This window comes from Triticum urartu, chromosome 3, assembly GCF_003073215.2.
Source record: "Triticum urartu cultivar G1812 chromosome 3, Tu2.1, whole genome shotgun sequence".
NCBI lineage: Eukaryota > Viridiplantae > Streptophyta > Magnoliopsida > Poales > Poaceae > Triticum > Triticum urartu.
In genome coordinates, this window is record NC_053024.1 from 426,359,675 (window position 1) to 426,431,763 (window position 72,089).

Here is a 72,089-nt window from a genome sequence, read left to right on the forward strand (position 1 = left end):
AGTTATCCGGGGATCCGAAGACCACTTCCAGTGTAATTGAGCCTGTGCAATGGGCCTCTACACTTGGAATGACGCCCTTAAAGGGCGTTTTTGTGGGTTTAATCCTTGAGGGGTCTATACCCATTTTGCACACTGTGTCCTGATAAAGCAGGTTCAGGCTGCTGATGCCGTCCATAAGGACTCGAGTGAGGTGAAATCCGTCGGTGATTGGGTCTTGGAACAGTGCGGCGAATCCACCATGACGGATACTAGTGGGGTGGTCCCTGCGATCGAAGGTGATCGGACAGGAGGACCAAGGGTTGAACTTTGGGGCGACTGGCTCCAACGCATATACGTCCCTGAGCGCACGCTTCCGCTCCCTCTTGGGGATGTGGGTTGCGTATATCATGTTCACCGTCCACACTTGCGGGGGAAACCTCTTCTGTCCTCCAGTGTGCGGCTGCCGGGGCTCCTCCCCGTCATCGCTATGTGGCCCCTTGTCCTTGTTTTCGGCAATTAACTTGCTGGCCTACTTGAACACCCGACAATCCCTGTTGGTGTGATTGGCTGGCTTGTCTGGGGTGCCGTGTACTTGACACGAGCGATCGAGTATACGGTCCAAGCTGGACGGACCCGGCGTACTTTATTTGAATGGCTTTTTCCGCTGACCGGGTTTAGAGCCTTTGAATCCGGCATTGACTGCCGTATCCTCAGTATTTTTGCTGTTAATGCGGCGCTTATGTTTGTTGCGACGTGACCTGCTATTGCCGTCCTTGGTATCTGAGGTACCATGGTTCTTTGATATGTTATTACTGCGAGCCAGCCAACTCTGTTCTCCCGCACAAAAGCGGGTCATGAGCGTCATGAGGGCTGCCATAGATTTCGGCTTTTCCTGACCAAGGTGCCGGGCTAGCCATTCGTCTCGGATGTTGTGTTTGAAAGCCGCTAAGGCCTCTGCATCCGGACAGTCAACGATCTGATTTTTCTTTGTAAGGAACCGAGTCCAGAATTGCCTGGCCGACTCTTCTGGCTGCTGAATTATGTGGCTCAAGTCATCGGCGTCTGGTGGTCGCACATAAGTGCCCTGAAAGTTGTCGAGGAATGCGGCATCAGATCTTCCCAACAGCTAATGGAGTCCGCTGGCAAGCTGTTAAGCCAATGCCGCGCTAGTCCTTTGAGCTTTAGTGGGAGGTATTTGATGGCGTGTAAGTCATCACCGCGGGCCATGTGGATGTGGAGGAGGAAATCCTCAATCCATACTGCGAGATCTGTTGTGCCGTCGTATGATTCAATATTTACAGGTTTGAAACCTTCTAGGAATTGATGTTCCATTACTTCGTCTGTGAAGCATAAGGGGTGTGTGGCGCCTATGTATTGGGCTATATCGCGACGCAGCTCGAATGGGTCTTGCCCGCTATGTTCGGCCCGACCGGATTTGCTTTTACTGTATCTGGCGTGACGTTTGTCGTCTCGCAGAGTGGTGCGCCCTCGTGATCCGTAGATCGATCTTGTATTCTTTGCCTTATCCTCCAATATGTCTCGCAGGTCTGGCGTATCTCCCCATGCCTTTTTATTTGAATGGCGTTGGGGTGGAGGCTGAGCTTTTGGCTGGAATGCCTCCCTATCGCGGCCACGAGGTGGCCGATCAGCCGTATCATATGCTTCTTCCTCCAGTCGGGGTAGTAACCTGCGCCTTGGGTAACTCTTGGAGGGCGCTCGAGTTTATATTCCTCGGCCGCGAGGACTTCAGTCCATCTGTCAGCTAGCAGATCTTGATCAGCTTGAAGCTGCTGCTGCTTTTTCTTGTTCGATGGGATCCTCTGGTACGGCGAATTCGTCGCCGAGGCTTGCCTCTTCTTCGGAGGGGGCATGTGATTGTTATCCTCCTCCTCTCTGTCTGCCGCTCTCTCAGGAGAGCTGGCTCCTCCATCCTCCTGCTCTAAATCTTGCTGGAGGGGTTTGTTGTTGTCTTCGACACTATCCGGAGTGTTATTATCTCCTGTGCCGGTATCAACACTTTTGCTTTGGCGGGACTTAGAGCGATGCCGCTGACGTCGGTGTTTGGGTTGCTTCTTGGGGGGGTCATCCTCCGCTATCCCATCACCATTGACTTCTTTGGGTGTATCCACCATGTATATGTCATATGACGAGGTGGCTTTCTAGTGCCCTATAGGTGCTGGTTCATGTTCGTCTCCTACATCGTCGTCCATACCGTCGATGTCTTCAAAGTCGAAGTCAAGCATGTCGGTTAAATCATCGATAGTGGCTACGAAGTGGGTGGTGGGTGGGCGTCGAATTTCTTCGTCGTCCGCATCCCAATCCTGTTGGCCATAATCTGGCCAGGGCTATCCTGACAAAGAGAGAGAGACCTTAGTGAATTCAGAATGTCGCCGAAGGGCGAGTGCTGCAAGATATTCGCGGCGGTGAATTCCATGATCGGCGCCCAATCGGATTCGATTGGCAGGGGCGCGGGCGGTTCGGAGTCAGAAAAAGAGTCTAGCAACTTGGAGTCACGGGCTGCGCAGAGGGTTAGGTTGGTGTTCGGCTCGATCGCCGTTGAGACTACAGCCCCTGAGGCGGTGTCTAACCACTCGTTCTCGACTAGCACAGTTGGCTCCGAGCTAAGGGTCGGAGCTGATGCGGGCGCAGCCTCTGGGGTACTGTTCGGCGACAGAGCTAAGTCATACCCATCGTGACAGTGCGGCGCGCCCGGCTGCGGCTCGAATCCGTCGAAGATCAAGTCTCCGTGGATGTTGGCTGTGTAGTTCAAACTTCCAAATCTGACCTGATGGCCATGGGCGTAGCTTTCAATCTGCTCCAGATGGCCAAGCGAATTAGCCCGCAGTGCAAAGCCGCCGAATACGAAGATCTGTCCGGGGAGAAAAGTCTCACCCTGGACCGCATCGCTATCGATGATAGTAGGAGCCATCAAGCCTAACGGCGACGACACAGAGGAACTCTCAATGAAAGCACCAGTGTCGGTGTCAAAACCAGCGGATCTCGGGTAGGGGGTCCCGAACTATGCGTCTAGGCCGGATGGTAACAGGAGGCAGGGGACACGATGTTTTACCCAGGTTCGGGCCCTCTTGATGGAGGTAAAACCCTACGTCCTGCTTGATTGATATTGATAATATGGGTAGTACAAGAGTGGATCTACCACGAGATCAGAGAGGCTAAACCCTAGAAGCTAGCCTATGGTATGATTGTATGTTATGGTTGTTGTCCTACGGACTAAAACCCTTCGGTTTATATAGACACCGGAGAGGGTTAGGGTTACACAAGGTCGGTTACAAAGGAGGAGATATCCATATCTGTATTGCCTAGCTTGCCTTCCACGCCAAGTAGAGTCCCATCCGGACATGAGACAAAGTCTTCAATCTTGTATCTTCATAGTCTAACAGTCCGACCAATGGAGATAGTCTGGCTGTCCGGAGACTCCCTAATCCAGGACTCCCTGAAGAAGTTTGATTCCTTATGATTGTTTTGAGATATAAAGATGGTGATATTAGAGTCATGCTAGTGAGTAATTGTGGATTGGAGAATTACTTGTGTTAAAGTTTGTAATTACCATAGCATGCACGTATGGTGAACCGTTATGTAACGAAGTTGGAGCATGAGGTATTTAATGGTTGTCTTCTTATGTGTGGCGGTCAGGGACGAGCGATGGTCTTTTCCTACCAATCTACCCCCTAAGGAGCATGCGTGTAGTACTTTGTTCCGATGACTAATAGATTTTTGGAATAAGTATGTGAGTTCTTTATGACTAATGTTGAGTCCATGGATTATACACACTCTCTCTCTTCCACCATTGCTAGCCTCTCTAGTACCGCGCAACTTTCGCCGGTACCTTACACCCACCATATAGCTTCCTCAAAACAGCGACCATAACTACCTATTATGGCATTTCCATAGCCATTCCGAGATATATTTCCATGCAACTTCCACCATTCCGTTTATTATGACACACTTCATCATTGTCATATTTCTTTGCATGATCATGTAGTTGACATAGTACTTTTGGCAAAGCCACCTTTCATAATTTTTTATACATGTCGCTCTTGAGTCATTGCACTTCCCAGTACACCGCCAGAGGCATTCATATAGAGTCATATTTTTGTTCTAAGTATTGAGTTGTAATTCTTGAGTTGTAAGTAAATAAAAGTGTGATGATCTTCATTATTAGAGCATTGCCCCATGTGAGGAAAAAATAAAAGAGGCCAAAGAAGCCAACAAAAAAAAGAGGCCAAAGAAGCCAAACAAAAAAATGAGATAAAAGAGAGAAGGGGCAATGTTACTATCCTTTTCCACACTGGTGCTTCAAAGTAACACCATGATCTTCATGATAGAGAGTCTCAAATGTTGTCACTTTCACATACTAGTGGGAATTTTTCATTATAGAACTTGGCTTCTATATTCCAATGATGGGCTTCCTCAAATTGCCCTAGGTCTTCGTGAGCAAGCAAGTTGGATGCACACCCACTTAGTTTCTTTCTGAGCTTTTATACAGTTATAGCTCTAGTGCATCCGTTGCATGTCAATCCCTACTAACTCACATTGATATCTATTGATGGGTATCTCCATAGCCTGTTGATATGCCTAGTTGATGTGAGACTATCTCCTTCTTTTTTTTCTTCTCCGCAACCACCATATTCTATTCCACCTATAGTGCTATGTCCATGGCTCACGCTCATGTATTGCGTGAAAGTTGAAAAGGTTTGAGAACACCAAAAGTACGTAACAGTTGCTTGTCTTGTCATCGGGGTTGTGCATGATTTGAGTATTTTGTGTGATGAAGATGGAGAATAGCCAGACTATATGATTTTGTAGGGATAACTTTCTTTGGCCATGTTATTTTGAGAAGACATAATTGCCTTGTTAGTATGCTTGAAGTATTATTGTTTTTATGTCAATATTAAACTTTTGTTTTGAATCTTATGGATCTGAACATTCATGCCACAATAAAGAAAAGTACATGGATGAATATGTTAGGTAGCATTTCACATCAAAAATTCTGTTTTTATCATTTACCTACTCGAGGACGAGCAGGAATTAAGCTTGGGGATGCTTGATACGTCTCCAACGTATCTACAATTTTTTATTGTTCCATGCTATTATATTATCTGTTTTGGATGTTTTATATGCTTTAATATGCTATTTATATTATTTTTGGGACTAACCTGTTAACCTAGAGCCTAGTGCCAATTTCTATTTTTTTCCTTGTTTTTGAGCTTCGTAGAAAAGGAATACCAAATGGAGTCCAAACGGAATAAAAGTTTTGTGATGATTTTTCTTGGACCAAAAGACACCCAGGAGACTTGGAATGCAAGTCAGAAGAGCCACGAGGCGGCGTCAAGGGTGGAGGGCACGCCCTAGTGGGGCGGGGGGCGCGCCCTGGGGGCGCCCCCTACCTTGCCACCCCCTCGAGACTCCTCTGACCTAACCCTTGGCCCTATATATTCACAGATATTCCAGAACCTCTAGAAGCATGCATGAAAACACTTCTCCATCGCCGCAACCTTCTATTCCCGTGAGATCCCATCTTGATGCCTTTTCCGGCATCCTGACGGAGGGGGATTCGATCACGGAGGGCATCTACATCAACTCCATTGCCCTTCCGATGAAGCATGAGTAGTTTACCTCAGACCAGCGGGTCCATAGCTAGTAGCTAGATGGCTTCTTCTCTCTATTTGATTCTCAATACCATGTTCCCCTCGATGTTTTTGGAGATCTGTCCGATGTAATCTTATTTTGCGGTGTGTTTGTCGAGATCCAATTAATTGTGGATTTATGATATGTAAGTGCATCTACTGCCCCTTAGTGATTTTGGTGTATTGAAGACTTATAGGTTAAGGGACTAATGCGTTTGTGAGTATACACAGGTCTATAAATATATGAGGAGTTTGATATTTACAAAGAAAGTCGACCCCTAAAAATGAAGTTCTTCGACTGAAGACTTTGGATTTCTGAAGACTTTTTGAAGACTTTGAAAGTGAAGAAATTGGTGTGACCTTGAAGACTTGGTATTCATTTGAGGAACATGAAGCATGAAGACTTTTGTTTTCGTAGTTTCATTTTCTCTTTCTTGAGTAATAGGAAACACCGTACTGTTAAAGGGGGTCACGGAAATACTAATGAAAAATTTCCAAGTGATGCTCAACTCAAAATCCTACACCTACCAATCCCTTCGAGTGAAGCCATTGGAAATCTCATATAGTTCAGTCATATTCTTAAGTGGCAGAGACAAAGTTCTTCTGGTCTCTGAGGAATTTGTTCTGACTGAGGAGTTAGGAATTTTCCAGTGCGGATTGCCTACACAGTGAGGAACATGATAGCCCTGAGGAATTTGATACTCAAATTTCCGATTGTTGCTCTGCTATGCGCCAGCTGTCCCAAAATATCTACCCACCTAATGGTCATATCATTGAAGGTCATTTATGTCTTATCATGTTGGGCTGCTCCCTAGGCTATAAATAGCCGCCCCCTACAACCACTAGCTGGTTGGCTGCTCCGAGAGAAACTGACACTTGTCATTTGAGAGCATCCCATCCTCCGAGGACTTTGAGTGAAAATCATCAAGTGAGGAAAACCCAAACCCAAACACCTACAAACCCCAAGTGATTGAGCATCACTGAAGAGATTGATCCTGCGTGGATCCGACGCTTGTTACCTTTGAAGACTGTGCATCTTCCAGACGGTTAGGCGTCATGGTCTAGAGCATCCAAGAGGAATTGTGGATCGCTGAGTGACCGGGTCTGTGAAGGTTCGGAAGTCACCTGAAGACTTACCACGAGTGATTGGGTGAGGTCTGTGTGACCTTAGCTCAAGGGGAATACGGTGAGGACTGAGTGTTCTGAACTACGTGTTCATGACTGGGTGTCCGGGACTGTGTGTCCTCAGGTTTAAATACCTAGCTGCCACAGCAGTTGGAACTGGTCTACCAAATCATTGTCTTCACCAAGCTACCTGGTTCCATTTCCTCAACCCTTCCAATTCCTCATTCATGTGTTAAGTGCTTGTTCATATCTGTTTGAAGACTTTGACTGAAGACTTTCTCAATTTCCTCAGTTCAATTTCTTTAGTCTGTTTGTCTTCATCTTGTGTCATCCTGTGTTTACGCTTTCCGTACTCCGTGCTTGTCTTCATTTCATCATGATGACCATGCTTCTGTTCTGTTATGTTTACTTCTGAGTACTTATTCCGCTGCAAGTAGTTCTTCGCTAAGGAATTTCCTCACCCTAAAATTCCTCAATGAAGAATTCCTCAAAATCTCCTATTTACCCCCCTCTGGTCGATATAACGCACTTTCATTTGGTATTAGAGCAAGGTACTCCCTTGTTCTGTGTGATTTTGGTTTAACGCCTGGAGTTTTAGTTATGTCGACCACATGAATGAAGACTGTGACATGCCCCATCTTTGATGGTCATGATTATCCCAAGTGGAAGGCCATGATGAAGAAGCGCCTCATGGCGATGAACAGCAAACTCTGGACCGTCACCGAAATTGGTCTTACTGACCTATGCAAGATGGCGGAGGCTGATGATATTCGCAAGTACACGCTACTCAACCTCACGGCAAAGGACATCATCTGCTCCAGTTTGTCACAAAACCAGTTCAGGAATGTTATGCATCTCAGCCATACAAAACTCATCTGGGACCGACTCTCTGAGGTCTATGAAAGTCATCGATCTCGCCATGAACCCTGGTTCGAGGACCTCATGGAATCGCGCAAGGCTATGACTTTCAATCCAGAATCATCATCCTCTACACCATGCCTTATGGAAAAAGGTGCCAAGGTAACTGAATGGTACTTATCTGAGTCCAGTGATGATGAATCTGGTGATGAATTTGGACCCAGTTATGTCAAACTTGCTTCCCTTGCCACTAAACAAAAAGGAGCTTTGGAAAAAGTTCAGAACATGCTAAATGGGAGCGACGATATGTTGGGTGAAGAAATGGATCGCTCCAAGGCTTTGGCTGAAAGTCTTCAGGGATTCCAGTCCAAGTTTGACAATCTTCAAGGTCATCATAACACTCTCCTATCTGATCATGAGAAGCTTTCTTATGAATTTCTTCAAAGAAAGCAAGATCTTGAGCAGTTAAGAGTGAGTTATGAAGATCTTCAGAAGGAGCGTGATTCATTACTCGCTCAACAGATCAGCGCTACTCAGGATGAATTTGTTCCTCCATGTTTGAAGTGCATTGAACGTGAAACTGCTAATTCTTCACCTGAATGCTCAAATACTTCCATTGCTGTAATTTCTTCAACTGCCTCTGCTATCACTAATTCCTCATCTGAGGACATTGCTAGTATTACTGATGATGCAGGGCTGAAGGAATTGTATATGACAGGCATGTACAAAAGCCTCAAAGGGCATCAAGCTCTCTGTGACGTGCTTAAAAAGCAGATTCTCAACAGGAACCCTAGGAAAGAGGGTATTGCCTTTGAAAGGAAAATCAATGCTGATGGGACCTACTAGAAACTTGAGAAGTATCCCAAAACCTCATGGGTTGCTGCAAAGGGACCTTCAGTGGATCCATCTACCTTATCTGGCTTTACATGTGAATCTTCATATTCTTCTAATGAGTCAATTGACTCCAACTATAAACTGTTCAAAAATCCGAATGGTGAAGTATTTGCTAGATATGTTGGCACTAACTGCAGGAACGGTCCTCCTATGAAGAAAATCTGGGTTCCCAAAAGGTGCCTTGAAAATCTTCAGGTGAATGTCATCATGACACCACCTGTGAAGAATAGGAACCCCAGACCAAATTCTTCATATGGATCCAAGTCCTCATACGGACCAAACTCCTCACGTGGATCAAATTCCTCAAAAGGATCAAAGTCCTCATATGAACATCATCGTTCTAACCCGTCTGTTTCGCAGGGAAGATCTAAGGATTATGGATATGTGCATTATTCTTCAAATCATTATGTTCATAAGTCGTCAAAGAATTTCTCTGCCTACTCTTATGCTTACCCTAACTTCTCTTATGTGAAACAAAGTGGATTGGCATCTATGCCACCTTTCTCTTATGGAGCTCGCAGAATGATGAACTCTTTGCCACCCCTTCAGATGTGGGTGGTGAAGAAAAAGAACTAACCTCTTATGCAGGGTCAGGTCTCCAGACAAACTTAAATGTCTAATGAATTTGCTGGAGACCTGAATATGCTTGAAAGGACGCAAGCTAATCATGAAGAAATGAATTTTCATTTCTCACGTCCTCATAATGTTTTATCCGTTCTATTGTTTGATGAAATTGATGTCATATTCTTCACTGATGAAGTATATGAGTTCGTAAGTTGCACTAATTCATCTGCAAGATGATCAACCCAAAGCCACTGAGTGGGTCCTCGATAGTGGACATACAAATCACATGAATGGTGACAGGAGCTTATTGATGGACACTGCTTTATATCCATCACATCTGAAGCACATCACCTACGCTGACAAAGGCAAAAGCAAGGTATTGGGTCTAGGTATGGTTGCAATCTCAAAGGATCGACACATGGACAAAGTCATGCTTGATGAGTCCTTAGGGTTCAACCTCATGTCTGTCTCAATGCTTTGTGATCTTGATATGGTGGTTGTCTTTGGCAAGTATCGTTGTGTTGTGATCATGGAAGCTGATAATTCCAAAGTCTTCAAAGGCTTTAGGAGAGGAGATTTGTATATTGTTGATTTCTCTACAGGACCACAACCTGCTACATGTCTACTTGCAAAAGCTTCAGAAGGCTGGCTATGGCATCGACGACTTGGTCATGCTGGCATGAGGAATCTGCGCATGCTCGCGAAGAAGAAGCATGTCATTGGCATTGCAAATGTCAAATTCCTCAAGGATCACTTTTGCAGAGCCTGTGAAGCTGGAAAGATGACCAAGGCCAAGCATCCAGCAAAGACTATCATGACTACTACTCGACCATTTGAATTGCTTCACATGGATCTCTTTGGCCCTACCCACTATGCCACATTTACTAATGTTGCATCCTTATATGGCTTTGTCATTGTTGATGATTATTCTCGATATACATGGGTCCATATTATCACTTACAAAACTGAAGTGCAGGAAGTCTTCAAACGATTTTCCTCGAGGGCTTCAACCAACTTTGGTGTGAAGATCAAGCACATCAGAAGTGATAATGGAACTCAGTTCAAGAACACTGGCCTTGATGACTATCTTGATGAACTTCCTATCACTCATGAGCTATCTGCTCCCTATACTCCTCAGCAAAATGGCGTCGTGGAGCGCAAGAACAGGACTCTTGTTGAGATGGCCCGCACTATGCTTGATGAGTACAAGACGCCTCCTCGCTTCTGGCCTGAGGCAATTGATACTGCATGCCACATCATCAATAGAGTATATCTTAAAAAATTCTTCAAGAAGACTGCCTATGAACTCCTCACTAACAAGAAACCCAATGTGAGTTATTTCAAAGTCTTCGGTGCTAAATGTTGGATTAGAGACCCTCATCACAATTCTAAATTTGCACCGAAAGCACATGAAGGTTTTATGCTCGGTTATGGTAAGGACTCGCACACCTACAGAGTCTTCAACACCTGTCATCACAAGGTTGTTCAAACTGTAGATGTGCGGTTCGATGAGACTAATGGCTCGCAAAGAGAGCACCTACCTCCTGTGATAGATGAAATACCTCCTGAGGAATCTATTAAGCTCAAGGATACAAAGGATGTCATTCCTACTGAAGAATCTGCCGAAGAAGTTATTCCAGAACATGAAGAACGTCACGCTGGTGCACCTAAGGAAAATGGTGCTGAAGAAAATGCTGATCAAATTCCTCAACGTCAACCCGCTCATCCTCGCGTCGCAAATGAAGTGCAAATTGAGAAAATCATCAGCGACATCAATTCCAGGTCCTCTCACACACTCAAGAGCTTCACATTTATCTAACTTTTGTGGGCACTTTGCTTTCGTCTCTATCATAGAGCCCACTAAGGTAGATGAAGCATTTCTGGAGCTTGAGTGGATTCAGGCCATGCAAGAAGAAGTACATCAGTTCGAGCTCAACAACATCTGGGAACTGGTAAAACGTCCAGATCCTCACAAGCACAATATCACCGGCACAAAGTGGATCTACCGCAACAAGCAAGATGAAAATGGCCTTGTGGTGAGGAATAAAGCATGGCTTGTAGCTCAAGGCTACACACAGGTTGAAGGAATTGACTTCGATGAAACTTTTGCACCTGTAGCTAGACTTGAGGCTATTCGCATATTACTTGCTTATGCTAACCATCATGATATCACTTTATATCAAATGGATGTGAAAAGTGCATTCCTCAATGGTAAGCTTGAGGAAGAAGTATATGTTGCTCAACCCCCAGGTTTTGAAGATCCAAAGCATGCTGACAAAGTCTTCAGACTCAATAAGGCCCTCTATGGCCTCAAGCAGGCCCCATGGGCGTGGTATGATACTTTGAAGGAATTCCTCGTGAAGAAAGGCTTCAAACCCGGTTCACTCGACCCTACTCTTTTCACTAAATCTTATGATGGTGAACTATTTGTGTGCCAAATATATGTTGATGATATTATCTTTGGCTGTACTGACCAACGTTATAGTGATGAATTTGCTTATATTATGAGTAAAAAATATCAAATGTCTATGATGGGAGAATTGAAATTCTTCTTAGGTCTTCAAAATTCGTCAACAATGCAATGGCATATTCATATCTCAGGAGAAATACCTCAAGGATGTACTGAGGAAATTTGGCATGCAGGATTGCAAAGGCGCCAAAATTCCTATGCCCACTAATGGCCATCTATGCACTAATGAAAATGGTATTGACTTTGATCATAAGGTATACCGCTCCATGATTGGTTCTTTATTGTACTTATGTGCATCTAGGCTAGATATAATGCTTAGTGTTTGCATGTGTGCCCGATTTCAAGCTACACCGAAGGAATCACACCATAAGGCTGTGAAGCATATTCTTCGATATCTAGATCACACACCAACACTTGGATTATGGTACCCCAAGGGCTCGACTTTTGATCTCATTGGATATTCTGACTCTGACTATGCTGGTGATCGTGTGGACCGCAAGTCAACATCTGGTACATGTCATTTCCTCGGACAATCCTTGGTCTGTTGGTCCTCGAAGAAACAGAACTGCGTATCACTGTCTACTGCTGAAGCTGAGTACATTGCTACTGGTTCTTGCAGTGCTCAATTGTTGTGGATGAAGCAAACTCTCAAGGACTACGACGTGAACATGAAGAATGTGCCTCTCTTCTGTGACAATGAGAGTGCCATCAAGATTGCTCACAACCCAGTTCAGCACTCGAAGACAAAGCACATTCAGATTCGTCATCATTTTCTTCATGGTCATGTGTTGAAGGGCAACATTTCTATTGAGCATGTGAAGACTAAAGAACAGCTGGCCGATATCTTCACAAAGCCATACTGTCCTTTGGTCAGATGACCACAGATGATGTTCTTGGCAGTAGAGTCCAGTTGAACGAATTTCTTGACATCAGCAGCAGTGACACCTTCTCCAGCCTTGGGAACGCCGTTCTCGACGACATACCATAGGTCGACGTCAATGGCTTCAAGATGCATGCGCATCTTATTCTTCTAGTAGGGATATTTAGTTCCATCGAAGACGGGGCACGCAGCGGAGACTTCGATTATCCCTGCAGTCGACATAGCTAAAACTCCAGGTGGTTAAACCGAATCACACAGAACAAGGGAGCACCTAGCTCTGATACCAATTGAAAGTGCGTTATATCGACTAGAGGGGGGGTGAATAGGCGATTTTTATGAAAGTCTTCAAAACTTGGGAGTTATGAAGACAAACAGTGAAGATTATGCCTATTACTATGCAGCGGAAGTTAGATTACACTAGGCCAGCCATGGTCATGTATTCAATAGAGTAAAAGCACAGTGACAAACAGCTTCAGTGTAATAAGGATCAAGTAGGAAGAAGTTATGAAGCCAAACAGATCATGCATTCACGTTGTGAAGACAAATGATAAAGCAAGCACGCAATGACTTCACAATGAGTAACAGCAAGAGAAGGAAGTGAAGATGAAACCAGTGACTCGTTGAAGACAATGATATGTTGGACCAGTTCCAGTTGCTGTGACAACTGTACGTCTGGTTGGAGCGCTAGGTATTTAAACCTTAGGACACACAGTCCCGGACACCCAGTCCTGAACACACAGTTCAGGACACCAAGTCCTCACCGTAATCTCCTTGAGCTAAGGTCACTTAGTCCTCGCCCAATCACTCTGGTAAGTCTTCAAGGTAGACTCCCAAACCTTCACAGACTTCGTTTACTGGCAATCCACAATGTCTCTTGGATGCTCTGAATGCGACGCCTAACCGTCTGGAGGATTCACAGTCCTCAAGTGTAATAAGTCTTCAGATCACACAGACAAGAAGACTTAAGTGATGCCCAATTTACTCTGGCTCTGGGTGGTTAGGGCTTTTCTCCTCACTAGGAATTTTCTCTCAAAGGCTTCGAGGTGGGTTGCTCTCAAACGACAAAAGCCGTGCACTGAAATCTGAGCAGCCAACTGTTTATGGTTGTGGGGGTGGGCTATTTATAGCCACTTGGCAACCCAACCTGATTTGTCCGAAATGACCCTGGGTCACTAAGGAACTGACACGTGTCTCAATGGTCAGATTTCGAACTCTCATGGCAACTTTACTTGGGCTACAAGCAAAGCTGACTTGTCCGGCTCTGGACAAGATTTGCTCTCATTGTCTTCACTCGAAGACATAGGTTTTTGATTTAGGCATCACTTAAGTCATTCTGACTTGTTCTCTTGGACCCCACTTAACAGTACGGTGGTTCCTATGACTCAACAAAAATAAAAAGAACTATGAAAGATCTAAGTCTTCGAGTTCCATAGGCTTCATAACGTGTCTTCTGTTGTCATAGTCTTCAATGTGAATATCTTCATATACCACCTTTGACTTCAATGTCTTCATTCATTTTTAGGGGTCATCTCTGGTAGTAAACCGAATCAATGAGGGACTTCTACCTGTGTTTTCCTGCAATTCTCACAAACACATTAGTCCCTCAACTAGGTTTGTCGTCAATACTCCAAAACCAACTAGGGGTGGCACTAGATGCACTTACACTAAATATCTTAGAATCTTCGAATGTTCTTTGAAAAGGACACTCATCCTAACACTTGTGCCAAATTGATGACTTATATGTGCAACACATGAAGAAACGCTTTTCTTCAAATCAAGGAAGACTAACACTCTAAGTGTGAAGAAATTAACGAAAAATTTGATTCTCAGAACCCTACGACAATTGTACGCGGTGTCTGAAATCATCATTCTTATACGGTGAGTCATGCCACCACAAAATGTTGAAAATCTTCATTTGAGGTTTTCCTCAGTTCTTTAAATTCCTCAGTTGTTTTTCAACTTTGCATTGTCTTCACTGTTTCTGACGTTTTTCTTCATTGCTATATATATATATGAGTTTATGTCCTCTACAACATTCACTTATGGCTAATTCTTCAAGTTGTTTTTTTCTACTAAGTGAATGTGATCGGACCCTACCCCCTCTATGCTAAACTCAACCCATTCTATTCACAAATTCTTCATGTGCATTCTATTTGAAACTCGTTCAGAATCTTCACCGTGTCCTTGTCACCTGAAGAAATTGCGAACAGAACTTTAAAACCTATCTTATCTAAATTTTCGGCTTTGCTGCTCAAACCGTTCCACATCCAACGACAACACTTATCCATTCACCCACGATCTCACACGATCTCCACTTCTCAGTACGTGAGTGATACATGTCAAGCGAATGAGAAGGGTCAGGGGCAGGTTCGTCCAAAATTCTTTGGGCGAACAGTTTTTCACCGTGGCTATAAATACACCCTCCCCTTCCTCCACTCTAGCTCGAGCTTATCAAACCCTAGCGCCGCCGCTACTTCATCGTCGCTGGTGAGGAAGAGCTTCACTGCCTCAACCTCGTCGCCGTCGTACTCGCGCCGGCCCCGGATTTCTTCACTCCTCCGCCGCCGTAGCTATCTTCCTCTACTGAGTTAGGGCGTGGAAGATCTGCACTGACGAACTTCACATCTCCACTTCCCAGTTCGTCGTGTTCTTCGTACAGGGTAATTAAAAGTTACTTTTACTTCCCTCTTTGATTCAAATGATTTCTACAAAATCCTCAAAGGTGTTCTTCTTCATATCTTCTCACACTAAAACACCTCACATGTCATCTGTTCTTGATTCATTTCTCTAAGCTATGTTTTTCTTCAAGATTCCTCAAATGTGTGGATTTTCGATCTATACATCTCTGGAACCTAAGACAAAGAATGCTTAGTGAAATTCTTCAAGACTCATCTGGTCAAATTCCTCAAACTTGTTCTTTTTGAAAAACCTCTAAGAACGCATATGACCTCTCCAAATTCCTCGCAACTATAGTCTGTTCACAGGTACTCATGTCAACTGCTGAATCACTAGGTTCTCATCAACTTAACTCATTTGCAGCGTTCCTCGAAGAAAAGTTGCATACATCTTCAGAGAATTCCTTTGTTTAAATTCCTAAACTGAAGTAAATGGCTGACGGTAAGAAGCCACAGAAAGGAGGAAAGAGGCCTGAGGTCAATACTGCTTTTGAGATCCCTAATGACATATACAAGGACTATTTCACTCCTAATGAGGCCACTCATGACAAGGAAACCAAGAATGAGCGCAAAGTGCGCATCCAAAGAATAGAGAGGAGATGGGCAAGAGAGTGGAGGGAGTACAGATATGTTACTCCAAAATACATGAAGAAATTTGCTCTAAATCCTCCATGCCCAAGACCTCCGTTGGCACCTGGCCAAGAAGCAGATCCCACCAGCCTCAAGCGCGATGAGGATTATCCCGATGAATGGGCCAAGCGCCAGGCCAAGTTGGCCAGACAAGCAAGAGAAGCAGTGAGGAAATTCAACGAAGACTCTGCTGCTGCTGCCACTGCTGAGGCCTCTACAAGAAAGCCAAAGAAGGCCATGCCAAAGAAGCCTGCTCACAAGCCAAGTGCTTCTCCCTCAATGCCCTCACGGCCAAGTTCCTCAGCTATGCCCTCACGACTAGATTCCTCAAAGCCCTTACGGCAAATTCCTCACGCTGCTCCTGCTCCTTCAAAATCCTCAGCTCCTCCGCTCAAGTCCTTAACTGCTCCACCAAAATCCTCAGCACCCACGCATCTCGCCACGTGCCAAAGGACGAAGGGCATTTCTATTGCCTCGGGAGCATCTGCTAGTTCCTTAGCACCATTGCATTCTTCAACTGGTCCCACTCTATTGAAGACGAAGGCAACTGCTGGACGAGACTCTCGACCAAGTCCTCATAAGAAGCAAGTTGCCTTCCAAGTGTCGTCTGATGAAGACGAAGCTAATGATGAGGAACTTGCCGAAATCATCAGAGACAGGCAAGTCAGGGCCGCTAGTGCCAAGGTCACAAGTGTTCTTCCACTTTTGGATCCAAAGTTGATCCTTGAGTACATTGACCTATGGCACAAGGACCCAAATACTCCTATGCCTAATTTCCAGCTGACTCCTGGCCAAAGTCATATGTTGACTCACTTCATACAAGAAGAGAAATGGAAGTTTGAGAAGGCCAGGCAGATTAAGAAGGCGCAATACAAAAAGGAGCACTTCCTGAAGAAGAACATTGTCTCTATGACAACTGAAGAACTTGTCACAATTCAATCTGAGATCAAGAAACTCAATGAGGAATTTGACGCATAACATGCTGACTATCTTGGAGCCAAAGTCAGATTTGTGAAATTGACTGAAAATTTCACTTCCACTATTGCAGCCCCAACGCAACCGGAAATTCCTCAGGCTGAAGCATCTGCTCAGCTGACTGAAGAAAATGCCAGCACCGCTGATGGCAATTAGGCTGCTGAAGAAAATGTGAGTTCCAGGGCTGATGACTGCATTCTAGCCACTGAAGAAATTGCAAGGGAATCCACTAGTGGTGCGCCTGAAGAAAATGAAGAAGTCAGGACAACTGCATCAGCTATGCCTGAAGAAACTCAACCAAATTCCTCTGCTCCTCCTGCGCCTACCCCAACTCCGATTCTTCCATCTGCATCAGATGTGAAGAAGACTAAGTTTGCAGAGCATGCAGCAGTGAAGAAAAGGAAGGCATCAACTGCATCAGATTCTTCAGCTCAGAAGAAAATGAAGCCACTGACAAGCTCGTTTGCAAACCCAATTGATGTTGTTCCTATCTCACCCATGCCATCAAAGGACCTTGTTCCTTTTGATGAAGAATATGTGATTCCAAGTGAATCCGATGAAGAGAATCCCTCTGCTGCTTCGTCAGAGCAGATGGATGAAGAAATTGAAGTGGATACAATCCCTTCAACACCAGTTGTCTACTCGCCTATGCCTCAGTTTACTGCTGAAGAGGCCGACGTTGAAGAAATGGAAGATGAAGATGTGGACATTGGTTGTACCACACCCGTGCTAAGTGATGACTTTTGGGAAAGTCAGCACCCCAACTCTCCACTCTTCACACCATTGCAACAAATTCCTCAGTCCCCAGTAACTACTATACAACTGGGATCTGATGAACTACATGCCGCATCGTCTGTCCATGCAGAAATTTCAGCCACTAGTGCTGAAGATCATGTAAATGAAGAATTGAAGTCCCAGGCTGCCACTGAAGAAGCACCTGAAATTCCTCAGCCTATGGAACCTGAGATCGATATCCCAGAGGTTGTGATGCAATTGACTGACACTCCTCACCCTAAGCCAAAGGATCCATTCTCAAAGAAGCAGAAATTCAAGGCTGATGATTTCTTCGGCGAGCACATGTTCTTCACTGACTACAACCCTTATGATTCTGCTCGTCTTAGAAGGAAGTGCTTCTGGACTGCCAGCCAGGCCAACTTCTATTCTTCACTGCTTTTCAACAAGGACAAAATCTTCTACCATGAGCATATTCCTCGTGTGGACATGGAATCACTGCCTTGTTTTACTCCTATGCTCAGTGTGCTTCATGATGCAGGCCTCCTCAACTTTTGCACTGACATTGTTGATTGGAATGAAGAGCTCATTCTTCAGTTCTACGGTACACTGCATATCACAGGTGATCCTGAAGATATCAACACTTGGGTCTTGGACTGGATGACCGATAATACTCACTATAAGGCACCGGCCTCTGAATTGCTTCATTCCCTACCCATCAGTCCACTCAGTGAAGGAGCTCGCTGCCTGTACCAAGAACCTGAACTCACTACTCATTACATGCAAGTGTTAATGAAGCCTCTGAAGCCCGGTCAAGCCCCAAGAACCAAATTCCTCGTAAAGGATTTACTCTATGTGCCCAGAACCATCTATCGCGTTCTGACGAGGACAATGAGTCCCATCAAAGGCCACGACTCATCTGATGAGGAAATAGTTGGCATCATGAAGAATCTGCTATTCAACATCATTCATAGCATTCCTATCAACTATCACGATTTCTTCACGAGGACTCTGGCAAATGCTTCACTTTCTCCGTTTGAGCTGAAGCCTTATGCACCTTGGATTATGAGATTCCTCAGGACAAGGTCTTCACACAACTTCAAGGCTGATTTTCAAAATCACCTCAGCTACTTGTCGCCGATTGAAGTCCTCAAGCAGACTTTTACTTCAACTGATGAAAAAGGCAAGGCTCCTGCTGCCATGGATGAAGGTATTCGTCCATTGGATGGTCAGTTTCGCAAAGCTGCATCTTATTCCACCAATGATGACTCCGCCACTCATGATTCTGTTGCCCATGCCTCCAAGCCAAATCCTCAAGCCACTGCCCCTCGTGTGATGACTGACCGTGAGCTACTGCTTAGTCTTCACTAGAAGGTGGATCAAACCATAAATGGGTTAAGCGTCAGTTTGGTTCATTTCTTCACAACATGACCGCTACACACAATGCAGTGAAGAAAAACCACTACTACCTCCATGAGGTTTTCGGTCGCACCTGGGCTATTCTGTCCCATGTCTATAGTGAAGAAGATCTGAAGAAAATGGGTCTCAAGGAAGATTTTGACTGGTCTACACCTCCACCGAAGAAATTCAAGAAGGTCAAGGTCCCTTCCTTGGTGGCCAACTCTTATTCTTCATCGCGCGACACCGATGAGCATGAAGACTTGGACGACACTGCGGCAGGCCCTACATCAACATACGACCCCAACAACGTTGGCCCTCCTTCATCAACTTGATATTCTTCTGGGGCGTCAGTCCTCATTTTTGATCCTTTCGGTCATTTGATGACAAAGGGGGAGAAATTTGAGTTAGTCTTCAAGCGGGTCTATCTTATATGGGCGTTTTTTTTGCTAAGTTACAACTCTCGTTCTTCTGAAACTTTATTGGATCGAGTTGTAAACTTAAACCCAATGGTGCTCCGATACTTTTGATGTGTTTTTCTGCATGCTTATTCCTCATATATGTTAATGCACGCATGCTGAATTACTCAGTCACCATATTTCATCATGCATTTCAAATTCTTCATATTATGTCAAATGCGTGTATGAATTACAAGATATAGGGGGAGATCTCCATGATTCTATTCTTCAAAGTGTGCAATGCTTCAAAAGCAAATTCCTCACTATGCACATCTTCAGGGGGAGTTCTTCTATATCTTGCAATCAAATTCCTCAATATCAGTATTTACACTTCATATGTTTATCCCCATTGAAAACTTAACCTGTATTGTCATCAATCACCAAAAAGGGGGAGATTGTAAGTGCATCTAGTGCCCCTTAGTGATTTTGGTGTATTGAAGACTTATAGGTTAAGGGGCTAATGCGTTTGAGAGTGTACACAGGTCTATAAGTCTATGAGGAGTTTGATATTTACAGAGAAAGTCGACCCCTAAAAATGAAGTTCTTCGACTGAAGACTTTGGATTTCTGAAGACTTTGAAAGTGAAGAAACTGGTGTGACCTTGAAGACTTGGTATTCATTTGAGGAACATGAAGCGTGAAGACTTTTGTTTTTGTATTTTCATTTTCTCTTTCTTGAGTCATAGGAAACACCATACTGTTAAAGGGGGTCGAGGAAATACTAAGGAAAAATTTCCAAGTGATGCTCAACTCAAAATCCTACACCTACCAATCCCTTCGAGTGAAGCCATTGGAAATCTCATACAGTTCAGTCATATTCTTCAGTGACAGAGAGGAAGTTCTTCTGGTCTCTGAGGAATTTGTTGTGACTGAGGAGTTAGGAATTCGCCAGTGCGGATTGCCTACACAGTGAAGAACATGATAGCCCTGAGGAATTTGATACTCAAATTTCCGACCGTTACTGTGCTATGCGCCAGCTGTCCCAAAATATCTACCCACCTAACGGTCATATCATTGAAGGGAATTTATGTCTTATCATGTTGGGCTGCTCCCTAGGCTATAAATAGCCGCCCCCTACAACCACTAGCTGGTTGGGTGCTCCAAGAGAAACTGACACTTGTCATTTGAGAGCATCCCATCCTCTGAGGACTTTGAGTGAAAATCATCAAGTGAGGAAAACCCAAACCCAAACACCTACAAACCCCAAGTGATTGAGCATCACTGAAGAGATTGATCCTGCGTGGATCGGACGCTTGTTACCTTTGAAGACTATGCATCTTCGAGACGGTTAGGCGTCATGGTCTAGGGCATCCAAGAGGAATTGTGGATTGCCGAGTGATCGAGTCTGTGAAGGTTCGAAAGTCACCTGAAGACTTACCACGAGTGATTGGGTGAGGTCTGTGTGACCTTAGCTCAAGGGGAATATGGTGAAGACTGAGTGTTCTGAACTGCGTGTTCAGGAGTGGGTGTCCGGGACTGTGTGTCCTCATGTTTAAATACCTAGCCGCCCTAACCAGAAGTACAACTGTCACAGCAGTTGGAACTAGTCTACCAAATCATTGTCTTCACCAAGCTACCTGGTTCCATTTCCTCATTTATGTGTTGAGTGCTTGTTCATATCTGTTTGAAGACTTTGACTGAAGACTTTCTCAATTTCTTCAGTCTGTTTGTCTTCATCCTGTGTCATCCTGTGTTTACACTTTCCGTACTCTGTGATTGTCTTCATTTCATCATGATTACCATGCTTGTGTTCTGTTATGTTTACTTCTGTGTACTTATTCCGCTGCAAGTAGTTCTTCGCTAAGGAATTTCCTCACCCTGAAATTCCTCAATGAAGAATTCCTAAAAATCGCCTATTCACCCCTCTAGTCGATATAACGCACTTTCATGATCAGATTATCTATGAATATTATTTGAATCTTCTCTGAATTATTATATGCATGATTTGATATCTTTGTAATTGTCTTCAAACTATCGGTTTGGTTTGGCCAACTAGATTGGTTTTTCTTGCAACGGGAGAAGTTCTTAGCTTTGGGTTCAATCTTGCGGTGTCCTCACCCATTGACAAAGTAGGGGTAGCGAGGCATGTATTGTATTGCTGCCGTCGAGGATAAAAAGATGGGGTTTACATCATATTGCTTGAGTTTATTCCTCTACATCATGTCATCTTACTTAAAGTGTTACTCTGTTATTTATGAACTTAATACTCTAGATGGAGGCAAGAGTCGGTCTACTTGACACGGACGTGATGCCTATATCACATTACCATTGCTTTGGATACCGTCATAACTTTGCGCTTTTCTACCAATTGCTCGACAGTAATTTGTTCACCCACCGTATTATTTGTCTTCAAGAGAGAAGCCTATAGTAAAACCTATGGCCCCCGGGTCTATTTTCCATCATATTAGTTTCCGATCTACTATTTTGCAATCATTTATTTTCAGATCTATAGACCAAAAAAACTAAAAATATTTTATCTTCCGTTTAGTTTATTTATTTATCTCTATCAGATCTCACTTTTGCAAGTGACCGTGAAGGGATTGACAACCCCTTTATCGCATTGGATCAAGTGTTTGATTGTTTGTGCAGGTATTGGTGATTTGTGCGTTCTTCTCCTACTGGATTGATACATTGGTTCTTAACTGAGGGAAATACTTATCTCTACTGTGTTGCATCACCCTTTCCTCTTCAAGGGAAAAACCAACGCAAGCTCGATGTAGCATAAGGTAAAAGGAATAGCACTCACACTAGCACCTAGATCACATAAACCATGATAAAAATGATGTCCTATTTTAACTGAGACAACAGGCATGCCAACAACAGGTCTATGTTTATCTTTTTCATCGGGTTTGGCAATTCTAGCAGCTTCATCACAAAAATAAATAACATGTCCATCAATATTTTGTACCAACAGATCTTTAACCATAGTAACAGTAGGTTCTACTTTGATTTTTTCTGATGGTCTAGGTGCTTTGATATTACATTTGCGAACCACAGTTGAAACCTTAGCATGTTCCTTTATCCTAACAGGGAAAGGTGGTTTTTCAATATAAGAAGTAGGCACAACTGGATCAACATTGTAAATGATAGTTTCATCTTTAACTATTACCGGTTCTTCAATTTATTATTTAATAGGGGGATGATATTTAAACCATTTCTCCTTAGGGAGATCAACATGCGTAGCAAATGATTCACAAAAAGAGGCTACTATCTCAGAGTCAAGTCCATATTTTGTGCCAAACTATTGAAAAGCATCGGTATTCATAAAAATTTAACACAATCAAACTCAATCTTAATTCCTGACTCTTTAGCTTCATTAGGTTCCCAATCTTCAGAGTTGCGTTTAATTCTTTCTAAAAGATCCCACCTGAATTTTGTAGTCTTCTTCGTAAAAGAACCGGTACAAGAAGTATCGATCATGTATTGATCATCATGAGAAAGCCGAGCATAAAAGTCCTGAATAATAATTTCTCTGGAGAGCTCATGATTGCGGCATGAATATAACGTTGACTTAAGCCTCCCCCAAGCTAGGGCGATACTTTATCCTTCCAATACAAGAAAATACACTTCCGTGATGATACGTGTTTGTCACAGTAGGTCACATTTTCTGTCATGCATGCACATCCATGACGATTTTATGACAGAATTGAGATAGTCATGCCTTTGTTGTCGTAGAAATGTTCCATGACATCACCAAAATTATCATCACAGAAGTGTCCACTTCCATGATGATAAATCACGCGTCATAGAAATGCTTTCATCAAGGGTGACCGACACGTGGCATCCACCATAACGGGTCACCGTTAAGCTATCGGGTTCCGATTTGGACCCGATAACCCGTTAACAGCCCGGACCAATGGGGATTTTTCACGTGTAAAATTATCATTGGCTGGAGGAAACATGTGTTGGCTCACCGTTGGGACAGATGTCATCCACTCATTGGACAGAATGCGACAATGATACGTCGACACATGGCACGGCCCAACATAGGCCCATTCCTATGAAAATGCCGGCCCGTTTGACTCAGTCAAAAGATAGCGGGCCTACCCACGGAAAGCCTATTAACGGCATGTTCGCATATAGCCCATTTACAGCCCGCTAACCCAGGGCCCGTTACGGCCTACTAGAATTAGGCTCAGTAGTGTCATCTGGGCCATCCAATATGATTCTAGCCTGTTGTAACTTCCGGCCCATGTCTGGCCCATGACGTCTTTCGGCCCATATCAAGCACTTTGTAACTCTTGGCCCATTAACGGCCCGTGGTGAAACTGGCCCGTAATGAAAAGTACATCACTTTATACCCATTAATGGCCCATTATTCCAATGGGCCCTTTCAAGCCCATGTTATATTTCGGCCTTCTCAGGGCCCATTTATTCTTGGGCTCATTTCCAGCATTCAGTTACTTACGACCCATTACTGGCCTTTTCTGATTGTGGGCCAAATTCATCCCGTGGTTACAGTCGGCCTGTTTGTCGTTAATTTGTTAGGCCATTTTCATAGAGTCATCAAATACGGCCGATTAATGACGGCCCATTATGGTCGGCCCATGAACGGACGATTCCAACTCTAGCTCGTTTAAGGCCCATAATGCGGTCCGTTGTTGGCCCATGTTTGGCCGATCGATCATACGGCCCGTAGAAGGCCCATTGATGCTACGGCCCATAGAAGGCCCACTGTTTCTACAACCCTTAGAAGGCCCATTGTTTCTACGGCCCGTAGGAGGCCCATGGTAACTACAGTAAATATGTAGCCCATGGTTATTGTGGCCTAGTTTTAAAAATAGGTTATTGCGACCACTAGCAAACCGCGGAAAAAGAACTGCTCTGACTACAAGCAAACAAATAAACAAGACAACAAGGAAATAAATAAGTAAGCAACTTACTCTAGGCTATCACAGCTATTACACATATTACATCCACTAGGCATCAAAGTTCGCCACTAGTGCAAATATAGGGAACAAAGCAGCACATCATATACATTGGTTGTCAAAGTTGGCGACCAGTGCAAATAAACGCCGCAGCAAAACAAGTCCAGAACTGAAACCACTTCAGAAGAGCTCAAGAAACAATATCCTAGGTACCCATAATGTTGGCAAGATGCTTAGCAAGCTTATTAACTTTCTCTTGTTTGGCGCTTAAATCCTCCAGCACTTTCTGTTGCACAAGAAAGTATGCATCTGAATTCTGTAGGGACTTCCTCAGTCCTTCAACTTCTTGCCGTAGCACAGCTGATTGATGCCTTTCAGCTTGTAGCTGAGATTGAAGAAGCCTAAGTGATTCAGACAGTGAGTTCAAAGAGCTTGTGCCAGCGGTACTGGCTAGTAACTCGAACACTACATCAACACAGGACTGTGGGGTTTTCTCACTGTCTACAATTTCGTTTTTATCACCTTTCTTGGAGACCAACAGGGCTATTTCACTATCTTGAACCTTATCTGCATAAATTTCTCTACCATTGCATAGTGGGGTGCTCTTCTCCAATATTCTGTTCGCATACTACAAGAGAAACAAGCAGACACATCACAGGTTTAGCATGTAGTATAAGAAACTCATATTGGTAAACCGGTTCAGTAGTAAGGTGGACAGGATAACAACATGAAACAAACATATGTCTATGTATTATGGTCACTGTATTGTCCATATCATTCTAGTTTACGTTGCCAAATCAAGATAGAGACACAGTTCGGCTCATATATTTTTAAGACACAGCAGCATAGACAGAATATAAGTGCGAGAAACTCTGCAACATTGGCAACACTTGTAATGTGCATCACATGAGAACATAATTGTTTATACAACTGAAACTGAAATCAACATAGAGCAAGAAGTTACAACAACAATCTAGTTAAAGAAATAGATTTAAAACATACATGTTGCGCCATTGGAGTTCCAATTGGATCCTTCAAATTCGAAAGTAGTTGGTATGAGTAAATACAGTGATGCAAAAACAAAGGAGTATGGACCATAACTACGGAATCTGACCTGAGAACAGTTGCCCTTCTGCTTTAAACGTGGAGTTTGGGTTTGCTCTGGTGGTCTTCGTGCTTTCGGCACTGTAGTTGCTTTACAAACTGCTCGTGTGGGGGTACTCTGTGGTGGACATGGTGCTTTGTCAACTAGAAGTGGGTTACTATCTGCTGGGGTTGGGGTTAGATGGGTTGTAGCTGGTTCTCTGCCCAACGGTGTAAGTGTGCAATCTGGAAGAGTCTTGATTATGTGTGGTGGGGCTAGTTTGTGGGCCAGTACAACCATGGTTCTATCTGCATCGACGGGTAGCACTGTATTTTGTGAAGAACATGTTTTTGCTCCCTTAGATACTTCCATCACCCCTCCAATTCAAATGGCTGATAAAAAAGAAAAGAAGTTGAACATACAGACATTGTATGATAGACAGATGTGGTAATTCGCATATATGTTGTCTAACCAAACTGGACAGCATGACACAATTTCACATATATGATTCCTAACTAAACAGGATAGCATGACACAGTTTTAGACATATGATGGATAACTTAACATGATATAATGGCATAATTCAACATATGATGAGTATCTAAACAGGATGACATGACAAAACTATATGATGTCTTTCTAAAATAGGTTGGGATGATATAATTCACATACATGTTGTCTAAGTATACATGATGGCATGATATAATTGACATAATTGATTCATATACGAAGCAACTGGCACTCGCATGTATGATCTCTAAACTAAGCAGATGGAATTCAATATTGTGCATATGATGTGTAAACTAAGCAATGCAAGACACCATATGCATGATATGGGAAATATAAACATTACAACTTAGAACATACACCTCAGGTGGGATATAGGACTGGTCATCTGTCTCTGAATCCTCCTCTGAGGAGCTCCCTGTAACCATCGAGATATATGCTTCAACAGGTACCATTGCCTGCTCTGAAGACCTTGTTTTCACTCCTGATTTTTCCATAACCGGCTCAAACGGCTGAGACACACGAAGAGTAGTTCAATATACATAGATTGTCGACAAATGGAATACGTAATGAAAAAAAGATGGCATGAGATAATTCACATATATGATGCCTGGCTACATGGTGGTGCATAATTCACATATATGATAACTGGCGGAAAAACATGGCATTGCATAATTCACATATCGGATATAGAAAGCAAACATGAGGCATTCACACAAAGGATGTCTAATGTAAGCAGATGGCATGGTAATGCAAGACACCATATGCATGATATGAGCAATATAACCCCACCATGTTAGAGAATGCACCTCAGGGCGGGGGGGGGGGGATACGATAGGTCATTTGTCTCTGAATCCTCCTCTGAGGAGCTATCTGTAACCAACAAGAAATATGCATTGACAGGTAGCACTGACTGCTCAGAAGACCTTGTTTTCACTCCAGATTTTCCCATGACTGACTCAAATGGCTGATGCACAGGAAGAGTAGTTGAATGTATAAACATTGTTGACAAATGGAATACATTATGAAAAAAATATGGCACGATACAATTCACATATAAGATGACTGGCTAAACAGGATGAGATTGCATGATTCATGTATATGATGCCTGGTAAAGAAGATGGCATTGCATAATTCCCATATACTCCCTCCGTTCCTAAATATTTGTATTTTTAGAGATTTCAAATGGACTACCACATACAGATGTATATAGACATATTTTAGAGTGTAGATTCACTCATTTTGCTCTGTATGTAGTCACTTGTTGAAATCTCTAAAAATAAATATATTTAGGAACAGTGGGAGTATGATATAGAAACCAAACAGGTGGCATTCACACAATGCAAATCCAAGCTAAGATGATGACATATAAGATGTATAATGTAAGCAATGCGAGGCGCCATATGCATGATATGACCAACATCAGAATGCCATGTTAGAGCAAACACCTCAGGTGGTAAATAGGAGTGGTCGGATCCCTCTGAATCCCCATCTGAATAGTTATCTTCCTCTGGAATACAATCTGGAATGGCGGGAGGGGGGGGGGGCATTTCGCCCACCATGGAGCGGCGTGTGCATGACATTGTATTCCCATGCAACGGTCTTCTCTTTTTCTCTACATGTTCAGTATGGTTGTGTACAATAATTGACATGCATAATAAAATATAGTTAGATTTTGTAAGGCCTAAGGGGTGCATATGCAGAAACCAAGACTGATGGTAGCAAACGAGTGGATAGGTCCAAAACTAATGATAGCAGGTAGATTATAGCTTTAGTTTAAAAAGATAGGCAATGAATCATCTACTGTTTGTTGCCCACCCAACATGAACCACATAGAAGACCCCAGATGAACCAGAGAGTAGACATATACTATTCGTTGCTGCCTAGATATGAGACCCACGGGCATTTTAAAACTCAAGTTTGAACGATAAAGTAGCAGGTAATAATAACCGATGTATAACGTAAGCAAACACGAAAGACCGCGACCTCTCTCCGGAACTATGTTGTCTCAGGTTCATCTGCTCAGTCGATGATGGTAATGCAGTTGGCGTGGCTGCAGGCAATGGGGAAGATGATCTGAGGTGGCGAAAGAAAGTCTGCAGGGGGAATCTCTGCTGCAGTGAACACTTCTGTCGATGGTGGACCTCAGGTGGGGTGCGTGACGACACGGCAGGAGCAGGACATAACACACAGAGTTTTCTTTGACGCCTATCTAAAAATGAAGTAGATCTGTAAGCGCTCCTTAGAATTGGAGGATTCTATAAACGTAGGGACAGGAAAAACACATGAATAGGATAGGAATGCATGTGCAAAACAGAGCATTTGGAAACATATGATTTCTGTCAATCTGGGTGTTTGGTTCACATGAATTGGAAGAACATAGGAGAGAAACATGGCCAAATTAAAGTCAAACCACGTGAAAATGAAAAAAAATAAGAATCATATTATGCGAGTAATACAATTAGTCCTGTTCTTCATGCATACTAATTTGAAAATGACGTCCAAGTGGATATTAAAATTCCTATGTTTTTTCTTTGAAAGAGACACCAAAGGAAAAAATCCTCCAGTTTTGCTTTGCTCCACTCCTTCTAACCAAATGCATGAATAGTAGTACCATAGTAGTTCCATAGCAAAGGATCCCTAAGGTATCGACATGAATGTAGAGTAACAAAGTGATGCGACGAGTGTACAACCTCTTTTGCATAGCCTTGTCGACCTCAACATCATTGGGTTAGACGTGGAGGATGGTGATGCTGGTGTGACTGTCGGAGGCGAGGAAGAAGATCTGAGGCCTCTAGAAATGACGCCGAGGGTACTGCTCCACTATGATTGATGGTTCCGTTGTTGGAGCAGCTCCGGTGATGTGTACGGCGGTGAGGCTGAAGCAGGACAAGACATAAAATGTTAATCTGAAGTGGGACTCTAATATCATATGCAATATATGATGTAAAATACATCACCAAAAAGTGCTAGATGTAAAATACATCAGCCATGCCACGGCCGCTCCGATAGATTGTAACACCCCGAATGTAACTTTCCCAATTTGTACTCCAACTCGTGCCGTTTCCGGCGTTAAGTTAATTTATTTTCTCAGGTTCGGGTTTTTGTCTCCGTGTGTTGTTGTCGTTGTCATGCATCTCATATCATGTCATCATGCGCATTGCATTTGCATACCTGTTCATCTCTTGCATTCGAGCTTTTTCCCTGTTGTCCGTTTTGCATTCCGGCGCTTCGTTCTCCTCCGGTGGTCATTTCTAGCTTTCTTTCGTGTGTGGGGATTAAACATTTCCGGATTGGACCGAGACTTGTCAAGCGGCCTTGGTTTACTACCGGTAGACCGCCTGTCAAGTTTCGCATCATTTGGACTTCGTTTGATACTCCAACGGTTAACCGAGGGACCGAAAAGGCCTCGTGTGTGTTGCAGAACAACACCCCTCCAATTTGGCCCAAAACCCACCTAAGACTTCTCCATCATCTAGATCGTTCGATCACGATCGCGTGGCCGAAAACCGCACCTCATTTGGACTCTCCTAGCTCCCTCTATGCCTATAAATAGACCCCTCCACGAAATCCCGGGTCTCCTCCTCCCCCTAACCCTAGATCTCGTCATCGCGCGCCGACGGACATTTTTCCCCACCGACGGACACGTCCAAACTCCACCTCCGCCACCACGTGGCGTCACGCCGTTGGCCGCACCCCGCGGGACCGCATCGCCGCGCCGCCGGGCCCGGGAAGCCCAAGGCCGGCCCCCGCGGCCCATCTTCCCCCGCGCCTGCGCCCGAGCGCCCCGGCCGCCTGCCCTGCAGCGCCGCCTCACCGCCTTCGCCGGCGCCGCCCTGCTGCCGCGCTGGTCGTTGGTGACCTGCAGGAGGCCGCCGCCTCGCTCCGGTCGCCGCCGCCCTCCCGTGCCACCGCCGCCTCAGATCCGGGCTGGCGCCCCTCCGCCGCCTCTCCCTCCTACTCCGGTGCTCCGGCGAGTCCCCGGAGCAGTCCGGTGACCCCTCCAACTCCGGCCGGCCGTCCTCGGTTCGCGTGCCGTGAACAGTAAACCCTAGATCTCGAAGGTTGTTTTTCTTCTAAGTCCCGAAATCCCAGATCCAAGTGCCCATGTTCATAGCCCCGTAACTTTGCATCCGTAGCTCCGATTCATGCATATAGCATATCAAAATGTTCACCTCAGAGAGTACATCATTTCATTCCATTGCATCATTTGCATTTGAGTTCATCTTGATGCCCGAAATGCTGTTAGAAGAGGGATACTTGAGTTAATCGTCAGATCTGCTACTCCATTTAGCTTTTTGTCATTTTTGCCATGATTATTGTGTGCATGTTATGCCCTGATGCTCTACATATGTTTTGTTAAGGGTTTTGTCATCTTTACAGAGGTGCAACCCATGTATTTTTGTGATGTGTGTGGTGACTAGCACAAGCTTGCAAAGTGGTGCACTTGGTAATTCTGTTTTCAGGGACTTAGCAATTCCACTAAGTCCTTGAGCTGTTTATCTCATATGCTCATATGTTCTTGTTGTTTCCTAGTGATCCGTGTCTCTTTTGAGGATGATCAGTAAGGATGTTTTGTTAATCTTGTAGTGCTCTATCCATCCATGTCTTTGTTTGCAATTATGGAGCACCCTAGCTTGAGTCAATCGAGCTCTATTTTTGCTACTTTGTGAATCTGGGCAGATTGTCAACTTGTTTGCAATTTTGCCGATGATGTTGTAGTTGATCCGTGCATGCTATGCTATTCTTCTTGCCTTGTATAGCTTGCATTTTGTGTATTCTTTATGGATGTATGCTTAGCTTATCATGACTTGCTCCGTAGTGAGTGCATCGAGATCGTAAACATGCCTACTTGAGATATTTTTCAGCATGAGCCAGTTTTCACTAAGTCTGTGATCTGATTATGTTTTTGCTATGTTCACATGCTTGCAATTGTATTTTCTGATCCCTTTTGGCTCAAGGTCACTAAGGGACTTTGGTTAAGCTCTTTGAGTAGCTCCATGCCATGCTTTACTTTGCCATGTTCAGGTCCTGTAGCATGTAGTTTTGTTGCTCCGAAGTGGGCTACCTAATCTGAAATTCCAGACAAGTGTTAATTTCACTAAGTCTGAGATCTGTTTGCCATATGCATTTTTGCCATGCTTGTTTGAACCTGTTAATGGATGAATTGGCCGTAGCGCAGTGCTAGACTTTTGTTAAGCATCTTGTATGCATCCCTAGCATGTATTTTGTTGTCATGTTTGAGTGCTGTAGCATGTTCATCTCATTGCATTTAGAAGGCTACTTGCTGTAAATCGCAGACCGGTGTCATATTTGAATCGCTTGCCATTTCCAAACCGTAACTCCGATTCCGATGTTCTTTATATCGTTTTCAAGTGATTTCATCTCATCATTCCAGTGGCACACTTGTATTTCCAAGTTGAGGCCAGGTTCTTTCATTTCCTGTCATATCTTGCATTTTGCATCCCGCATCGCATCCCGCATAGCATATCATCTTTATCATATTGGTTGATCCTTGCACGTGGTTGATTGTATCCTTGTTGCTTGTTTGTCTTGTTTGGGTAGAGCCGGGAGACGAGTTCGCTAACGAGGAGCCCGTTGAGTTTGCTTTCGAGGATCCAGTCAACTCTGACAACTTTGCAGGCAAGATGATCATACCCTCGAAATCACTACTATCTTTGCTTTGCTAGTTAGCTCTCTCTTTTGCTATGCCAATGCTACGATGCCTACCACTTGCTTTCAAGCCTCCCAAATTGCCATGTCAAACCTCTAACCCACTATGTCCTAGCAAACCGTTGATTGGCTATGTTACCGCTTTGCTCAGCCCCTCTTATAGCGTTGCTAGTTGCAGGTGAAGATTGGAGGCCGTTCCTTGTTGGAACATTTATTTACTTGTTGGGATATCATTATATTGCCATGTTATCTTAATGCATCTACATACTTGGTAAAGGGTGGAAGGCTCGGCCTCTCGCCTAGTGTTTTGTTCCACTCTTGCCGCCCTAGTTTCCGTCATATCGGTGTTATGTTCCCGGATTTTGCGTTCCTTACGCGGTTGGGTTATAATGGGAACCCCTTGACAGTCCGCCTTGAATAAAACTCCTCCAGCAATGCCCAAACTTGGTTTTACCATTTTCCACCTAGCCTTTTTCCCTTGGGTTTCGTGGACTCAAGGGTCATCTTATTTTAAACCCCCCGGGCCAGTGCTCCCCTGAGTGTTGGTCCAACATAGAGCACCGTGCGGGGCCGTCCCTTGGCAACTTGGGTTACGTTGGTTCCCGCACGCTTAGCTTATCCGGTGTGCCCTGAGAACGAGATATGTGCAGCTCCTATCGGGATTTGTCGGCACAGCGGGTGGTGTTGCTGGACTTGTTTTACCATTGTCGGAGTTGTCTTGAAGAACCGAGATACCGAGTCTGATCGGAACGTCTTGGGAGGAGGTCTATTCCTTCGTTGACCGTGAGAGCTTGTCATGGGCTAAGTTGGGACTCCCCTGCAGGGATTGAACTTTCAAAAACCGTGCCCGCGGTTATGGGCAGATGGGAATTTGTTAATGTCCGGTTGTAGATAACTTGAACCTCAAATTAATTAAAATGAATCAACTGAGTGTGTTACCGTGATGGCCTCTTCTCGGCGGAGTCCGGGAGGTGGACACGGTGTTGGAGCAATGTTTGCGCAGGTTGTTTCTCTAGTTTCTCGCTCGCGCTTTGCCTCCTCTTCTCGCTCTCTTTTGCGAATAAGTTAGCCACTATATTTGCTAGTCTCTTGCTGCAGCTCCACATATATTTACCCTGCCATACCTATAAGCTTAAATAGTCTTGATCGCGAGGGTGCGAGATTGCTGAGTCCCTGTGGATCACAGATTACTATTACACCAGATGCAGGGCCTGATGATTCTGCTCCAGGAGACGCGCTTGAGCTCAAGTGGGAGTTCGACGAGGACTCTCAACGTTACTATGTTTCCTTTCCTGATGATCAGTAGTGGTGCCTAGTTGGGGGCGAACGGGACCGTTGTCGCATGTTGGGTTCTCTTTTATTTTGGCGCCGTAGTCGGGACATGAGTGTTTGGTTGATGTAATGTTATTTATGTACTTGATTGACGTGGCGAGTGTAAGCCAACTATGTTATCTCCCCTTTGTTATTTATATTACATGGGATGTTGTGAAGATTGCCTAACTTGCGACATATGCCTTCAATGCGATTATGCCTCTAAGTCGTGCCTCGACATGTGGGAGATATAGTCGCATCGAGGGTGTTACACAGATGCTGTAAATGTTTTTCACTCTGAACTTAACTGAAGAAACTGAACTTTACAGTCGAAACTGAATTTTACTGCCGAAACAGATTGAACTAGTAGCAGAGCATTGCAATAGATGTTTAGGGTGTTTGAGCACTAGTAGCAGAGAAGTAGTGATCTAAATCAGCAGATGCTCGAGCAGGGAACGCACTAGCAGAGAGCAAGTTGTGCAGCAGCACCGCGACCGAGTGCTAAAGCAGCAACTCCTGTAGCTGCCGGAGGTCGTGCAGCAGCAACAGCAACACGAGCGAGAGCAAGAGCAGAGCAGTAGCACGAACGAGAGCAAGAGCGGAGTAGCAGCGCGACCGACAGCAATAGCAGAGCACAGTAGCAACACGAACGAAAGCAAGAGTAGTGCAACAACGCGACCAATAGCAAGAATAGAGCCGCAGCGCGAGCGAGAGCGGGAGCAGCAGTAGCAGCGCGACCGAAAGCCGGAGCAGCTGCATCTAGTGCCGGTGTGGAAGTGGCCGCCGAGGAAGCAACGACATGGGGGAGAGACATCATGGATGAAGTGGCTGGCGACGGCGCCATCGATGGAGACCCGCCATGGCTGCTCGGTATCGAGCACCAGCAGCCCCGTGAGATCGAATAAAAGATAAAATACAACGGTGAGTGCAGAACCTCCTTGGTGGTGCCGAGTTGGCCTCGGCTTCATCGGAGGAATTGGCGAGGGTGCTGCGGTTCCGATGGGGCAGGTCAAGACGACACTGTGGGGATGGAGGTGGCGCGATAGACGAGGCAAACATTGGGGCAGCTCCTTGGAGGTGGAGGACGGGGCGGCTGATCCGGCAGGACGACGAGATCGATGACGGATCCTCATCTGGTGCGGTATATGAGGGACGTCGAGCTGTTGCGTTTGACGACGTCGTTGGGAAGAGTCTCTGGCTGGGCAGCGGTCGGGAGGCCGACGGAGGAGCGTGGGGTTTCGCGGGTTTTGGCAGCCTCGGTGTACGAATGGGGGGACAAAGGGGAAGGTAGGGGGAGCCATGGCTTAGGGACGCGCTTGTCCGAAATGTAGGGTAAGTTACCAGCGTACCCCCACCAGTTTTGACACCGCGACATCGAGCCGGCATTTCCGGCTGAGAGGTAGAAGGGGGATTTCGCGTGTCTGGGCTGCGGGGCCGATTTCGGATGAGGAGGGAGTTTTCGCGCACGTCGAAGTTTCGGGATAATAAGGCGCGGTGCGGGTTGAAGAGAGGGGAGTTTCAAAGCAGATGAGACAAAGGATACTCAAGCTTGAAAATTTCGGGATAACAAGGCGCAGGTTCCTTGTTCGGCAGAACAAACTTAACATGATAATTTATGAACTTGGGTACCAACATTTGAGTAACATATATATAGTGGTTACACTATTCGACAAAAGGAGGATCTTCGTAACACGATTTTGACAACCATATCCATATCTACATACTTAACATAGTAACAACTATCACATTTAAGAGGCTAAGGGTCAACAACCATATGGTCCATATCTACATACATAACATGTATAGTAACAGCTAGCACATTTTAAGAGGCTAAGGGCTAACAACCACAACTATCCACTGGAAGCAGCTTGATCATGGTGACTCGGCATCTTGTCAATGAAAAGGAAGAGCCCTCCTGTGCCTTGGTAGAGCATGAGTAGAACAGTGTCTCTAATTTCCCAATATGGATGCATTGCCACGAGAAGCGAGAACTTGTTAATTTGAATGGTTCCATTTCTGTGGGAAATGCAGTACCTTGCAATCACTTTGGCGTTATTAGCAGGCACAAGTGTAATTCGACCACGCCGAGAAATCGATCAAGGAACTGCTACAGGGGGCAATTTTTGTTGACATGTAGAATAAAAAACAATTGTAACATATCGTTGAAGATATATATAGTTTTATGAGCATCAACATTAAAAAAAGACGTTTTACCAGCGTTTTGTGCATACAATTGTTCTTGTTCAGTGTGTGCACCATAGATCTAATTAATCCCATCCAAAATCCAGCGTTCATACGCTGTGCTATCTCTGTCAGATTATCAACAAAGTTTATGACATGCTTCAAGTCCTTGAAGTGAAATTTGGTATGCCTGGTAACATACAGATCGTTCACTATGCATCCAACATATCCTGCTTAAAAGGTGAAAAGATGTTATTTATTCAGAACATGGAAGAAGAATATATAGTGCGCATAAATTGGTAAATAGAATTTGTTACTGCCTAGGAACGGAGTCAGAATATGATATCACAATTGGTTGCTTAAATAGTGATCAATTGGTTACTTAAATATTAATATGACAGCATGGAGAAAGTTGAAAGGACACTAACCTCGATCAAACTTTGATTGGCTGATGACGTGGGGGAAGTAAACATACATGTTAATTAGACCAGGCTGTGGTGCGCACACTAGAATTTTATTGCCAGCTTTCAGTTTGTAACACTTAGACATTTTTCTCCAAAGCTCCGCATTAAAATAGGAGTGACCATCTTTATCAAGTTTTACGCTAACCGTCATTGTAAATCCATGCTGCGTTGTCAATATGACATCATGGGAGTCATCAGCAAAGTAAAGCCCAAGATTTCCTTCTACTCCTATTCTTGCAAAGCAAGGGAAGTACTGCTTGAAATGAAAATTAAGATCGTAAACTAGATATATTGAAATAACAGAGCAAGATGCAAATATGGGAGTAACTAATAGAATAGATCCATACATATAGATGAAAGCAAAGTACAAAATATAGAATTAAAAATAGATAATGTAACAAAGATTTGATGCAAATATATAGATAATATAGCAACAAACGGTATATGTTCACAAATTTAGGCCATGCTGACCGTGGTAGGTTGAGATTGAACATACCGAGCGCTCCCTAAAGTCATACGAAATGGTGAGATAGAACTTCGTTTCCGACTGGCCACGACCACAGTTGCCCAATTTGTGCTCGCACTGTGGACACATGAATGAACACCCACGAATCAGCTAGAACAAAAATGATTCCATGGTGATTTCCTCCGGTTGATTAACAGCGACCGACAGATTGCTATAAGAGATGAGTGAATATTTTGCTAATTAAGTTGATTACCTTCTCCATGAGAAAAATCCCCAGGCCAATCCCGCAGAAAACCCCAGTCGACCAGAGTCTAGAATCAGTGCAGATAGGCGGCAGAAAGCGGTAGGGGCGAAATCTGGTGCCGTTTGGAGTGCAACCTATGCCCACCGCCAGCAACCGTTGAGCTTAGGGTGCAGAGTTGTGGAGTAACCCGCGGCGAGTGAGTGGGGACAAAGTGGGCGAGGTTTTCTTTTTTCCTTTTGCATGTGTGAGTAAACACACACGATTCACAGAGGCAACGGAGATGAATCATGTGCGATAGTAAATCCCCGAGATTGAATGGGAATCCAAATTTCCTTTGTCCTTCATCCATGAGTTTTTTCTACGATGAACATAAACCCTTCTAATCACCATGTTCAAATTTGACACTTTTCGGGTTCATTTACAATATTTAGGGGATTATGTGCATTTTGTAGGCATTAATGCACATAACTCAAATTCAACCAATCGATTCATGAAAGGGTGCACAAGAATGGCCTAGAAAAACCATACTCGTGGTATTTAGTAATTTCTCAAGCCTTTTACAAGGAATGGGCAGAGATCTCAATGGAATGTGTGGAAATAGTCAACCACAAACGCGTCATTTATTGGGTTATCAACTATAGAAGAATGAAATATGTAAAAACATGACAGCTGGCATGGTGCCATGGTATGGCCTCACCGTGCCCTAGTTAAAAGCTGAGAAGGTTTGATTTATGTCGTCATGCACGCCCTTCATAAATCAAACCATCACCGAGGAAGTTCAATGCTTTCTAGAGGGAAATCACCAAGATTGAAGGGGAATCCAAATTTCTATCCTAGTTTGTCATCCAGTTTTTTTCCAACGATCAACATACTGCCTTAAATGCAACGTGTTCAAATTTGACATTTTTCCAAACTCATTTACCATATTTAGGGGATTATGTGCATTTTCTAGGCATTAATTATGCACATAATTCAAACTCGAACAATTGGTGCATGAAAAGGTCCACAAGAACGGTCTAGAAAACCATGCTCGTGCTATTTAGTACATTCTCATGCCTTTTACAAGGAATGGGCAGATATTTCAAGGAAATGTGTGGCAATAGTCAACCATAAACGTGTCATTTACTGGGTTAACAACTATACAAAAATGAAATACATGCTTGGAAAACATGACGCCTGGTGTGGTGCCAGGGTATGACCTCACCGTGCCCTGGTAAAAATGTCATCATGCACGCCTTTCATAAAACGAACCATCACCGAGGAAGTTTCATGGTTTCGAGGGGGAAATCCCCAAGATTTAAGGGGGGACCCAAATTTCCTTTGTGCTTTGTCCATGAGTTTTTTCTATGATGAACATACAACCTGCAAATCACCGTGTTCAAATTTGGCAATTTTCTAGGTTCATTTTCTATATTTAGGTGATTATGTGCATTTCCTAGGCATCGATGCACATAATTCAAGTTCAAACAATCGGTGCATGAAAGGGTCCACAGGAATGGCCTGGAAAACCATGCTCGTGCCATTTAGTAAATTCTCATGCCTTTTACAAGGAATGGACATATATTTTGATGAAATGTGTGGCAATAGTCAACCACAAATGTTTGTTTGTTGGGTTTTCAACTATAGAAAAAATGAAATAAATGCTTTAAAAACATGACGCCTGGCATGGTGCCATGGTAAGACCTCACCATGCCCTGGTAAGAATTTGAGAAGGTTTGGCTTATCTCATCATGCACACCCTTCATAAATCGAACCATCACTGAGGAAGTTCCATGCTTTCGAGAGGGAAATCCCTAAGATTGAAGGGGAATCCAAATTTCCGTCCTAGTTTCTCATTCAGGATTTTTTCCAACGATCAACATACCTCCTCAAATGCAACGTGTTCAAGTTTGACATTTTCCTGGGCTCATTTACCATATTTAGGGGTTTATGTACATTTTCTAGGCATTAATGGACATAATTCAAATTTGAACCATTGGTGCATGAAAAGTTGCACAATAATGGTCTAGAAAACTATGCTCATGTTATTTAGTACATTCTCATGCCTTTTACAAGGAATGGGCAGATATTTCAAGGAAATGTGTGGCAATAGTCAACCATAAATGCGCCGTTTACTAGGTTAACAACTATACAAAAATGAAATACATGCTTGGAAAACATGGCGCCTGGTGTGGTGCCACGGTATGACCTCACTGTGCCCTGGTAAAAATGTCATCATGCACGCCTTTCATAAAACGAACCATTACCGAGGAAGTTTCATGGTTTCGAGGGGGAAATCCCCAAGATTTAAGGGGGGATCCAAATTTCCTTTGTCCTTTGTCCATGAGTTTTTTCCGGGTTCATTTGCCATATTTTGGTGATTATGCATTTCCTAGGCATCAATGCACATAATTCAAGTTCAAACAATCGGTGCATGAAAGGGTCCACAAGAACGGCCTGGAAAACCATGCTCGTGCCATTTAGTAAATTCTAATGCCTTTTACAAGGAATGGACATATATTTCGATGAAATGTGTGGCAATAGTCAACCACAAATGTTTGTTTGTTGGGTTTTCAACTATAGAAAAAATGAAATAAATGCTTTAAAACATGACGCCTGGCATGGTGCCATGGTATGAACTCACCATGCCCTGGTAAAAATTTGAGAAGGTTTGATTTATGTTGTCATGCACACCCTTCATAAATTGAACCATCATTGAGGAAGTTCCATGCTTTGGAGAGGGAAATCCCGAAGATTGAAGGGGAGTCCAAATTTCCATCCTAGTTTGTCATTCAGTTTTTTCCAACGATCAACATACCTCCTCAAATGCAACGTGTTCAAATTTGACATTTTCCTAGGCTCATTTACCATATTTAGGATGTGATTTTTTAGGCATTAATGGACATAATTCAAATTCGAACAATCGGTGCATGAAAAGGTGCACAAGAACGGTCTAGAAAACTATGCTCATGTTATTTAGTACATTGTCATGCCTTTTTACAAGGAATGGGCAGATATTTCAAGGAAATATGTGGCAATAGTCAACCATAAATGCGTCGTTTACTGGGTTAACAACTATACAAAAAATGAAACACATGGTTGGAAAACATGACGCCTGCCATGGTGCCATGGTATGGCCTCACCATGCCTTGGTAAAAATTGGAGAATGTTTTCCTTATGTCATGATGCGCGCCTTTCATAAATCGAACCATCATCGAGGAAGTTTCATGGTTTCGAGGGGGAAATCACTAATATTGAGGGGGGTCCAAATTTCCTTTGACCTTTGTCCATGATTTTTTTCTATGACGAACATACAACCTGCAAATCACCGTGTTCAAATTTGGCACTTTTTCGGGTTCATTTGCCATATTTAGGGGATTATGTGCATTTCCTTGGCATTAATGCCCATAATTCAAGTTCAAACAATCGGTGCATGAAAGGGTCCACAAGAACGGCCTAGAAAACCATGCTTGTGCCATTTAGTAAATTCTCACGCCTTTTACAAGGAATGGACAGATATTTTGATGAAATGTGTGGCAATAGTCAACCACAAATGTTTGTTTGTTGGGTTTTCAACTATAGAAAAATGAAATAAATGCTTAAAAACATGACACCTGGCATGGTGCCATGGGATGACCTCACCATGCCCTGGTAAAAATTTGAGAAGGTTTGGCTTATGTCGTCCTGCACGCCCTTCATTAATTGAACCATTATCGAGGAAGTTCCATGCTTTCGAGAGGGAAATCCCTAAGATTGAAGGGGAATCAAATTTTCTTCGTTCTTCGCCCTAGAGTTTTTTTTCTATGATGAACATACACCCTGCAAATCATCGTGGTCAAATTTGGCATTTTTCCAGGTTCATTTACCATATTTAGGGGATTATGTGCATTTTCTAGGCATTTAGCGCATATAAATCGAATCCAGCTATAGGTGCACGGGTCTGATGTGAGGGACATGGATTGCCGTTCGATCGCGACGCATCGTATGGTGCACACGCATGATCTGTGTGGCTGGGGTTCCGGCCAATCATAGCGCAACACACAATAGGCTCAACACACACTGTTTTCGGAAGCAACGGAGATGAATCGTGTGCGATAATGAATGAGCAAAATTGTAAGGGAAGCCAAATTTCTATTGTCGTTTGTCGTTGAGCTCTTGAATACCACTGCACTATATGACTGCCCGGCCCCTCCGTCCCAGAGCTCTCTCCAGGCATCGTACATGGCACTACGTCGCACAGTAACTGGTAAGGAAGCGATGGCATCCTGCCGCGCCGCGTTCCTCGCCGCCTGCGGCCGCACACATGGTAAGGAACCAATGGCATCTCGCCGTGCTGAGTTCATCACCGCCAGCGGCCAGACAGTTACATGGGCGGACTTTGAGGCTGCCATGGCTGAATGGGTGGTGGATCTAGAGGCGGCAAAGCCGCACAGAAGGAGCAGAAAATGCAGAAAGCAGTCAATAAAAGAGAGTCCCGCCGCTGCAAGAAAAAAGAGGCCGCACGCCGTGGTGAGGAGTGCTTGGCGGAGATCGAAGAACGGTGGGCTGCCACCTACAAGGCCGGGAAGGAGAACACCGACGTCTGGCCAGCATGCCCCGATGGCAGCATGTGAGAAGCAGTTTAAGTTTGTAGTATTACATCAAATTACCAGTAGTACTTTAAGTTTGTAGTATTAGAGCAAATTAACAGTAGTACTTTAAGTTTGTAGTATTAACATACAATATCGGTAAGAGCATCCTTTGAGGGCTTTGAGCGTTGATTAGCATGTGTGCCCGTGTGCGTTTTTTTGCGTTAACCATTAGAAGATCACAAAACTCACGGTTTCTATGCCGTACCCATTTGCGTTTTTTTGCGTTAACGACCCATAAGTCAGTTACCTGTGCGATGTTTCCTAATAAACCAGGCGTACCATTGGCCGAAAAATCGAGTACACATGTACATTGTTTTGGAGACGGGATCTGCCAACTTTCTTTTTTCTCGCACATGAGTATTTTACGCGCTTCGTTTGCGTTGTGTGTTTCCCCGGCCCAAGATTAAAGTTTCACAGCGAAATTTTCATTAGGCGTGTGATTTCAGAATTTATTCCTCCAACCACATCCCCACCCTCAGTATCCCCCCTCGCGCCTCCCCCTACTGGCATCTCAAACCGCGGCCACCGCAACCACAACTTCAACCACATCTACGTTCTGCTCGGATCCAGTCAGGTAACCCAATGATCTCTATCACGTCCCCGGTCTGATTGCATAAATGGCGCCTGTGAAACATCCTCATGCCTCCAAATCCCCCCGCAGGAGCTGATGGTAGTCCATGGCGCGATGGCCGCTGTGCGTGTTGACCCGGAGGAACACCTCGCCTCCACCGCCACCGCCGACATGGTGCAGGCTCTGGCCCAGATGAAATCCCCCAGCGACTACCCCCAAGACTTAACAGGTAAGATCTGACCAGCTAAATCTTACAAATACCACTTGCAACGGCTATGATTTGTATGGTTGATGTATTAAGCATGTTCGTGCCTTGTTTATTTCGGTACTGCACACTGTGTGATGTTCAAATATTACCGTATCTAGCTCAATTTCACCAATACCAGCAACAAACTTACAATACATGACTCAGGATATCACTAGAGATGCTACCCATTTGCTATTTTTAGTGGATGCTAACCTTGTTGTACTTAACATGCCTGTCCATGTACTTACGCAGGGTCATAACGGCTGATGCTTTTGTCTGCCTTGAGGTGAGCTGCATCCCATGACATACAGTATTTCACATAATTTGTGCAATTGCAGTCTAACTTTTACCATTTACTGGTTGCCTATAGGTACACATGTCAGTGGCACTGATCCATGCTTTGACCTGGAGGAACAACTCGCCTCTGCCGTCACTGACTTTGGGCGGGCTCTGGCCAAGATGAAGTGCCCCAGCAACTACCTCTCAAGACTTACGAAGTATGTACTCACAAGTTCAATCTTACCAATACCAGTTGCAGTTAATGGCTATGTTCTGTACGGTCGATGTATTAAGCATGTTCTAGTAAACATGCCTAACACATTTTTGCTACTTTCCCTACCTTTTTATAGACATCCGGGCCATTCTCTGCTCTGGCAACACCTGCCTTGTGATGTTTAACTCTGCCAATTGCATTTTTATCAGTACCGGTTTCAATGGCCATTAAGCCTGTTGCAATTAACAGTTGAATCCATTTTTAAACAATTGTATTTCAATGGCTGCAAACTTACAAAATATGACTTAGGATGTTGTTAAGCCTGTTGCAATTAACAGTTGTATCCATTTTTTAATCTGTCCATTTGCTACCATGCTACTCTCCGCAATGAAGATATACTAGAGACAAGGTTGGAAAAAGCGGTAGGCGTAAGCGAGGCGGTTGGCCTTCGCCTAGTGCCTAGGCAGTGCCTAAGCGCCCTAGGCATGGCCTAGGCGGTACTATAATTTTTACTCGTAGTGTCTTTGTGATTATTATATGGGTGTTGATATTAGTTTAGGGCATATAAATAAGTTGATTACCATCTACTGTCATTGGAATATAACCCGTTTTACATATTAGTGCGGTATGTGGCATGATTTCTTACTTGGGTAGATAATTCCTTGCTTGCGCTGCCTAGACCTCCATTTATGCCCTAGGCGAGGCATTTCGCCACTGCCTAGCGCCTAGGCGTGCCTAAGCGCCTCCTAGGCACTACCTTTTCCAACAGAGACTAGAGATGCTGCCCATTTGCTATTTTTGGTGGATGCTAACCCTATTGTACTTAACATGCTTGTCCATGTACTTACGTAGGGTCATAACGGCCGATGCTGGTGTTTGCCGTCGAGGTTAGCTACATCCCATGTCTTACAGTATTTCACATCATTTGTGCAATTGCAGTTTAACTTCTACCATTTACTAGTTGCCTGTAGGTACACATGTCAGTGGCACTGATCCACGCTTCGACCCGGAGGAACAGCTCGCCTCCGCCGCCATAGACTTTAGGCGGGCTCTGGCCAAGATGAAGTGCCCTAGCAACTACCTCTCAGGACTCACCAAGTATGTACTCACCAGTTCAATCTTACCAGTACCAGCTGTAATTAATGGCTATATTTTGTACGGTCGATGTATTAAGCATGTTGTAGTAAACATGCCTAACATGTTTTAGCTATTTCCCCTACCTTTTTATAGACAACTGAGCCATTATCTTCTCTGGTAGCACCTGCCCTATGATGTTTAACTCTGCCAATTGCATTTTTATCAGTACCGGTTTCAATGGCCATTAAGCCTGTTGCAATTAACAGTTGTATGCATTTTTAAAGAGTTGTATTTCAATGGATACAAACTTACAAAACATGAATTAGGATGTTGTTAAGCCTGTTGCAATTAACAGTTGTATCCATTTTTTAATCCGCCCGTCCCTTTGCTATCGTGCTACTCTTTCGAAATGAACATATCACTACAGATGTTGCCGTTTTATTACCATTTGCTATTTTTGGTGGATGTTAACCCTATTGTAGTTAACATTGGCTTTCCATGTACTTACACAGGGCTACAATGGGCAATTCTGTTGGTTGCCGTCGAGGTTAGCTGCATCCCATGTCTTATACACCATCTATTCCTAAATATAAGTATTTTTAGAGACTCCAATATAGACTACATAAGGAGCAAAATGAGTGAGTCTAGATTCTAATCTAAACTATATCTATAATTCTATATACATCCGTATGTAGTTCATATTGAAATCTCAAAAAAAAACTTGTACTTAGGAACATACGTAGTTGTATTTTACATCATTTGTGCAATCTCAGTTTAGCTTCTAACATTTATTGGTTGCTTGTAGGTACATATATGAGCGGTACTGATCCACTCTTCGATCCCTTTTGTGTATGGGATAATGAGATATTCATGAACAAGCATCAAGTGAGGAAACTAAGAAAGATTGTTAGGCGAAATAAATGGGTGATTGGAATTAAGCTCTTTATTTACACTTTGTCGAAGACAACATCGAACTTTTGGATGGTAAGTAATGTGTTGCCTTTTCCCCCTGCCCGCAACAAGTTAGTCTATTAGACCTCAGTATCTGATATTTTTCTCTTTTCAGTGGTTTCTGAAGCTATTTACTGATGATTACCTTGCAAACTACATGACCAGAGTGGAGGCAACTAAGGTTAAAGTATATAATTCATGCTACCATGATAATGCTCTAGAAGTCACAAGGGGTTGGACAAAAGTGGTTCGTGCCTATGGCATGCAGGAAGGCACATTATGGGCATTCCACTTCTTCAACACCATCAACCGTCAAAATGATTTATACTTGTCTCTTCACCTTTACCACCTTTAAATACTGCAGTTCATCATAGTTAATTGCTGCCTAATCCTATAAGTACTGAACATATTGTACTGGCAATTTTATTTATGGACTCGTTGTTGAACCATTGTGCTGAGAATTTGAATTGCACATTTCATATTTCAAAATTTCCAATTTGAATAATAAACTACTGGCAAAAATAAAAAGAGAATAGATGGTGATGGAACTTTGCAAACGGTTATGGCTGTAAAAGCGCTTGTGATGGATAGCCCAATGCCACATAGTTTTCTACATCAAATCGTGTGTGATTTAGTTAATGAAAGCAAACATTTAACCAAGGCAGAGCGTGTGTGATAGTTACACCTTTCACACATGAGCGTATACATAAAACTATGTGGGATGTACATACGAATGGAAACGTTTTCCCTGGATTGACTGTGTGGGATGTACATAAGAACGGAAACATATTCCTTGGATTGATTGTGTGTGATATACATGCAAACAGAAATGATTTTCTAGGATTCATCGTGTGGAATGTACATACCAACGGAAATGTTTTTCTCGGATTACTGTGTGGGGTGTACATACCTACAGAAATGATTGGGGTTCGATGCCTCGCATGATCGCACACGGCCCCAGCCTGTGTTCAGGAGGGCCTATCCCCGACGATTTCTAGGTCATGTGGGAAGGACCCCCCTATCGCCCCCACACACTTGGTGACGGTTCCAAATGTTGTCGCGAAAAGGGGTTAAAAACCATTTGTATAGCATCGACGCGCACCAGTGTATGAACCACATGTATCATACGATCTCAAATTCAAATATTTGTATCCATTTTATGTTGAATTCAAATTAGAGTACATTGGTCTAGGTAGTGAGATGTTCGGGATAATCTAAACCCTGTTTTCATATGTATAATTTTTGGCTGAATTGGGACAAGTTTTGGTATAAGCTTCTTGCAAAATCGGAGATTCTCTCAACAAGCCTCATGGTTCTGAGAGGGAACATGTCACCTTTGTGTGCGAAACAATATACGCTGCCTTCCCCCTGTTTTTCTTTACAGAGGCAACATAGAAGTATATGAGTGCACTGGTAAATTTTAGAATTATCCCGGGTTCATTTGGCCTTTTTTATACATTAATTGAGTTTCTGGACATTTAATGTCCATAATCCAAATTTTAACTGCAAGCACATGCTCCGGTGCACCAAAGTTGGTTGAGAAATCACATGTGTGTCCTTGGGTGAATTTCTAGGTCCCATGCAAGAAATGGGAATGAAATTCAAACATCTGGGCGTCGTGACTCGACCGAGAACATCGAGAAACTTGGTTTTTAAATTCATGTAAATCCAAAACTCGCCTGGAAAACATGAAACTTGGCATGGTGTCATGTCATGGCACTAGCATGCTGTGGTAAAAAATTGGGCCGATTTGGAACAAGTTTTGGTATATGCTTCTTGCAAACCGGAGCTTCTCTCAAGAAGGATCGTGGTTCTGAGAGGGAACGTGTCACCTTTGAGTGTGAAATGATATACGCTGCCCCCCTTGAGTTTCTTTACAGAGGCAACATAGAACTACATGAGTGCTCTGTTAAATTTTGGAATTATTCCGGGTTCGTTTGGCCTTTTTTATACATTAATGGAGTTTCTGGTCATTCAAATTTGAACTACAAGCACATGCTCCTGTGCACCAAAGTTGGTTGAAAAAATCACATGTGTGTCCTCGGGTGAATTTCTAGGTCCCATGAAAGAAATGGGAATGAAATTCAAACATATGGGCATCGTGGCTCGGCCGAGAACATTGAGAAACTTGGTTTTAAAATTCTTGTAAATCCAAAACACACTTGAAAATCATGAAACTTGGCATGGTGTCATGTCATGGTACTACCATGCTATGGTAAAGAAATTGGCCGAATAGGAACAAGTTTTGGTATAAGCTTCTTGCAAACCGGAGCTTCTCTCAAGAAGGCTCGTGGTTCTGAGAGGAAACATGTCACCTTTGTGTGCATAATTCAAATTTGAAATACAAGCACATGCTCCAGTGCACCAAAGTTGGTTGAAAAATTACATGTGTGTCCTCGGGTAAATTTCTAAGGCACATGCAAGAAATGGGAATGAAATTCAAACATCTCGGCGTCGTGGCTCGGCTGGAAACATTGAGAAACTTGGTTTTTTAATTCCTGTAAATCCAAAACACGCATGAAAATCATGAAACTTGGCTTGGTGTCATGACATGGCACCAACATGCTATGGTAATTTTGCTGTACGATTTGTGAAGGCGCACACATTAACAATCAACAAAGTCATTTTGCAACAAGTGTTGTCACGTTACAATTGGAAACACAAGTATTATTGAAATCGTGGGCGTTCTATTTACCATGTACGTGCCGCCACGTTTCTCCTTTTTTATCAGCTAGTAGGCGCCATGCAGGGTAGCTATTTGAGTATGGGAGGCGTGCAATTAGACCCATGCGCGTGCTTATCGGGAGGAGAGCCTGTCGAATCGCGGGTTCCGGCAAACCCTTGTGTCGGCGTTCTAGGAACGGGGGTCCCTAGACTTGTCTGCCTGCGGCCCATGGCGTGGCTCTACAAGCGGGCCCGTACGGCCCAATTCACCAACAAGCATTCAATTCCCTCACGAGGGGCCAAGCCTCGCGAGGCGGATGACACAAGATCTCCTCAGGAGCGGCCTCACCAGGCTGGCTCATGAGGGGCGGAGAGATCGAGGCCAGGCAAACCTCGCGAGGTTCCAATGACGTGAGCCATTACCATCAAGACCAGGCGGGCGCCAGCATGCACAGTGTCCTTGTTTCCTCTTTGGTGCTCAGGAGGCAAGCGCAGACAAAGAGTACCGAGTGATGAAGCCATGTACCTAGGGTAGGGTCATGGATCTGTCCAAGATACCCTCCCCAAGGACATCCCTAAAAGAACTAGAAGCAGTCGAAGAAAAATCATCATCCACTCGACCGAACGGACAACCACTCGACTACTAGAAGATCTAGAGCCACTCCACTCTGCAACGGTCGGGATTTAAGTCATAGCCTTAATGGTCATTATGTACTTATATTACAGGTGTTACCAGTAACGTCCCCATCTTTATGTACCTTAAACCCTTTGTAACTGAGGGCGGGAGGGGTCTGGAGAACTCTATATAAGACACCCCCTCCTCAGGGACAGGGGTTCGCACCCCCTGTAACACACGCACGCATATAATCCAGTCGACCGCCTCCGGGCTCCAAGACGTAGGGCTGTTACTTCCTCCGAGAAGGGCCTGAACTCGTAAAACTCGTGTGTACAACTCCTCCATAGCTAGGATCTTGCCTCTACATTCCTACCCCCCATTCTACTATCATACTTAGAACCACGACAGTTGGCGCCCACCGTGGGGCTCGAACCCACAACCACAAGGTACATGGGTTAGCTGGGTGGGCTTAGCCGCGAATCCGTTTCGCCTAAGTTCGAAAGAAAATCCTACCGCGTGATGAGCAAGCCTCTCACTCGGGGGGCTTAGCCGCGAATCCGTTTCGCCTTTGTTCGAAAGAAAATCCTACCGAGTGGTGAGCAATCCTCCCACTCGAAGGCTTAGCTGCAGTCTAGTACTCGCCTAAGTTTAAAAAATCCTACCGAGTGGTGAGAAATCCTCCCACTCAGAGGCTTAGCTGCAGTCCAGTACTTGCCTAAGTTTAAAAAATCCTACCAAGTGGTGAGCAATCCTCCCACTCGGAGGCTTAGCTGCAGTCCAGTACTCACCTAAGTTTAAAAAATCCTACCGAGTGGTGAGCAATCCTCCCACTCGGGGGCTTAGCTGCAGTCCAGTACTCGCCTAAGTTTAAAAAATCCTACCGAGTGGTGAGCAATCCTCCCACTCAGAGGCTTAGCTGCAATCCAGTACTCGCCTAAGTTTAAAAAATCCTACCGAGTGGTGAGCAATCCTCCCACTCAGGGGCTTAGCTGCAGTCCAGTATTCGCCTAAGTTTGTAAAATACTTTCCCTACCCGCAAGTACGACGAGGTGCAAGTCGACCGCGACCCTCTTCTACGAGCTACGCCACAAATACAACGTACGCTCCACCCTTGTCCGCAAGGACGATGAGGCGCAGGTCGACTGCAACCCTCTTCTCCGAGCTTCGCCACAAGTACAACATGCACTCCATCCTTGTCCACAAGGACGACGAGGTGCAGGTCGACCACGGCCCTCTTCTCCGAGCTACGCCACAAATACAACGTTTTCTCCACGCTTGTCCGCAAGGACGATGAGGCGCAGGTCGACTGCAACCCTCTTCTCCGAGCTTCACCACAAGTACAATGTGCGCTCCATCCTTCTCCGCAAGGACGACGAGGTGCAGGTCGACCGCGGCCCTCTTCTCCGAGCTACGCCACAAATACAACGTGCGCTCCATCCTTGTCCGCAAGGACGACGAAGCGCAGGTCGACTGCAACCTATTTCTCCAAGCTACGCCACATATACAACGGAGAAGATCCCAAAAGCAATCACAAGCATACTCAAAAGCAATTTGGATAAATCCTAAAGTTCCAAGCAACAAATCAAAAGTATTCGATCACTCGGCAATCACTCGGCATTCTGAGGCAAATTTAAGACAAGGTCAAATCTCATAGTTTGTTCACTCGGCAGGAGGAGGGCTGGCGGGTTCGACGAATTCGTCCAAGTCGATTCCATCCGCGATCCGAGTGGCAACAGCGATGAAAGTCTCCATAAAGGACTGGAAGTCGTGCCTTTTGGTGTTGGCGACCTTGATCGCCGCCAGCTTGTCTTCTCGAGCTTCCTTGTAGTGGACTCTTACCAAGGACAACGCCACGTCAGCACCACACCAGGCAGAGGACTTCTTCCATTCTTGCACTCGACCAGGGATCTCGTCGAGCTGAGCCATCAGAGATTCCAGGTCATTTTGAAGCGTCGCCCTTGTCCAGAGTAACGGGTCATTTCGGCACCTGCGACAACTTCCGCACGGAGTTGATCGACTTCGACATTGCCCCTATCGGCCTCCCCTACAACGCCATCGTGGGCTATCCGGCCTTGGCTCAGTTCATGGCAGCAACTCACCCGGCGTACAACCTCATGAAGATGCCCGGGAGCAGCGGCCCCCTCACCATGTCAGGAGACACAAGGGATGCGCTGCAGGTGCTCCGGCTTGTTTTCAGGGTGGCCGCGGTGGCGCAGCCCACTAGCACCGACGCCCTTGAGCCCAAGGGAGCTGCGCCGGCTAAAAAGAAGCAGTTGTTCACCCAAGACAAGTCGGAAACCAAGTAGGTACCAGTTGATGAGGACGGGTCCACTGGCGCCACCTTCACCATAGGGGCCAACCTCGAGCCCGAGCAGGAGAAGGCCCTAATCAGCTTCCTGCATGCGAACAAGAAGGTGTTCGCGTGGGAACCAGATCAGTTAGCGGGGGTCCCAAGGGAAGTGATTGAGCATCACCTCAATGTGTGCCCCAATGTACGCCCCGTGAAGCAAACGGAAAGGCGGCAGTCTACTGAGAAACAGGCTTTCATCGTTCAAGAGCCCCGGAAGCTAGAGGCGGCAGGGGTTATCCGCGAGGTCTGCTACCCGGATTGGCTGGCTAATCCTGTTGTCGTGCCAAAGAAGGGGGGAAAGAGTGCATGTGCGTCGACTTCACCAACCTCAACAAGGCCTGCCCGCAGGATCCATTTCCGCTCCCCCGCATCGACCAGATAGTCGACTCCACCGCAGAGTGTGACCTATTGTGCTTCCTGGATGCCTTCTCGGGCTATCACTAGATCAAGATGGTGGTAGAAGACGTGGAGAAGACAGCTTTCCTGACCCCGTGTGGAGTGTACTGCTATACATGCATGCCATTTGGGCTGCGCAACGCAGGTGCGACCTTTCAGCGGCTGATGCACATCGCCTTAGGCCGGCAGCTCGGGAGGAATGCTGAAGCTTACGTCGATGACATTGTGGTGAAGTCTCGTGAGGCAAGAACCCTGATACAGGACTTGGAAGAAACCTTTGCCAGCCTCAACGAAGTGGACCTACGGCTCAACCCGGAGAAGTGCGTATTTGGAGTCCCCTCGGGCAAGCTCCTGGGTTTCCTCGTATCCCACAGGGGCATCGAGGCCAACCCGGAGAAGGTCAAGGCAGTCGAAGATATGAGCCCGCCGAGGACCCTCAGAGAAATGCAGAAGCTCACCGGGCATGTGACTGCGTTGGGGCGCTTCATCTCCAAGCTGGGGGAACGAGCCCTGCCCTTCTTCAAGCTGATGAAGAAAAAGGGCCCCTTCGAATGGACTGAAGAGGCCGACAAGTCATTCCAAGACCTCAAGAGGTACCTTACCAGTCTGCCAGTGATGGTAGCTCCGCGTCCTCGGGAGCCCCTGGTGCTCTACCTTGCGGCCACTCCCTACTCCACCAGCGCAAACCCTGGTGGTGGTCATGGAGGAGCGCTGTGCCAAGGCCGCATCAACCGTCTGAACTGAAGCAAAGCAGAGCCAGGAGGGCCTCGCGAAGGCCGCAACCACAACCAGAAAGGGACAGCCGCATCAGGAGAACGCACCCGGAGCAGGAGAGGCCTCTTCTGGTGACCTAGCCCCGAGGGCTCCGTCGTCTCCAGAGACGCCTCGACCTCTGGAGGACGCAAGCAGCGCCAACACCCTCAACCTCATCGAGCATCCCGTGTACTTCGTTAGCACGGTGCTACGGGATGCAAGGGCACGGTATCCCATGCCTCAAAAACTCCTCCTCACACTACTAGTGGCCTCACGCAAGCTGCGCCACTACTTCCAAGGACATCCCATCAAGGTCGTCTCGGCATATCCCTTGGAAAGAGTTCTTAGTAGCCCCAACTCAGCTGGAAGGGTCGCCGAACGGAACATTGAGCTACAGGAATTTCACCTAGAATTCAGCACGACTAGAGTTATCAAGGGAGTTGCACTTGCAGATTTCGTGGCAGAATGGGCGGAAGCGCTGGGTCTCGAGGCAGGCGAAGACCGATCACTTTCCCTGGGGAGTGAAGCACCGGACGGCTGGGTCGTGTACATCAATGGTATGTTCTCCCGACACGATGCAGGAGCTGGCGCAGTGCTTGTGTCCCCTACCTAGGACAAACTCTATTACGCCATGCAACTCTGCTTCCAGCACGGAGAGAAGGTCTCCAACAACATAGCAGAATACGAAGGCCTGATAGCAGGCTTGAAAGCCGCGATCGCCTTAGGGGTAAAGCGCCTCACCATCAAGGGCGATTCACAGGTCCTCGTCAACTTATCCAACAAGATATACGAGCCGAAGGACGAGCACATGGAAGCTTACCTCGCTGAAGTCCGTAGGATGGAGAAATAGTTCTGGGGGCTGGAGCTGCAGCATGTGCCTTGCGGCACCAATCAGGAGGCTGACGACATTGCCCAGAGGGCGTCTAGGCGGCTGCCGCAGGAACCTAGCATCTTCGAGGAGCGGCTCTTCAAGCCCTCGGTGGCGCTGTCGCTATCAGGCGCGGCGCAACCAAGGGAGGAGCCTCCTCAGCCGCTTGCCTCAGGAGCTCCGGTCTGCGGCCCGGCATCAGGGGCACGCTTGCTCCTGGCATTGGAGCCTCAGGAGGGATGTTGGATCCCAAAGCTCAAGGACTACCTGATGCAAGGGATTCTGCCGGAGAACGAGGAGGAGGCGGAGCGTGTGGCATGGCAGGCCATGGCTTATTGCATCTAGGATGGCGAGCTCTACAGGAAGCGGCCAAATGACGTGTCCATACGTTGCATTTCCAGGGAGCAGGGAAAGGAACTGCTAGCGGACATATACAGCGGAGACTGCGGGCACCACTCGTCGTCACGAACCCTCATCGGCAAGGCGTTCCGCAGCGGGTTCTACTGGCCCACAGCACTCAGCGACGCCGTTGAGCTGGTGAAGGCCTGCGATGTCACACCCTAGCTAGTTCAAGCATTAGAGTGTGCATCATGTTTAAATTTCTTTTAAATTTGAAATGGGGAAGGCAGAAACCCCCAACACCCCCTGGAAACAACTAGGGTTTACTAAAATTATTTTCAATGAACCTGAAATGCCCTTCTAAAAAGTTCACCCTCTTTGTCTTGGGTTAAAACCTCTGGCAAAATTGGTGCACATTTTTCTAGGTCAACAGAAGGTCATTGAATTAAATCATAAGTATTTGAATTTGGGCATTTAAATGCTATAAAATAATTTAAATGCCCAAATAATTCTGGAAATAAATGTTTGCTGTTGGAAATAATCTAAACAGAGCCCACAATTATTTTCAGGATTTTTGGAAACGTTTTAGTATTTTTAATAAAGCCCAACAATTGCAGTTAAATAGAAAACAGAAACAAATTTACAAAAAAAAGAGAGAAGGAAGCCACCTGGGCCTTACCTGAGCTGGCCAGCCCACCTGGCTCGGCCCAGCCTACTGGCTTCGCCAGTCGTCGTCCTCCTCACGCCAGGAGGCAGGGGCGCGTGCTCGCCGCGCGCCGGCCACGCGCTGGCCACCTCCTGCTTCTGCCGACGTCCTGGAGACGTCCAGGAGTGCCACGCGACCCCCACGTCCCCCTCTCATTCTCTCTCACTCTCCCCCTCATCTCCCTCACCCTCTCCCGCGATGGCCGAGCGCGTACCTCGCTGCCGATCGCCGTAGTTGCCACCACAGCCACTCCCTCGCCCCTCCGACGAGCCCAATAGCTCCGCCTCATCGCCCTGGACCACTTCGCCGACCCACGCGACCCCAAACGCCGCCGAACGCCGTCTACGCCCTCGTCTTCAACCTCGGGCACCCGAGCCGTCTTCGGCCGATTCACCGTTGCCAGGACCTCCTTGAGCTCGCTGACCCCCTCTCCGACTCCGCTGTGAGCTCCTCTTCCTTTCCCCCTAGCTCCCGTGCTCGTTTGGCCTCTGTAGCCGCCGTTTCCACCGCACCCGAGAGCTCCCCGCCGTCGTCCATGGCGCCATCGTGGCCAGAGCCACAGTGGCTCGAAGCCAAGCTCGCCGTTGTGCTAAGTGCAGCACCAGGAGCCCGTAGCCACCACCAGCTCTACCTCCCGTGCACCGTAGCATCGAAACCAACCCCGTCCGAACTCCGGCCGCCGCCACGAGCTTGATTCCGGTAAGTTCGCTCCACCCCAGCTCCTCCCACTTGCCCCACTAGATGTGCACGAGCCCCAGCTACGCATAGCACGTCTCCGCCGTCGATTTGGTCAGCGGAGGACCAAATCCAAAGCCCTCCGCCGTCTCGGCCTCGCCGGCGGCTCAACGCCGGCGAGTTTGACCCAGTTTGACCCCTGGGTGGGCCCAGGTAGACCCCCCCTGAGTCTATGACAGGTGCGGCCGGTCTGCTAACCAAATTAGGATTAGTTTTAATTAATTTTGATTAAATCAGTCACCGACATGTGGGCCCAGGCCCCACTGACAGCTAATTAGTGTTAATCTAACCCTGTTAATTAGCTAAGAGGCTGACAGAAGGGGCCCACCAGTCAGGTTTGACCTGGGCTGGCGCCTTTGACCTGCTGAGGTCAGCATGACGCAATGCTGACGCAGTAATGCATTTTCTGGATTTATTTTTATTCAGGAAATTCCAGAAAATAGTCAAAACTTCTAAAAACCATAGAAAATCAACCATAGCTCCAAATGCAAAGATTTATATATGAAAAATGATCAGAAAAATTCAATCTATCCATTTGTAATGGTTTCATGCATGACAAAACAAGTTTACCTTGCTGTTTAAGCAGAATAAGGAAATGCACTATTAAGGCCATGTTTAATGAGCTAATATTTGAATCTTTGATTCAAATGAGTTCATTCCTTTCTATTATAACTTGCATTAGGCCAAGACACATTCATATTGCCATGTCATAGCATGCACCATATTGTTGCATATCATCATGTGTTGATTGTGTTCCGATGTGTTCTCCGTGGTAGGTTCTGCCTCCGAGGATATTCACGAGTATCCAACTGAAGGGCAGTATCCCGCTACCACTCCATCAGGCAAGCATCCATTGATCATTCCGATACAAACCCATGTTCTCGTTTCTGCTCTTGTTTACTGCATTAAGACAACGCGATTCAAACTGCTGTGTGCTACGGTAGTTGAACCCTTATCCTTTGCATGACCTATCAGTGCCACATTAACTGGATGAAACCCACTAGCATGTGTAGGAGTTGATTGAGCCATGTTTTGTGATTCCTACCTTGCTATGCCTCCTATGCTTAGAGTTGTGTCAGGTCTGGTTCATCTGGGTGATGGGCTAGAGTGAAATGCTGATGTCGGTAATGTGAGGGATGTGTTGAACATGTTTTGTTAAAGGTATCGATGAGAGGCTATGTAGGAGTACATGGTGGGTTGTTTCATTGAGGCCGTCACTAAGAACTGAGATCTGTATGTGTGATTTAAGATTCAGCTACTACCGTGCATTGGGATCCTTACCAATGGACCCTCTCGGCTTCTTAATCACCCTAGTACTCTGTCCAGGAGTTGCAAATAGTTTCTGGTGTTTGTAGGTTATGTGTTGGCGGCCGTGCGTAGCGCTGACCCTAGGGGTGGGCTACGTTGCGGTAGATACACCGTGGCCGGGTGTACCAAGTCACCCGTTTGGTCTCTCGGGAACCCTGTTCACATCGTTCGGGGCCGTATGTGGAAACCTTGGCCGGACTCCCTGTGGATGGAACCTGGATAGGCGATAAACCTGGACTAGAGACTTAAGTGTTTAGGTAGGCCGTGGCCGACACCCTCGCTGGGCTTCCGCTTGAAGGTTGCCGAGTACATGTCGTGTAAACGGCGGTAAGTGGTGAAAGCGTGTATGACGAAGTACACCCCTGCAGGGTATAAAACTATTCGAATAGCCGCGTCCGCGGTAAAGTACTACTTGGTTGCCTATACAGTTCATAGACAAGTTAATGGATACTACTAAAAGACTCAAGATAAGTGTGAGTACCGAGGATGGCCCTCTCGTAGGATGACGAGGGAGGATCCCCGGTGGAGTATTGTGTTGGTGAGTAGTGGACTCGTGTGCGAAAACTATTTTACTGGTGAAGTTCCGTAGGATAGCTTAGCCAAGAGTCAAAGCTGGCTTGCTGCATTAACCCCACCACCTTCTTGAGAATAAGCATGTATAGTAGGTTCTGATGTAAGACTTGCTGAGTACCTTTGTACTCATGTTTGCTTAATTACTGTTTTCAGACGACAACACCGCCCCCTCCGATGGGTTCTACGTAGACCTTGACGTCGACGAGTGACTAGCCACCCAGGTGGTGATCCTGGCCATGGAGGGCCCTATGTAGATAGACAGGCTTCGAGAAGCCTTCTTTCTTTCTAGAGTCTGTACTCAGACTAGTGCTTCCGCATGTGCTTGTATGATTGTATGACTTGAGTGTCGGGTCATGTGACCCCTATCTGTATGAACATGTTATGTATGGCTCCCTGGAGCCTTTAAATAAAGTACTTGAGTTGTAGAGTTTTGTTGTGATGCCATGTTGTATGTACTCATATCGGGCATATTGTGTGTATGATTGAAATGCTTGGTATGAGTGGGATCCGACAATCTAGTTGTTTATCCTTGGCAGCCTTTCTTATGGGGAAATGTAGTCTAGGTTTCCTCGAGCCATAGTAGTCCGCTACAGCCCGGTTCACCGGAGTCCTGCTAGCCCAGCACTACTGCTCAGGACACTTGACTGGCCGGCATGTGTTTCACTTCGTTCCTATGTCTGTCCCTTCGGGGAAATGTCACGCGGTGATATCCGGAGTCCTGCCTAGCCTGCTACAGCCCGGGTTCCCCGGAGTCCTGTTAGCCCAGTGCTACAGCCCGGAATCACTCGCTGATGACCGACATGCTCGATGTGATTCATGTATGCCTGTCTCCATAGGTCTGTGCCGCTTTGGGTTCACGACTAGCCATGTCGGCCCGGGTTCTCTCTCATATGGTAGCTAGCGGCACTATCATATACGTGAGCCAAAAGGCGCAAACGGTCCCGGGCCATGGTAAGGCGACACCCGTGGGATACCGTGCGTGAGGCCGCAAAGTGATATGAGGTGTTACTGGCTAGATCGATGTGACTTGTAATCGGGGTCCTGACAGCGTTGGCATCAGAGCCGGACTGCCTGTAGGTTCGTTGAGCCAAACTGGTCGATGTCGAGTCTAGAAATGCTTTAGTTATATGTAGGGGAATTGATTGTGGGAGGGAACGTAAGGCTCTTTTACTCCTTTACCCTATGTCTCTGATCTGAGTCATTCTCTTCTCATTCAACGTGGGTTAAGGATTAGGCTCTCTTCTTCTATCAGGTTCACGTGTTACTAATCCGTAGTAGCTTATAGGATTGTTGTTCAAGTCCTAGTTCAGTTTCTACTATTCTTAGTATGTTGCTAATTGGATCATAACCTTGATATGATGATGTTGAGTGGTATTGCGAACTGTTGTGGATGTCTCAAATCTTTTTCTGAGCATTTACAGCTATTATGCTGTCCAATTTTCCCTAGAAATTCTGATGTCTTTGCATTGTGGTTGTGCTTTCAGATGGCCACTCGTGTTCAAAACCAAGTGGTTCACCTGACCCGGTGCTTCGACGTGCCCGGTCATACTGCTATGTTAGTCCGGGTAATGATCGAGACAGGCTACCGTTGGTATCCCGAATACACCGTCGAAGAGCAGTTCCGCGACTTTAATCAAAGCCAATATCTCTGCACCGTCAGGATATTTCCTTCTTATCCTGGATCTACCGAGCCCCTTCACTGTTCCTATGGACTCAGAGTTACTGTTGAGATGGCTGTGCAGGATGCTGCCTATTCCATGATGACCATCTTGCGAGTCCGGACTGGCCTGCTTCGGAACACCGACTTCCGTTACATGCCAGCTTCACTTCCGGGAGCGCAAGGGTATCTTCAGGCTATCTATGCTGACTCCAGTCAGGAGGACTCATTAACTCGTACCACTGCCGAGATGTTCGAAGATAAGGACCAAGAGAATCGGGCCTTGAGGCTGGAGCTTTTCAATACCTGTGCTGATCATTGGGCCACATTGACTCGGTTTGCACCTACGGTGCAAGCTGGATGTATGGATACAAGGGATCCGTATCCTGTGAGATCAGCTCTGCCAGACATGGTGGATTGGCGTGATGTGGGAGGCATCACCCCACCCCGTGGTCCCCGCAGGCCACCGTTTGTTGGTCCAAGACCTCATCCTAACCCCTTTGGTCCACAGGCTCCTCAGGACCGTCTGTTCCCGGATGGTCATGTTGAACTTCCAGGCTACGGAGGTGACTTCTATGAGGACTACTACGGAGCTGTCTGAGTTAGTAGTAGTACCACTAGTATTGTAGTAGTTGTATCTCCACTGTCCTGCGTGACTTGTGGAATACGACTTAGTGTGTAGTAAATTCCGGAGGTGTAGACAAATAATGTATAGGAGCTTGGAATGCCTCCGATGAGATGTAATGTCTTTCATCATAGTTGTATTGTAGCCTGGGCTTGTACTAAACTATGTATGATGTGTATGACCGTTGGTATATATATGGCAGTTTTATATTACCATGACATACGGATGAACATCTCTGCATTCCGTGTTATCCATTACATTCTGCATTCCTTGCTAAGTTTGAGCCATCCTTATCTAAACCATTGTCTTGTTTTCTCCTACGATGGTCAACACCCGCAGCAACCCTGCTGCCTCGGAGCAGGGGGAAGCCAATGCAGCTAGGGGTGAAAATCTGCCTCACCCGCCTTCTCTGGCCGAAGTAATGCTGGAGGCGGAAAGAAACAAGCATGAGACTAACCGCCTACTAGAGCGGATTAGCAGAACACTGCATGCCACCCACAAAATGACTTGGTGTCAATCAATGACTTTATCAAGCTGTACCCACCAAAGTTTAACCATTCCGTCGAACCCCTCGACGCGGATGACTGGCTTCACAGCATCACCCACAAGCTACGTTCTGCCAACGTAGCCGAAGCCGACAAAGTTACTTATGTTGCCTATCATCTCGAAGGCCCTGCTAGCCTTTGGTGGGAAAACTTCGATGCTATGCGCCCAGTCGGCCAAATCACTACTTGGGCTGAATTCAGTGAGGCTTTCCGTGAGCATCACATTCCGGAAGGTCTCATGGATCGCAAGAGGGAGGAGTTCTGCAACTTCACCCAAGGAAGACTGACTGTGGATGCATATAGTCGTGAATTTGGGAATCTGGCACGCTATGCCTCTGAAGAGGTATCTACTGACGCTAAGAAGCAGGCAAGGTTCCGCAAGGGACTTAGCCCTGAGCTTCGCCGCGATCTTCGTCTGCACGAGTGCACCTCCTTTCAGAAGTTGGTCAATAAAGCCATCAGTGCTGAGACGGGCCAGACTGATTATGACGCTTCACGCAAGCACTCCCGTGATTTTGGCTCTTCATCCGGCTCTGGAACTCAGAAGCGCCGGGTGTGGATTCCAAGCACGGCACTGCCACCCAGGTTCATCCCGAGGCCATCCTTTGAGGCGCCTCGTCCCAACCAGCAATTTGCACCGCCCAAGCCCTATGGTGGCCCCGCTGCTAATGCTGCTCCACGCCCCAATGTGGTGACATGCTTTAAGTGTGGAGAGCCGGGTCACTATAGCCGAGAGTGTCCCCAGAACAACAACCCCAATCAAACTGGAAAGTCCGTTGGCCGTGGTAAGCCCGCGGGGAAAACATTCTACGCCAAGCCGGCCACCACTACACGTGGCCATGTCAACTATGTTTCAGCCGAGGAGGCTCATGAGGATCCCAACATCGTCCTTGGTACGCTCCTTGTTAACTACCATCCGGGATCTATTCTTTTCGATACTGGAGCATCTCATTCATTCATATCCGAGAACTATGCTCGATTGCACAACACGACATTCTGTGACATGCCCTCTACCATGGAAATTCAAACTCCTGGCTCTAGATGGCAAACTTCTAGAGTAAGCCATGGGAACGAAATTCTTGTCGATAGACTTGTCTTCCTTGCATCCTTAATAGCTCTCAAGTCCACGGACATTAACATCATCTTGGGTATGGACTGGATGTCAGCTCATTATGCTAAGATTGATTGTGCCACTAGAACTGTTCAGCTTACTCACCCATCGGGCAAGACAGTCAATGTCTTAACTCGAGTGGCCCAGCGCCAGCTTTACTCCCTAAATGCCAACCCCCTTCCAGACCTTGAGGATGTTCCGATAGTCTGAGACTTTCCGGATGTCTTTCCAGAAGAACTTCCAGGTGTTCCACCTGACAGGGATGTCGAGTTTGTGATAGACCTTGTTCCAGGAACCGTTCCAATTTCTAGAAGACCCTACAAGATGGCACCCTTAGAACTAGCCGAGCTTAAGAACCAACTCGATGAGTCCTTGAAAAAGGGTTTCATCCGTCCTAGTTCCTCTCCTTGGGCTTGCCCCATCCTCTTCGTTAAGAAGAAGGATGGAACGGATCGAATGGTTGTGGACTACCGCCCTGTCAACCTGGTCACCATCAAGAACAAATACCCGCTTCCCAGGATTAACGATCTGTATGATCAGCTCGCTGGATCCTCAGTCTTTTCCAAGATGGATTTGAGGTTGGGCTACCATCAAATCAAAATCAGAAACGGGGACATTCCCAAAACGGCCTTTGTTACTCGTTATGACCAATACGAATACACCATGATGTCCTTCGGTTTAACCAATGCCCCAGCCACCTTCTCCCGGTTAATGAACTCGGTTTTCGTGGAGTACTTGGACAAATTTGTCGTAGTATACCTCGATGACATACTCATCTACTCCAAGAATGAAGAGGAACATGCCGAACATCTAAGGCTAGTATTGATGAAACTTCGAGAGCATCGCCTTTATGCCAAATTCTCCAAGTGTGAATTTTGGTTGCCAGAAGTGACCTATCTAGGCCATGTAATCTCTGGCAAGGGTATTGCTATCAATCCTGAGCTAGTTCAAGCCGTCCTTGATTGGACTCCACCTGATACGGTTAAGCAAGTTTGGAGCTTCCTTGGCTTAGCGAGCTATTGCCGCCGCTTCATCGAGAATTTCTCCAAGGTTGCTAAACCTCTAACTGAACTCCTCAAGAAAGATAAAAAGTTCGAGTGGGCTCCACAGTGCGAGTTCAGTTTTCAGGAACTGAAAAGACGCCTGACATCTGCTCCCGTACTGGTACCACCAGATTTCTCCAAGGACTTTATTATCTATTGTGACGCCTCGCGATAAGGACTAGGTTGCATACTCATGCAGGATCGTCAGGTAATTGCCTATGCTTCACGGGAATTACACCCACATGAGGAAAATTATCCCACACATGATCTAGAGCTTGCAGCTGTAGTCCATGCACTTAAAACCTGGCGACATTACCTCCTCGGTAATCGATGCGAGATCTTCACCGATCACCAAAGTTTGAAATATATCTTCACCCAACCAGACTTGAATCTCAGGCAAAGACGTTGGGTTGAGTTGATCTCGGATTATGACTTAGGAATAACTTACACCCCGGGCAAAGCCAATGTCATGGCTGATGCGCTAAGCCGTAAGTCCTATTGTAACAACCTGATGTTACAACAAAGTCAACCATTTATCCATGAGGAATTTCGTAAGCTAAATCTTCACATTGTTCCTCAAGGATTCCTATCCACCCTACTGGCGAAACCTACCTTATGGATCAAATCATAACCGCCCAGCGGTATGATAAGGGCATATCCCGGATTACGGAAAACATCGCTAGCGGAGTTGCTAAATGTTTCTCCATGGATGAGCAAGGTGTTGTCTTCTTCGAGAACCATTTGGTGGTTCCCAAGAAACAACATCTGCGCCAGTTGATCCTTAAGGAAGCTCATGAATCCCCTCTCACCATTCATCCCGGTAGTACTAAAATGTATCAAGACCTACGCCAGAGGTTTTGGTGGACTAGGATGAAGAGAGAAATCGCTCAATACATTGCTAATTGCGACGTTTGTCGTCGTGTTAAAGCAGAGCATCAACGGCCTGCTGGCACCCTTCAACCTTTGGCTATTCCCGAGTGGAAATGGGATAAAATCAGTATGGATTTCATCACTGGGTTTCCCAGGACCAAGAGAGGGAATAATGCCATCTTTGTCGTGATCGATCGTCTTTCCAAAGTAGCCGATTTCCTACCTGTTCGTGAGAGTATCACCGCTAGCCAGCTAGCTGATTTATACATCTCCCGAATAGTGTCTCTTCATGGTGTTCCATTGGAAATTAACTCAGACCGTGGAAGTCTCTTCACCTCTCGATTTTGGGAAAGTTTCCAAAATGCTATGGGAACTCGTCTCTCCTTTAGCACCGCCTTCCATCCTCAATCAAGTGGTCAAGTGGAACGAGTCAATCAACTTCTGGAAGATATGCTCCAAGCTTCTGTCATCTCGTTCAGAATGAGTTGGGAGAAATGCCTTCCATTCGTGGAGTTTGCTTATAACAATAGTTATCAAGCCAGCTTAGGCAAGGCTCCTTTCGAAGTTCTCTATGGACGGAAATGTCGAACGCCTCTTAACTGGTCAGAAACCGGGGAAAAACAACTCTTTGGCCTGGATATGATTCAGGAAGCAGAAGAGCAGGTTCGCGTTATTCGTGAGAAATTGAAAACAGCCCAATCTCGTAAAAAGAGTCAATATGATCGTAAACATAAGCCTATGACTTATGAAGTCGACGAGAAGGCTTACCTTCGGATTACTCTGTTAAAGGGAACCCATCGTTTCGATATCAAAGGCAAATTGGCCCCTCGTTACATTGGACCCTTTCGCATTCTTGCCTAACGAGGAGAAGTTGCCTACCAATTGGAACTACCTCCGCATCTTTCCAGAGTTCACGATGTCTTCCACGTTTCACAACTCAGGCGTTGCTTCGCGGATCCTATCCGTGGAGTGGACCACGAAACGCTTGATCTACAAGATAACCTCTCCTATCGGGAATACCCCGTTCGTATCCTTGATCAGGCCGAGCGTACCACTCGACGTCAGAATATCAAGTTTCTCAAGGTTCAATGGTCACACCATTCCGAGAAAGAAGCCACTTGGGAAAGGGAGCATTGTCTTTGACTCGAGTACCCCACCTTCTTTCTAGAGGATCCTAAATCTCGGGACGAGATTCTTTTGAGTGGGGGTGAGTTGTCACACCCTAGCTAGTTCAAGCATTAGAGTGTGCATCATGTTTAAATTTCTTTTAAATTTGAAATGGGGAAGGCAGAAACCCCCAACACCCCCCTGGAAACAACTAGGGTTTACTAAAATTATTTTCAATGAACCTGAAATGTCCTTCCAAAAAGTTCACCCTCTTTGTCTTGGGTTAAAACCTCTGGCAAAATTGGTGCACATTTTTCTAGGTCAACAGAAGGTCATTGAATTAAATCATAAGTATTTGAATTTGGGCATTTAAATGCTATAAAATAATTTAAATGCCCAAATAATTCTGGAAATAAATGTTTGCTGTTGGAAATAATCTAAACAGAGCCCATAATTATTTTCAGGATTTTTGGAAAACATTTTAGTATTTTTAATAAAGCCCAACAGTTCATTAGTCTAACCCTGTTAATAATCTAAATAAATTAGGATTATTTTTAATTAATTTTAATTAAATCAGTCACTGACATGGGGGCCCAGGCTCCACTGACAGCTAATTAGTGTTAATCTAACCCTGTTAATTAGCTAAGAGGCTGACAGAAGGGGCCCACCAGTCAGGTTTGACCTGGGCTGGCGCCTTTGACCTGCTGAGGTCAGCATGACGCAATGCTGACGCAGTAATGCATTTTCTGGATTTATTTTTATTCAGGAAATTCTAGAAAATAGTCAAAACTTCTAAAAATCATAGAAAATCAACCATAGCTCCAAATGTAAAGATTTATATATGAAAAATGATCAGAAAAATTCAATCTATCCATTTGTAATGGTTTCATGCATGACAAAACAAGTTTACCTTGCTGTTTAAGCAGAATAAGGAAATGCACTATTAAGGCCATGTTTAATGAGCTAATATTTGAATCTTTGATTCAAATGAGTTCATTCCTTTCTATTATAACTTGCATTAGGCCAAGACACATTCATATTGCCATGTCATAGCATGCACCATATTGTTGCATATCATCATGTGTTGATTGTGTTCCGATGTGTTCTTCGTGGTAGGTTCTGCCTCCTAGGATATTTACGAGTATCCAACTAAAGGGCAGTATCCCACTACCACTCCATCAGGCAAGTAACCATTGATCATTCTGATACAAACCCATGTTCTCGCTTCTGCTCTTGTTTACTGCATTAAGACAACGCGATTCAAACTGCTGTGTGCTACGGTAGTTGAACCCTTATCCTCTGCATGACCTGTCATTGCCACAGTAACTAGATGAAACCCACTAGCATGCGTAGGAGTTGATTGAGCCATGTATGTGATTCCTACCTTGCTATGCCTGCTATGTTTAGAGTTGTGTCAAGTCTGGTTCATCTGGGTGATGGGCCAGAGTGAAATGCTTATGCCGGTAATGTGAGGGATGTGTTGAACATGTTTTGGTAAAGGTATCGATGAGAGGCCATGTAGGAGTACATGGTGGGTTGTTTCATTGAGGCCGTCCCTAAGAACTGAGATCTGTATGTGTGATTTAAGATTCAGCTACTACCATGCATTGGGATCCTTAATTGACCCTCTCGGCTTCTTAATCACCCTAGTACTCTGTCCAGGAGTTGCAAATAGTTTCTGGTGTTTGTAGGTTATGTGTTGGCGGCCGTGCGTAGCGCTGACCCTAGGGGTGGGCTATGTTGCGGTAGATACACCGTGGCCGGGTATGACGGGCGCCCGTTTGGCGTCTCGGGACCCTGTTCACATCGTTCGGGGCCGTATTTGGAAACCTCGGCCGGACTCCCTGCGGATGGAACCTGGATAGGCGATAAACCTGGACTAGAGACTTAAGTGTTAGGTAGGCCGTGGCCGACACCCTCGCTGGGCTTACGCTTGAAGGTTGCCGAGTACATGTCGTGTAAGCGGCGGTACACCCCTGCAGGGTATAAAACTATTCGAATAGCCGCGTCTGCAGTAAAGGACTACTTGGTTGCCTATACAGTTCATAGACAAGTTAATGGATACTACTAAAAGACTCAAGATAAGTGTGAGTACCGAGGATGGCCCTCTCGTAGGATGACGAGGGAGGATCCCCGGTGGAGTATTGTGTTGGTGAGTAGTGGACTCGTGTGCGAAAACTATTTTACTGGTGAAGTTCCGTAGGATAGCTTAGCCAAGAGTCAAAGCTGGCTTGCTGCATTAACCCCACCACCTTCTTGAGAATAAGCATGTATAGTAGGTTCTGATGTAAGACTTGCTGAGTACCTTTGTACTCATGTTTGCTTAATTACTGTTTTTAGACGACAACACCGCCCCCTCCGATGGGTTCTATGTAGACCTTGACGTCGACGAGTGACTAGCCACCCAGGTGGTGATCCTGGCCATGGAGGGCCCTATGTAGATAGACAGGCTTCGAGAAGCCTTCTTTCTTTCTAGAGTCTGTACTCAGACTAGTTGCTTCCGCACGTGCTTGTATGATTGTATGACTTGAGTGTCGGGTCATGTGACCCCTATCTGTATGAACATGTTATGTATGGCTCTCTGGAGCCTTTAAATAAAGTACTTGAGTTGTAGAGTTTTGTTGTGATGCCATGTTGTATGTACTCATATCGGGCATATTGTGTGTATGATTGAAATGCTTGGTATGATTGGGATCTGACAATCTAGTTGTTTATCCTTGGCAGCCTTTCTTATGGGGAAATGTAGTCTAGTGTTCCTCGAGCCATAGTAGTCCGCTACAGCCCGGTTCACCGGAGTCCTGCTAGCCCAGCACTACTGCTCAGGACACTTGACTGGCCGACATGTGTTTCACTTCGTTCCTATGTCTGTCCCTTCGGGGAAATGTCACGCGGTGATATCCGGAGTCCTGCCTAGCCTGCTACAGCCCGGGTTCCCCGGAGTCCTGTTAGCCCAGTGCTACATCCCGGAATCACTCGCTGATGACCGACATGCTCGATGTGATTCATGTATGCCTGTCTCCATAGGTCTGTGCCGCTTTGGGTTCACGACTAGCCATGTCGGCCCAGGTTCTCTGTCATATGGTAGCTAGCGACACTATCATATACGTGAGCCAAAAGGAGCAAACGGTCCCGGGCCATGGTAAGGCGACACCCGTGGGATACCGTGCGTGAGGCCGCAAAGTGATACGAGGTGTTACCGGCTAGATCGATGTGACTTGGAATCGGGGTCCTGACATGCGAGGCCTGCCAGTTTCATGCTAAATAGATCCATCAGCCTGCGGGGGGTCTATAGACCATACCCCTCTCCTGGCCGTTCGCAGTTTGGGGGTTGGACATTCTGGGCCTGTTCCCTCGGGCGCCAGGGGGCTATCGCTACCTCTACGTTGTTGTGGACAAGTTCACCAAGTGGGCCGAGGTGGAAGCTGTCCGCACAATCCCGGCAGGCTCGGCAGTCAAGTTCATCAAGGGCCTCATGAGCCGGTTTGGGGTGCCTAACCGCATCATCACTAACAACGGTTTGCAATTCACCAGTAATCTCCTCAAAACGTATTGTGCTAACCTTGGAACACAGATATGCTACGCTTCGGTAGCACACCCCCGGAGCAATGGCCAGGCTGAACGAGCCAACGCGGAGGTCCTGAGGGGCCTCAAGCCCAGGACCTTCAAGAAGAAGCTGGAGGCCTGTGGCAGGGGCTGGCACGACGAGCTCCAGTCCGTGCTATGGTCAATCTGCATGACAGCGACCAAGCCGACCGGCAAGACCCCGTTCTTCCTCGTCTATGGAGCGGAGGCTGTTCTCCTTCACGAGGTCAGACGTCACTCCGCACGGGTCCTGGCATTCGACGAGGCTCAGCAGGACGCCATGCGGGGGACGGATGTCATGCCGGGGGAGGAACGCCGTCGGGAAGCCGCACTGCGAGCGGCAAGGTATCAGCAGGCGCTACGACGATACCGCAGCCGCAACATCTGCCCCAGGACCCTTGAGGTAGGGAATCTCGTGCTCAGAAGGGTTCTCTCTAGGGAGGGGCTGCACAAGCTCTCTCCCATGTGGGAGGGCCCGTTCAAGGTTGTTCATGTTTCCAGGCCTGGCTCCGCGCGCTTGGAGACTCCGGAGGGAGTACCCATCCAGAACCCATGGAACATTCAACATCTCCGGAGGTTCTACCCCTGAGTGAAGCCGCTGTGTTTTGGAAAAGGCCTGGTGCCTGTGAAGAAGGCGAATGCCTATCAAGCCGCTGCGTTTTGGAAAAGGCCCGGTGCCTGTGAAGAAGGCGAATGCCTGTGAAGCCGTTGCGTTTTGGAAAAGGCCCGGTGCCTGTGAAGAAGGCGAATGCCTGTGAAGCCGCTGTGTTTTGGAAAAGGCCCGGTGCCTGTGAAGAAGGCGAATGCCTATGAAGCTGCTGCGCTTTGGAAAAGGCCCGGAGCCTGTGAAGAAGGCGAATGCCTGTGAAGCTGCCGCAGTTCAAGAAAGGCCCGGTGCCTGTGAAGAAGGCCAATGCCTATGAAGCTCGCCGCCCGTGACACTCTCACGCAATAATGAGTGGGGCTGTACACGCCCCGGAGTCTCCGGAGTGCCGCCCTCGGGCCTCGGGGGCTCCCGCCCACGCCTAGTGGCAGCACTTAGCTCCACGCTGGTGAGAAGACGTCGAAGACTAGAATAGGCGCCGGACGCGGCTTTCCCATTTGCTTTCTGTAGTTGGCTTGTTTATTCCCGTTTGAAGTTTTTATTGGAGTTGATGACGTTCCTGGCTTGTGGCTCTTTGTCTTTCTCGCTCGCTCACCTCGTTTTCTCTCGCGAAGTCTCGCGAAGGAGGATCACGGGTGCCCTCGCGAGTGTTTTCTGCCCCGATCGTTTGGAGCTTTCCTACCCGAGTCGTCTGCAGGAGCACCCCTCCCAGTACGTGCCCCACGGGCATCGCGACACAAGCGCAGGACCTGGGTCGATCGCCCCCACATCTAAGACCATAAGTTACCCCTCCTACTGATCCTTGCAGGGCACGAAGCCTACGAGGAGGCCATGGCCTCGGGAGGCGAGGACCGCGCCAAGCCCCACCGAGCTAAAATAGTTCCCGCACATGGGAGCGCGGCGCGAAAACACGGCGCAGAAATAGCGGAAACAACGCGATGGTTAAACAGCAACAGTTCTAATACGCCCCCGCGGGGCCCTACATTACTTAATATTGTTGCGCAGGATAAGAAAGGAAACAAAACGGGCGCGATTCGTCCTGCGCCAACCCACAGCGAAGGCTCGAGCTGCTCCTGGGGCTCAGGAGGATCCCTCCTCTCGCTTCACCAGGGCGCGACGGCGGGCTGACCCGCTACCTTCACCCAAGCGGGCGCGACGGCGAGGAGGCTGGTCGCGGCCACCGCTGGAGGAGCTGCTGCCTGAGAGTGGGTTGCCGAAGCTCGGCGAACCCCGAGCACCACCGCCTGTACGCCAGTCACCATCTTCATCCTGGTCAGGGCCAGGGCTGGGCAGGCGGCCGCGGTCGTCGTCTTCAGGGCAACATGCAGCACGACGACCGTCTTCCCCGAACACCCTCACGTAGAGGGTGGCGTCGCCATCAAACTTGAAGTACAGGGTGCACCACCAGCTCAGGCCACGCGTGCGGGCAAACGTTTGCCAGCCGCGTGTCAGAGCCCCGTTCCCAGAAACAGAGACCTCCAGCGACGCCCAGGAGGCCCTGCTGCAGCATCCGTCTGCCTGGAGCCAGAAGCCACACCGGGCGCTGGCCGGCAGTTGATCTACGAAGAAACGGGGGAGCTGGAGCTTGGTGCTGGATGGGTTTGCTGACCACACGATGAACTCCGGCAGCACCTCCGCAGAGCGAAAACGTGGCCTAGGGGGCGCACACCCACGGTGTGCCCCCCTTCGGCAACCGGGCGCTCACCACCGTGCCGAGAACTGCCTCCATGGCCGCGGGTGGCCACCGCGGGGATCGTGGTATACTTGCGAGGGCGGCCTCGGCCGCGCTTGGCCAAGGGGAGTCAGGCCCAACCTGGGGGCCTTTCCTTTCTCCGCGGCCGAGAATCTCTTTGGAGCCATGGGAGGGACGAGTAATCGAGAAGAACGAAAGGAGCAGCAAGGAGGGACGGGCCGAAGGGGGTCGCCCAGCCCCGTACTTATAGCCGGAGGAGGCCAACAGCCGTGCACCACGATCGTAGGTAATCATGACCGGTTTCTCTGCATGCAGGGACTTATCAAGTCATGCGGTCGTCGAGGCGTCATGGGGAAGCGTAGTCACCCATGTCCAATCAATCGCCACGTGGCGCCCAAGGCCGCAGGCTGTTAGGGCCTGCGGCGCGTCGTGCTTGCCCCTTCGCTTCTCTGCTAAGCCAAGCCCGCGCACGCCTTCGGCCCGGGGGCTACTGTCGGCGTTCTGGGAATGGGGGTCCCCAGACTTGCCTGCCTGCGGCCTGCGGCGTGGCTCAAGCGGGGGCCCAGCGCGGCCCATCTTCATCAGCTCAAGCTCAAGACCCTCATGAGGGGCCAAGCCTCGCGGGGCGGACGATAGGAAGCTTCCTCAGAGGCAGCCTCATCAGGCAGGCTCGCGAGGAGGCGGAGAGATCAATGCAAGGGTACCTCGCGAGGAACCCATGACGCAAGCCATGACGATCGAGACCAGGCGGGCGCCGGCCTGCGCAGTGTCCTTGTTTCCCCTTTGGTGCAAAGGGGGCAAGCACAGGCCAAGGCATCAGGCAAAGGTTACCATTCCGGTGCAACGAGACCAAGACCAGCTGGACGGCAGGACAGAGGTCACCATGGAGCCCAAGATGGCGTCATCGCCAGTGCTTTTGGCAGGCGAAGACCACCTTTGGTTAGGATAACTTGTACTAGATGTTCCCCTTCTAAATGGCCAATTGTTGGCGCCCTTCCCGCTCATTATTTGGGGAGAGGCCCAGGGCCTCTATAAATAGAGCTAGCCACCATGGAAGGAGGGGACGGTTGGAAATCTGGTAGAACCATAGCAGAGAGAGAGGAAGAGGCGACTGAACTCACCCTAGCAGTTCATTGCACCAGCTCAAGAACACCTCTGGCAAGGCTGTTCTTCCCTTGTACTGTCCATCATCATCCCTAGAGGCAATCCACCACACCACACACTGGAGTAGGGTATTACACCACAACGGTGGCCCAAACCAGTATAAACCTCATGTCTCTTGTCTTGTTCATCATTTTCATCTTAGTTCGCATGAGAGGATCGGACGTAGATCGGTAGGGGAGAGATCTCTGCGCGCACCCCAGTGTTCGAACCTCAAGGGTCTGTCGGAACCCGAAACCCGACAGATTCATGAAACTGCCACCTTCAGACACGCGAGGTAACTTGTGACGCTGGCGACACGGGACTCCAGTCGGAGCACGTTCATGGCAGTATCGTCGCAAACTGGAGAAGCGATAGGGTCCAGACCCGTCTCGATCCTTCCGGTTTATTCGTCAAAGTTTTGGCAGAATTCTGCAGTCAAAGAGTTAGTGAGTCGACTGGACAAGATTAACGTACAAGCAACAAAACAGTCGGTTTAAAAGGAGTACCTTCCAGCATAAGATAGAGCTTCTTAGCAAGTGTTCTCAGATAGGCTTCCGTGTCATTTCTCTTGCGGACCGCAGACTCCAACTTCTCATTTAGGGCAATTTTATCCTTCTTCAGACGACTCACTTCTCGGTTAGACTCATTGAGACAGGACTTCAGCTGGTTCACCTCCCCTTCCAACGCTCTGACTGAAGCCAGCTTCTGGTCTACAAGGACAGTCTTATCTTGGGCTTCCTTCTGCGCACCTGCAAGGTCCAAGTCCTTCTTCTCCAGAGGCACCTTCATTTTCTCTGCAAAAGAAGCAATCAGATCAAACAAGAGATCGAAGAAATATCTTAAAAGACGATCGATGTGAACAGTCGACAGGCAGTTACCTTCCATACCAGCAGCTTGATCTTGAGCTTTCTTCAAATTCTGTTGGGCCAGCTCCAAGTCGAGGTTGAGTTGCCTCTGCTTCTCCTCAAGTTTAGCAAACTTGGAAATGAGAGTACAAGATTTCTGCAGGAGGTAAAAGATGTGTCAATCGACAAGATCAAAGGTTATTTACTCAGACCCCAGCCGACTGCCCGCAGTCGATTGTGGTCTTGGGGACTACACCCAGCGGGTGCACTTGGCGTGCCCCCACTGATTCAGACCCAACTCGACCGGTCCGCCCGGGTTGAGTAAAAAAACAAAAAGAAGAGAAAAGAACTATTCAGACCCCGGCCAACTGCCAGCAGTCGACTGCGGTCTCGGGGACTACACCCAGTGGGTGCACTTGATGTGCCCCCACTGGTTCAGATCTCATTTGACCGGTCCGCCCAGGTCGAGTGGAAGAAAAGAAAGAAAAAAGAACTCAGACCCCAGTCGATTGCCCGTAGTTGACTGCTGTCTCTGGGACTACGCCCAGTGGGCGCACTTAGAGTGCCCCCACCGGTTCAGATCCTACTCGCCCAGACCGAGTGGAAGAGCGCAAATACCAAAGACAACAAAATACCTAGTGGGTGTACAGATTCGACACAAACAATAAGAGATTGTATGGAAGAAAATATTTCGGGTAGCATATCCTAATAGAACAAGGTCAGTCGGAAGTTTGCTTACCTGGACATTGGCCCGGAGAGTAGCGCTGGCATCGTAAGGAGCCTGGCTATGCTCGTGCACCGTCTTCATCCGCTCCATCATCACGTTAGCCTGACGGATGGCTTCCGCAGCCGCGTCCGACTGGTTTTCCGGAACATGGTAGTTGGTGCAGAAGGGGGTAGACGACCCAGGTGCGGCAGCTTGGAGCTCCGAAGTGTGAGGCTGGACGACTGAAGGGAACACCGGTTCAATCGACGGTGCAGGGCGCTCACTCGACAATGGTATAGCAAAAGTTACAGAGGCCCCGCCCGCGTCTTCAGATTGCCAGGCGGTTGGTGTGGTCGTCGGTCCCTGCTGAGACGTCTTGCCAGTTGCTACTTTTTTGTTCTTTCTGGGCCTAGGGGGCACGTCTTCATCATCATCTGGAAGATCGATGACGTTGGGTGGAGCTGCAGAGAAATCAGTCGACCCCAAGTGAATCGCTAGAATTTAACCGACCAAGTAATCAAGAACAAGATCGTAAGAGTTTTTACCTAGGTTGGAGGTAACCGCGTCTTCCATCTCCTCATCTCGATATTGGTAGGAAGAAGTTCCAGATGTAGCAGCACTGCAAATGTCAACATTCAGTCGGTTACGTTCTGTTGCTCGAGCCGGCCAAAAGAACAGATCAGATGATTACCCGGAGATGGTGGGGACGGTCACTTTGATCCGGGGCAAAGCCTTCGGTGGTTTAGAGGAGGTAGCTTTCGATGCTTTTGGAGCAGGAGGCGGCACAATCTTGGGCTGTTTCAATATCTTCTTAGTCAGCGCTGGCAAAGATGTCCGAGGGCGCTTCGAAGATGGCCTAGTTGGTGCAGCCACCAGGACCGGGGTGCTCGCCGGGTCTTGAGCATGCTTGGATCTTCTCTCTCTGCGAGGAGGCGAGTCGACCTCCTCGTCGTCACTCGAGTCGTCACTCGAGTCCTCCTCCTGCGCATCCGAGTGCCACTCACCACTCTCGCCCCTGCTCGCCCCTTCCTCGACGTCTTGCTCCTGCACTCCGTTGGGCATCGAGTACATATCAATAAGAGCCTGAAAAGACAATGAACAAAAGAAATACAGTTGACCATCAACAAGGTGTTACACAGTGAATCGAGAAGATACTTGACAAAGCAGAATCATACCTGTTCCGGCTGGCGTAAATGGTCGAATGGAATCACCCTCCTA

The 72,089-nt window shown here is 46.6% G+C and overlaps 1 pseudogene; it reads left to right on the forward strand.

The window, feature by feature from the left end:
- The first annotated feature begins 7,367 nt into the window (after positions 1–7,367).
- LOC125546852 lies at positions 7,368–51,661 on the forward strand (annotated as a pseudogene).
- The last annotated feature ends 20,428 nt before the right edge of the window (positions 51,662–72,089 follow it).